We start from the raw sequence: 72089 nt of genomic DNA, 5'->3' as shown, positions 1-72089 counted from the left end.
ATAAACCCCAGGCAGCCGGGCTGTTAGTGATGTTTGAGGCAGGAAAATCATTTTCTCCTCTCAAACACAGATTTCTGCAGTGACCTTACTGTGATTTTGTTGTATTACTTGTTTTAAACGGGAAAAAAACACAATGTCCGTGGCTAAACCTGCTTCAATAACAAACCTCCAAGAGAAGGTGTTACCGTTTGGAGCCAGGCTGCACATATCGAGAGATGTTAGGTGGTGTCGTCTGGCTCTGATTGGCATTTCAGTTCATCCCAGACCTTTTGGGATGAGGTTGAGGTCAGAGTTCTGTGGACAGGAGACACATTCTCTGACATCAAACTACAAACTGCTTCAGTTTTGGAATGCTTTTGTTTAAATTAGCGTTGTAGCATTAAGATCCACGTTCATTAGAAATGTAGAACCACAGCTTAAGACACTAAGAATAGGCCTAGACCAAAAGCATGTGGTTTGTCTTAGATAAAGAGGTGTCTGGTTGCTTCTGATCCAGCAGGCGCATGTTTCGGACCCTCTATATTTAACCACTGGACCAGCTTCATATCTGTACTTCAAAAAAAATCCTATGAGTTTGAGAAATGATCTGTAAGTTTTTTAAAATCCTTTGTATCAACAAAAACAGTTTGTGATGGAGTAAAAAACAAAGCAGTTTTCTTTCACACCTTCAAAGTGAAATTACATCACTTTAACCTTTAAGAGAAAAGATGGTGTGAACTTAATCTCCCTTCGTTCTGTGTTAACAGTGAACATATCACTGTATTAACCTTTGCATTAACCTTTAGGATCTTATTTTGTTCCACCTCGGTGTAAATCTGCTTCATACACTCGCCAAACAAAGAGAAGACAAACACGTCACTGTATCACAGCAGTGTTCATTTCCACAGGTTAATTCTCAGGTTAATGCAGCTTAGTAGGAGTTCTGTAAAATCACTGTAGAGAAAGTTTAAGACTAAAATACATCCACTGAACATGAGTCACTTTATTATATCACCAGTTAGTTTCCAGCAGAATAACACAGAGGAGGAGAACAGGCTTCTTCTTTCAGTCCATTTGTTTTTCTCTTACATGTCAGGTCATGATGTTAGACGAGCAACATTTAAACTTGTTTTAATGAGATGTTGTTTTTAAGTGTTTGTCAGTGAACAGCTCTGAAGTTAGAAATAAGACAAAGAGCACGAGGACGTCGAGCTGTATTAGATACTCTTCCAGCTAGATTCTGGGTTGTCAGGTACATTTTTCATTGTTCGCTGTTCTCTCCTCCACACAAACATCAGCACATTCAAATGTTACTAAAGGGCACCTCATTAAGACGAATGTTCGACACATCGCTTCCCAAAATATGGAGAAATGTTTAGTCTGCTTGTAATCCGGGCTTTCTCTGCTTCTTTCTCCTCTGGCCTCATTAAACAAATCTCCATCCCGCATCCCGACCTGCCAGTTGGTCTGTTGGCTCAGCTGTGTACAAACAAAACCACAAATAAACACAGGATGGATACGGCCACATGTCCTGCTCCAAGATCTCATTTGATCCAAATATAAAAATGAAAGAAAATGAATGAAGACGCTAACAGTTTGCAGATTTCTGTGTATGAACATGGCTTACAGTGACTCTGTCAAACATCGCTGTTTATTTCCTTTACTGAAGCTTTCATATGCGAGACTTTGGATCTTTTTGTACCACACAGTTACATCATTTCCTCTGTCATGTCTGAATTATTATAGACAGAAATGACATCTATATATAAACTACAGCCTTTCTTTAACTTTCCTGTCACTTATATGAATCTACACAAAGCATAATGCACATACTGATGGTTTTTCATATGTTCTACTTCAAGTTTAGAGCAGCTTTTTTTTAATATTGACATTTCATTCAAGACTTTAAATTCAAATCTGATTATAATAGTATATTAAAAACTGACCGCTGATATTTGTTGCTTCAAACCGACGACAGATAAACATAAAAATATGTCTTAAGCATTAAGTTAACGTGACGACTGTGTCACAAATAAGCATCTATTGTCCAAGACCCCATGAATCATCATCATCACGATATCATCACTAACACGTGATGATGAACCTGCATTGTTTTATACTGAAGAATTGTCTGGAGCCATAAATACACATCTAATCTTTCACTGTTATCTGGAAACAAACACGACAATAAGCCGATTACTCTACAAAAGCTGTTGATGCTCCTTGATTTGTTTCCATATTTAATAGTGCTCCTTATGCCAGGCCGTCTATCCTACCAGCTCCATTCGATGCTCTGTCACATGGCCTCACAGATGGTGGCATCGTTTATAGCATCATTTGGACTCGTTTCAGTGTTGTGAAGCATGAAGCACTTGAGCGTGACCGAAAAAATGCTTTAGTAAGCTAAAAATGAGACAGTGAGTCTGACTTAAACTGAAGTTTAATTCACTCGTACTTCACCGTGACTTACTGTCCACGATCACTGAATGAAAGCTGTCAATAGCCACCGAGCAGGCCTCCAGTTACCGAGAGCACCGCACAGACGGCTTCATGACACAATATGGCAGCAATTTTGGGTTCCGCTCTGGCAAGAATCTGCTGCCCGCTTCCTTTTGAAAAGCCCTGAATGTTTGAGGCCGTCTGGAAGGTGAATTTCACGGCCAGTTTGGCAGCAGGATGTGTCTGGTCAGGGTGTTTGTGTAAACAGCTCTTAATGGTTGTAGCCTGCGGTGAAGCCTTTGTGGTGCACACATACACAAATATGTCCACACAAAATGTGCACAAGCATTAGACGCACACACGAACGCACGTGCAGACTTGCATATGTACCACAGACCATCATTGTTATCATTCATATGCAGTAAAGCCTATAGACCGCACAACAAAGACCTGTCGCTGCTGCAGAGTTCACCAGATGTGAAAACAGCTGTGTCAGCAGTTGTTGTTGTGTTAAATCTGTCAGCGCTGCTCTGTTTGTCTGAGCTGGTGGAAGTTACATGTTACATTAGCATTAGCCCGTGTGTCACGTTAATCTTTGGTCTCACATTACAGTTTTATGATTGAATATTAGCATAACGAAGCAGAGAGCTGAGGTGGTCGTCACTGCAGAAAGTTTGTCGTCTACTTACATTTAGTCAGTTTAGTCAGACGCTTTAATGCAAAGTGAGTTAAACGAACTAGTTCAACATAGAAAATGAACGGATGCGAGTCTGTTTTGTTTTTGCTTTTTCACTCCTGTGGAGGTTTTTAATGTTTTATTTGGTTTAATAACTGTGAGAATTCTGTCAACCAGCTTCCAGCTTATCTCTAAATTGAACCTCAGTAACTTCGGAGACTCCCAGTTTAACTGTGAATTGTTTATCTTAGAAATGAGTTCAACACTTTGACATTAATTTGTCTTCCTCCTTATCAGGTCATGTAACACACCATTTCTTTCTGTCGTCCCCTGGTATCACATCATTTTTCCAAATTTAAAATCCATCTGTTTATCCAGTTTCTAAGCTTCTTATCTTACTCACAGCTGCAGTGATGCAGGGAGAGAGGGCACAGTGGAGGATGTGAGAGTCCTAATAAACTCTCAGTTGATGGTCACGACCACTTCGTGGACTAAGCTACCTGCAGTGATCAGAGCTCCTACTGCTTGGATTATATATATATATATATATATATATATATATATATATATATATATATATATATATATATATACAGAACAGATTAGATTGTCTAAACCACACAACGACTATAAAACGAAAACAGAAATCCACCATGCAGCCAGATTTGAATTTAAGACGGGGCTGGTTTGAGGAACGTGTGCGTTTCTACTCAGTTTGTATTTTTGATCTCTCCAGATCATCGTCCCGTATCCTACGTGACCATCTTTCCAGTAAACAGGGATCAGGCCTGAGAAATGACTCATTCTCCACCAGCAGAATGTAATAAGGCTCTAATGAAGTTTATTATCCCTTTACAAAGGCCTGTCAAGTCTAAACTGTTTAGAGGGAACATTGTAATCATAATCATCTTCATGGATTCGACTGGAATAGGAAGACGGTTGATGGTCATTGAAGATCCTTCAGACTGATAAGATTACAACTAACAGAAATACTTTCTGGGTAGAAACTTATTACTTTCTAAGTTACTTTTCCATTTTTGACTATAAACTAAGATTTGATCCGTTATAAAATGTCAGTTACCAAAATACATATAATGTAAATATCTGCACTTCGTATGAACAATGTCTGATTTTAAAGGGTCAGTAGGTAAAACATTAAGATGATGACCCACATGAACCATGATACACAGTATTAGAGTATTTTCAGCAGGTCTACATGTACCTGTCTGTGGGTGAAGCTGATAACTCGTGCTGTGCATTTTTTCGTCTTGTATCTGAGTCCCGTGTGTTTTTTCCTCAGGTATTCTGTCCTTCACAACGGGAACCACACAGAGCAGGAGAAGACATCTCTGCACACCGACATAGAGTCCCATGAGTCCTGTTTGTGACCAGCAATGACTCCGCAGTCATGTCTCCGGCCACCTCGGCTCTCCCACCATCACCCCAGGAGCCAATAGAAACACTCTGCAGCCTTCACACAACTGGAGCTGAAATCCAACACAGATGCTGTGAATCTGACAGAGCTCCAACGAAACCAGAGCGCTTTAGGGACACAGGCGAGGAGTGTGACATTGCCAGGGGTGCATCTGGTTATAGTTTGGCTAAAACTTGACCCGTGGTCTCTTGAGGTGGCAGGAAACAGAATAAAGCAAGCTTTCTGCCTCTGTAATGGCAGTTCTGTCATGCTAGTTCTCCATTCTGCAGGGCCACATAGACGGCGCTTGCACATATGCACTGAACCAGAGCTAGAATGTGACTGTGATCCTATCAGCAGGCCCACTGGTCGCTCTCTGTAAAGTCCAGGTTGTCTTGTGGAGAACTGGCTTCAGTGGAGCTGAAGGAGGTTTTCACAGCATATGAAGTGATAAATAAGAGACTGTGTTGGAGAATCATGGAAGTGAATTATGTTGCCAAAGCTATGTGATATACACACAGTGGGTATATTTCTAATTATTAAATGAGGCTCTTGTTGTTTTCCAGCACATCATCTGAACTATTTCAGAAGGATGTCCCCTGCTTTGCTAAGTCTTCATTAAGCCCAAAGGAAAATGAGGCTGCAAGGTTGTGTTGAACCCTAGAAACTGTTGAAGTGCATTATAACGGTGTGTAATAACTCACTTCTAGTGGCCACACGCTCTGTGCTCATCATTTCACACGTCTCTGAATCATTTTGTTTTTCCTGCAATAAGAAGCAGAAGCTGCTGCTGAGATGACGTTGGGGCGTGTGTGTGTGTTTATGGTCGTTTGTGTGATAATGAGCGATGGTTTTGCAAAGAGCACGTCTGTACTGTCTGTGTGTCTATATACGTGTGTGTGTGTGTGTTATCTCGTTCTGTGTTTCTACCCCCTCCATGTCAATACATCATCCCTTTTATGCTGCTTAAAGCACATTTCCTGTCCATCTCCTGCAAATTCTCTTTCTTCCAGTACTTCTGACTTACAGCATAAAACTCTGTAACACGCCGCAAATGGTTAATTAACGCTGCTGCCACTTCGGGAGTCCAGTATGAAAACAGTGAGGGTGAATCATATCAAACTTTTTACTCATGGTTACTGTGTTCTTACGGCTCTGCTGCTTCCATGAACTGTGTTTAGCTCTTTTCAGTTGAAATAGTTAGTTGAGGACATTTTGTAGTTTTTTATTTGTAGTTTCATTTTGTTTTTATTTCTCTCTGCAGCACTGAAGAAAAAAAGGTTTGATGCAGGATAATGTCAAGTTAAATAGAAAACGTTGTATAGTGGGAAGAAGAGGGAGGTTTATAATAGAATCATTGCTCTTTTCCTAGTCAATAGTTTTATATTGGCAATGGATAAAATGACTCACTACTAATGCTGCAAGACTTTTTTTTTAGTTAATTGTCCTGATTTTGCAGCACAGTTTGCACAATCAGTGTTGTCACTGTTCATAAGATGCTATTCTTTAGTAGCCAGTGAAAAAAAATATAAATTAACTGTACATTCACCAGGTGGACAGGTGTGTTGTGTTGTGTCTGCTGGATGTGAACATCAACGTCAGGCTTTAGGTTCAAAATGCAACAGTTCTGAATTTGACAATTCTTTCCAACCATGCAAATGAAAAACCCTTCAGTCCTGTTCTTTAAGATTACTGCATTATTACTTTTATGCTGATTACTGGAATGTTATTAACAGCTTAAATGTTTTTTCTGTGGGAACCACAGTTTAGAAGACGAGTAAACAAGTGTTCCAAAGTCAAAGCAGACACAGAAACAGAAGTGTAAATGTTACATAGAACCATCTCAAATAATTTATTAGTGCTGATTCACTGGCTCAGAGAAAAGCCAAAAGATTGGAAACAGTGGGCGGGAAGGCGAAATACAAATCCTCACAGAGATAAACCCATCGATCGCAGTGTAGAGAAAATATCCTGAAGAATGACAGCAGCTGTCCCGTTCCTCCAGATTATACTTCATCACAGAGAGAAGAACAGAAGAACAGGCTCAGTCTGAAGACTTCACTTCAGTTTCTATTTGTGTTGTTGTTTGGGGAATTTGTACTTTGCACAAATAGAAAAACAATATTCATTTGAGGAGAAATCAATCATGAATGTAGCACTTTGATGTATTTAACCAGAGTTTTGGACCTAAATGTGAATACTTGGTTTTTCAATATATATATGTTTCAGTGTCCTTGTGCAAGAAACTTGTAGTTTTTCTTCTCAATGATCAACATATGACTCTAACCCTGCAGAGGGCAGCTTGGACTGTGTAGATTATGATTGAAGAATGGATGGAAACGATGATTTGAAGTTCTCAGTTCACTACAGTGTGTTCCAAAAAGCATCAGATGCTCGAGGAGGGATAGTGACAGGAGTGATGTCTACCTGAACTCAGAGTACAGACACTTTCACAGCCACACTCTAAAAGGTCTGAGGCAGAAGAAGAGAACAGTCACAGAAAATAATTCACATGAACTCACATCACGTCCAGACTGTGGTTCGTCCTCAGCCCCTGAAGAAGCCTGACAGACATATTCTTGTTGGCTCAGTTCAGTCGCTACTCGACTCATTAAAACTTGTGAAAATGCACACAGATCAACGTCCATCACAGAGGTTTACTCTCTTATTGTTGAATTACTGCTGCACCTCTGTGGGGAGTTTTGCACAATTTAAGGACCTGGTGACTTCAGCTTTGTGTGCAGCATTAAGGGAAATGTCTGATGTGAACATTTTTTGTTGCTGCTTCAGTATTTTGGATTTCTGTGACCTCGTCCATAACTAAAGCACAAGCACTTTTACGCCATAGTTTTTGTTGTAGATAAATCGGAATATTTTTTATCCTCCGATAAACCAACTGGCTCGTTAAGATAATGAATGCATGGATGAATTCTTTACAGTATGTGTTGAAAAAGTAAAGACGCCTGTTAAACTGTTCCTTACACAGAAACAAAGGAAACTACAGAATGAGTCACTGCTCATTTCATTGTGACTTGAGTTGGTTAAATTACATTTTGTTTCACTAAAATTGCAAAATGTTCTTTTACTTGCAGAGTAAATTAGCCTTTCCCTCCTCATTATTTTTTGATTCTGTCTCAAATGGAGGAATCAGTGAAAGTAAGTGGTTAGAATTAATGATTCTAACTTGATTGAAAATGTTTGATTTTCCAACTAATGATAGAGCCGAAAACCACCATCCATCTATTTTTACTTTTTCCAGTTGGATCAATAAAGAAAACTCATTTCTTTTTAGTTTTCCTGGCATTATTAGCTGAACAGAATAATGAAGGAGTCGTGGTATCTGGAACCGTCGTTGTTCTGCAGAATGAGAAGAAACAGAAGAACAAAAACTGTAACTGTACATAAACTAAATAATGCACAATTCAAGAGAGACGTTGTGAGTCCAGACAGGATTTATTGGCAGTTACATTTATGTTTTTACATCTTTAAACCCACATTCTCTCTTTTAAATTAAGCACCTGCTTGTTGTTCGTACGTTAGTTTAAGAGAAGGCGGTCTTCGTGGTGTTGAAGGTCGTGCTTTTTATATATATATATTCTTCTATATTTTACTTCTCTTTGCTGTTTAATACCATAGACTGGCTGCAGTTTCCATGACACCTGTGGAGAAGCTTAATGTCAGGCTGTGTGCTCTGTCTGTCTGTCTGTCTGTCTGTCTGTCTGTCTGTCTGTGTGTCTGTCTGTGTGCGTGTGTGTGTGTGTGTATGGGGGGGATTGTAGATTTAGAGAAACTGAAGGGATGAGGATGAAGAGCATCTGAATTTGTCTTTTCACTACGACAAAGACTCAGTTCCAGCATCCACCCACATGAATTTGGATTCACCCCAGACTCGTCCATTTTTCAGTGGTACAGTATCCGAGCCTGGCGTTTCCATGAGACGGTGAACTCAGAGTGTTGTGGTCAACTAAAGTGTTTCCAGAGTTTCCTGACACAAAACAGGCAATTTTCTCTGACCATCTTTAGCCCTCAAAAGATTTTACTGCAGACAAATACCTCAGTCCTTAATACTCACGGTTAAAAAGAACATCAGGCTTTGTTGACACTGACTCAGAATCAGAGTGGAGGTTTTTCTAAAGCTGACATTTTTCTGCTGTTCAACAATCATAGAGGAGGCACAGAGGTCGACTTCTACGTCTGTTCACAGCTTAAAAAACACCTGATAATGCTTCAGTGCAGCCTCAGGACGAGAGCGATTAGTGAGGACAGTGAATGTCCCACCTTTAAGAAATATTTGCTTGAGGTTGATGAAAGTCACCTTTAAGAAAAACCTGAAGACGCAGGTTGAGTGTAACATGTGATTCACAGGAAATGTTGAGTCACTCCATCAAATGTGGCTTTGAACAACTCTGGTTATTACCTGAGACATTTTGCACCTTTTAAATGTGACCTCATAAAAAGCAGCCAAACAACATCTGGGAACACAACGGAAAACCAAAACCTCTGGTTTGTTTAGAGCCAGCAGGCAGCGCAGCCACTAACACACAGTCCTCTACTAACTTTGTGCAACCTTGCAGAACTCAGCTCCTTCAGCGGGACCTGACCTGGTGATAGGTGAGGGTTATCTTCCATCCTCCTCAATAAATCAGGAGGACAGACGATAATTAAGGTTTAATCTAACTCCATTAAAAAGCCATTCGTTTTTTCCTTCACCTTGAGTAGAATCCGTAGCCTTTAAAAGCCTCTAAATATCCAGTGACACAACATATATGTCAAATTCATTCTCTTTCTTTCTGGAAACTGTTCATGTTGTTGATTGCAGAAGAGCTCATCCACCATAATCACTCAGCTTCTGGTTTCATTCATCTTTGCACATGCTGGTGTGACTTTTTGTTTTCTAATGCTGGATTATATTCTTCATGTAACCTCAAAGGTAATTTGTGATACTCAGTTCTTAGCACAGCCTCTTTGCCTTTTCATTTGCAAAATGAAAACCTCCCTTAGACATATTTTATACATTCTACCTGCCTTATTAAATGTCTGATAAAGCCACTATCTAAGTCTTACTTTGCAGGTTTTTGCAAGAAAGTGCAGAAAACTACATTTGTAGCTGTCAGAGAGAAGGAAGGAGTTTGGTAACGTATGACTGGGAGACTTTTGCTTGGATTTACAGGATACAGGGCTAGTTTGGACCCTAATCGTAAAGAACGATCTATTGAACATGATTAAAAAAAGCAGGGTTTTGACAATGGCTGCAATTTCCTGCGTTTTGTTCCATGTCACTCCTGTTCTGTATCTTCCATCACTACAAAAAAGATTCATTTACATTTGCAGCTAACAGCATGAATGTGTAAATAGATAATAATAATAAAAAAACTCCCACAACTGTCCAAAGGAGACAAAAAACAACTTTTATAAAACTCTTCAGTATTTATTTTGACAGAACAAAATGGGTATTTTCATGTATTAAAGAACATAAATGGCTTCTCTTTCAGGGAGCTGAAATGTGTATGACTTTTTCTGTTGCTATGTGACAGTTCCGATAAAGGCTAATTAAAGATTAAAGAGATGTTAATAATCCTGGTGTTGACTTTCTTTGTCACTTCGATCACTGCACTCATCAGTTAGACTGAATAGGAGGGATACAATGGAGATGAAGCGCTCACTCCAATGATTTCCGTTTCCTCACTGAACTAAGCTAAGCTTGTGCGGGAACCATTGACAACTTGACAACTCAGAAAGATTAAGTCAGGAAGACAAATTCCTAAAGATAAAGGACAAAAAGAGCATGAGAGTGATGGATGCAAGGAGTTTTACATACATCTCAGCATCGGCAGTGAATTATTGTGACACCGCTCTGTGAAGCTCATGTTTTGAATAGTGGAATAGAAATTTAGAAGAAAGTTTAAATGTGTTGCAGACGGCTGAAAGATGTTTGTCTGTCTGCTGTGAAATTAGATTTTCTCATCACAGCTCAATCTCAGTCAAGACTTTCAGCCACAAAATGTAAAATACTTCCCCGCTAATGAAACAAGCTCACTGCTCTTTATAATGTGTCTTTTGACAGCAGCCATGTGGGAAATTAGATTGTGAAATAGCTCAAACTGCAAACAGCCGACAAAAATTCTGACATGTCAGAAACTCTGCTGAATGTCTGAAAACCAGAACGTTAATCGTTCAGATGATTAATAAGGTGTCGCGACCCCAGTCGACTGCATGCCAAACAGCTGATCTGGCTGAAATTAGTCAGGGGCGACCAATTCAGGGCCTTAATCAGGTCAGTATCTGACATGTGCTGCCACAGCATCCCAGGGGTTATTTTTTATTTCACAGTACAAACAGCCTCCGAGCCTTATCTATATGCTTTAGAGCGTTTTACATTTTATGGTTTAAAATGTGATCTGATCTGAAGAGTGATAACAAATATAATGTGCCTTAAATAATAACACAATAAAAACCTCATAGTGCTAGTGGGAAAATTATTTGGCATTAGAATACATGGAAGAAGATTATTTGAGGGACTAAAGTTACTAAAGTTTGCTCCACATAAGAAGAATACGCTTATGTGAGCCATGCCTCGACCAAAAGGAGCTTTCAGAGAATCTACGATCAATTGATTTACACAATCAATGTATAGGGTTAAAAAGTGATGTTAAAGAAATTCACCAGTCTACAGTTAAACAATCTACAAGTGGAGACACTTTGGGACTGAGGCTGCTCTACCAAGAAGTGGGCAGGAAAAAGTCAAAACCATGTTATTCATTTGTAATAGTCTCAACATATTATTGATTCCAAGGGTTCAAATACTTTTTCCATAAGCACTATAAGGTTTTTATAGTTGTACTAGATTTTTTTGTGTTATTACACAATAGGCACATTATATTTGTTAATACTTTTGACTTAGATAAAGAGTTCAGGTCACATACTTTTTCTATGTGTAAGTTGTGGCCATTGACTCTCTGTGGGCCTTAGGCAGTGTAGGCCTGTAGATGTGCAGCGGTTTGATGGAGAGATGTTTCTACATGCCACTTTCCAGTGGTTAAAATGAAAAACAGCCTTATGTAGTGTATTTGGATTTATAATACTTGTACTAAAGTAGTGACGTTCCTCGCCGTGCTGTTATATGGAACATGTCTAATTGGTCGGCTGATAGATTTAGCACATGCACAAAAACAGCTTTTGATTCAGAGTTATGGCTGATAAATCAGAGCTGAGGAACGAGGTATAACATGGCTGATCAAGAATGGAATGGAAAAACTGAACAGAAGTTGAATCCATTAATTTGTATGAGAGCATTCAAAACAATGAGAATACAAATAGGGCAAAAACAAAACAAGAAAAATGTACAACAACTTTAATTTTAACATATAAAACTCTAAACTAGTGGCACATAGATGCAGAAATGTTCATAGCACATTTAGACACAATGTTGTAGAATTACTAGAAAGGTCACAGGGGTCACTGTGATTGTTTGAATCAGACCAGATCTCAGCTGAGACCAAAGCATTTGATGTTTACTGTAATTACTATTTAAACCAGCTCTAGCAATGAGGCTGGAACCAGCACAAAGAAAATGCATCGTTATCTCCAGAGTCTTAAAATATGCAAACATCCATTGTCCTAATTCTGCATTCCATCCAGCCACCCGCCCCCCAGTCTCAGCCTGTACAACTCCGTATATAAAGAGCCTCAGATACTATAGTTCTCATTTGCATTTACAGACATGCTGTGAGACATTACTGCTGTCCAAACTGCAGGAGTCAGCAGTTGGTCCTATGGAACTCGTCAAGACACATCACACTAAGAAACTAAGGCCACCACATGGTAAATGCTGTTTTTATAACCACTGGATGTTTTGCATAGGAGACGCAGGAAATGTGGTGTACATACAAATAAACATGTTTCTGTAGCATTTCACTGGTGAAACCTTATGATTGTTTGTGATAAGAGATAAATGAAAGGTGTTCAGTCCTTCACTGTCTTCAGAGGAGTCTCCACTGATGGATTAGCATCGATACGTCCCTGACAGTGGGCTGCTGGGAATAAAATGACAAAACGGAGAGCTTCACATGCCTCACCAGTTCTCATTCAGTGGTCAGTCGTTAATCTAGAGCAAAACTAAAGTGAGCAGGTTTCTAATTACAGATGAAAATATGTTTTAAAAGCACACATTTAGACAAGTAGTAGACAAATAAGACAAAATCAACATTATTAATTAAATAACTTTTTGCATTTGGGAATATGTTTGGATGTCAATCATGTCAGTCTAGGAGCAAACACAAAGTCGACAACCCTGAAATGAATTTGGTTTGGCTTCTTCTTGTTTGTCTGTTTTTCACTGAGAGACAACGTGAGGCTGTAAACTGCCGTCCAGCAGGGACGCCGCGGCACAGTGGAGCGAGAAAATGAGAAATTAGAAGTTATTGGTTACTGAGCTCAAAGTGCCAGAAAAGTCTGAACACGCTGAGACTCACAGAGCCAGTCTGAACAAACCACCTGTATATGTTTATCTAATCACATACACTAATAAACACATCATTAATAAAGCACTCTGAATAAACACTGAGGGTCATCAACATTTGACTAGTAGCAACTCCACTTCTGCCAACTGAACTTCAGTTTCAGTTTTATGGCTTGGAGTTCCCCCTTTTGCTTTGGCAGCATGTTTTGGATTTAGCTCAGTCAGACTCTATTCATCTCCACAAACCGTAATTTCTGCAGATCATCAATAGAGAGTCTGGAGCCAGAGCCTGGAGAATAAATATCCTGAATGAAACACACATTATCCAGGACAACGCGCTTTACAAAGCATGGAAAGGTTTTGTGCTGTGAGTCTCACAGACGTGCTGCCAATATAAAGAAGATGCACGTCTGAAGTTTGAAGATTTAAATATCATACTATCATATTAGAGTATTACTTCTGATGTTTGCCTTTTTATTGACCAGAGCTCACAGATCAGGTGATGATACTGTCTTTGACTGAGGGTGTTCCCCACCTCTCGCCCACTGCCAGCTGGGATCAGCTCCAGCCCTTCTCTGACCCTTGGGTTAGGGTTAGGGTTACTGCTGAGAGGGAACATCACGGAAACTGCAGACGGCATTGAAATATAAAATTTGAAATTTTTTTCAATTATTTCCAAGATAATTCATTAGTTCATCAATGTAATTCTTGATATCAATTAGCTTTGTTTTCTACTTTTTAAATGTGTTTTTCCTTATTCTACCTGCCAATGAAAAAGAGAAGTGGCAGTGGTATAACCAATAAAAGAAAACATAGAGACATAAAGATGAGAGGGGCAGACAGAGATAATGAAATTAGTGAAACAGTCAGCCCACACATTGAGTCAATACAATTAAGAAGAGAAAATCCGTCTAAATGGAGAACAGCTCTTCGACAGCTCCTTGTCTGTGGCAGCGACAGTCTGTCAGGGGAACAGACATCGAGTTAATATACGATGCTGCAACATCGCAGCTTGAAGTTAAAGCACAGATGCAACTTTCACACTGATTTAAGAGCCTACACGAGGGGTCTGAAACTTAAACGTGTCTTTATAGATATAGTAATATTTGGAATAATGTCTACGCCAAATGAAATTATTTTCCTGTGACAGAATCGCTTGACGCCAGCTTTGTGCCGTGAGGCTTTCATTTATCTCCAAGTCTGAACTGATGGCAAATGCAGCTGAAGCTGGTTTTCTGCAGCAGTTTAAAAACGCCTTCAACCTCAGCTCACTTGTGAGTTTCCATCTGGACTAAAATCAATACCTGACTCTGACCCTGCAGAGATGATTTGCTCAGAGGTCACATGGTTTGGAGAACCTTCCCCAGGGTACGAGTCCAAAGGTTAACCACTCTGGATTTTAGATGTGTGCGTAGCTGCTGGATGTCTCCAGTACCGGATACTTGACCCAAGTTCAGTTTGTTTTGTAGTTAGAAGGAGTCATGATTGGTTAATAATAACGCAGACCTTCATTATTCTGTCAAACTGCAGCCTACATGTGTTCATACTGTTCTGTGCTCAGTCGAATTATCTTGTTATCTGTTTTATCTTTGTGTAACTATGACCTAAAAATTAAAGGGGATCATTACATTACATTGAATTGAATCAATTTAGCTAAGAAACTGTGATAATACAAAGAGTGAACGAAAGATGGGAAGTTGGAATGAATGCAGAAATATTCTGAACCAGGGACCTTGAGGTTTTGTTTCTAAACACCAGGAGCTCAGACGCTGCATACTGTCCAGCCTGGAGCGCCGTATTTCCACTTTTTATGTTCAGTGAGTGTGTATATCTATGTGTAATGTATATACAGTATGTGTATATATATATATATATATATATGTGTGTGTACACAGTATAAATGGTCACTGTCTTTGTCAACACTTTCTCTCTCCTCCCTCTGGTCATGTTCCACCTTTGACAAGCTGATATCTGATTGTCTAATCGTGATTATGTCCACAGGAAGCCTCCAGAGCAGCAGTTAAGAAAATTTCCTCCTCAAGAGAGAGAGAAAGAGTGAAGGAGTGAACAGAGGGAAGGAGGCAAACATAAAGCTGTACTTTTATTTCGTTTTTTAATATTTATAAACCATAAGTTGGTGTTAAATGTTTATTTATGTTAAATTATTTAATGTTGCTCTACTCTACAAGGCCTCAGGTAATAAATGTTCCATTTACATGTTTATTTTTCACTGATGGGAAGATTGTGTAGTTAATAATCATAACATACTGTACAGATAATTTCTTGAATAAATTGAGGGAAATAGGGTTACATGTACAACATGACAGATTAACCACAGATGTATCCCCATCGGGCATCATCCCCATATTAAAGCTGCTCTATTTGTGCTCAAATGGTCTTATTTGTCTGGGTTTGCTTATAGAATTATTAAATCAAATGAATTCAGTGTTTACAGATTCTGTGCTGTGGGTATCCCTTTAGCAGTATCTTACACAACCTACTAGTCAGAGAACTCACAGGAAGACAATCTACACAATATATCCACTGTACAGTTCTTAAACTTTCCGTCTTGTGGAGAACACAGAGACAGTTAGTCAAACAATGAGACACAGATTGACGCTGACAGAAACAGACTGATCAGTTTATCAGCGTAAACTGGAGCAAATTAGCTTTGGAAATGATTATCATCTCTGTCTGGGCTGAATGTGAGTGGTTATTTACAAAAGGTGGGTGGAGGACGACATCAGTTACACGGACTAATGTGGTATTCGATTGTCAATCGTAATGGAATCATGAGCCAGCCGACAGTGGGACAGGAGTCCAACGTGCGTGGATGCAGTAAAGTGATAATAGATAAAAAATAAGATGAGGTAGACAAGAACAGTAGATACTTGGCTGAGAGAGTACAGTCATATCTGATGTCAGAAGCTTGATCTGTGGAAAAAAAGCGCAGAGATAATAAGGACACCTTTTCATGTAACCAGATCCCTAACGGACGAAATGTAAATTCTTTTTAAGAAGATCTAAATATCTTCTGAAATACTGTTTCATTTCAATTAATAAAACATCACATGGAAACAGCCCCCACAGCTTCACATGCAAGCTAAAAGTAGAGGCATTCATCATTCTCTGCTTCACATTTTCTGCTAATCCATCAGACAGACTGACAGTGGGCCATTATTCATTCATCTGCATGAAGTCTTTTCATTTTTAGCTCAATAAGTTAAATGGATTTTCACTCACAATGTCCATTTGCAGCCCTGCCTGTAATTGTTCTGGTTGGAGGAGGCAGGGAACATTTAATAATAGATTTTGAGAAGAAAAAAAAGAGAATCACAGTATTGCTCCGTGTTCTGCATGTCAGACATTCAAGGTCTGGAGGCTGTGATTGGGTGACAGGGAAGCACGAAGCATCTTGTGATGTGCTGACCCATAGAAAAATGTGCGACTCTCTTCCTTCATTTCTTTAATAATTATCCTGGACTGAACAATGTGGAGTTTAAGGGCTGTACACGTAAAAACACAATCTACTCAGCAAAGTTAAAATAGTAACAGCAGCACAGAAATCAAACTGACTCTCAGACTCCAGCTTCACTACATCACATCATCACCTTTCATTCCCACTACAGATCATTTCCCATCCAACAAAGTCACTTCTCATTTTCACAAACAGAGATCTGCCATCAACACAAACTGAGTCTATTTGTGTCTGTGGCTCTTTTCTCGAGCAAAATAGTTGTCAGATGTTTGTAGCCCCACCACAAACCATCCATTACCTCCAGTCGCTCCTTATAAACCGTGTGAGGCCAGCAGAGGCAAGCACTTCAACATTTGTCTCCTGCTGAAAGCAAAAACACACAGTGCACACAGAAACTGACAAATATTTGTGGGAATGTTTTGACACTGTTGATTCTTTGACTTTCTTTCGACTTTTCTTCTTTTATCCTGAATAATAAAAAAAGTCTCTTCTCTTGAGATCAACATCTGCTTATCTGCTTATTCAACAAATGCCAGCTGAGTAAAAAAAGAAGTATCCCGATGCAGATCTGCAGAGTTTTTTATTAATGATGCTGAGATCATTACGATTAGTTAAAGAAACATTTAGATGAATAATGTCAGCACTCGCCATTTCCAGTAGCTGTGCCACATCAATTTACTTGATTTGTTTCCCTAAAGTATATAATTATTATTTATTTTTATTTTCTTTATAATCATTAATCCTCCTGGGTACAGCTGCTGTTCAGCGTCTTGGTGATCCCCAATTTAACCCAACTGTAAATTGTAAATACAGTTTTAGTACCTGCAGGTGGACCCAGGGGTTCATCACATCACCTGTCACAGGTGTGGAGGCTGACAGAGGCCCCGCCTACTGGACACCACCTGAACCAGTGTCTGCAGCACTGATTAGTTAAATCACTAAGAACTCACGGTACAGGTGTGACGGGGAAACGTTATTTAAGGTAGGAACGTGATGATAACAATAAATATAAACTTAAACAACAAAACAAGCTGCTCAGAAGGACCGTTAGCATAAAACACCTCTGTTTAGCTAATGTTAGCTTAAAAACGATAGCTTAATGCCTTCGAGGTTGGTTAAACAATTAAGTCATGACATAGATAAGTAAATATATGATTTTATTTGAGTATAGTCGCTGTTTGGTGACGGGTCTGACTAGTGGAGACACTTTTTAACTGGATAATAATTCAGCCTGTGTTTGTTCCACCTCTTTATTGGGACACATAGCTAACGTTAGCTAACGTTAGCTAACGTTTCAAGTAACAATATTTACTTTATCTATGGATTCTCCAAAGATTCACGTAACGATCGGACTGATGAACTAAACTTAATGACGAACTAAACTTAATGACGAACTAAACTTAATGACGAACTAAACTTAATGACGAACTAAACTTAATGATGAACACATTTTAACTCGTAATTAACCGTATAATCGAAAACCAAAACAAAGATGGCGGCCGCCGACTTCCTTACCTGAGTAAACAAGTTTAAAACGTTTTTCAGTTTTCAGGTTGTTTTTCACCCGGTAATACTTTAATATCTTTGGATATTAAACTAAGACTAGTTTCAGTTTATCATCCCGAACATCAGTTTAGTCTTTAACTCAGCTGCAGCGTTAACTTACTGACTCTTCACTAACTCAGGCTCTTTTACTGTTGTTTTATTTTTCAAGTGAATTCTTATTCCGCTCTGTTTCAATGGAGGCTCTGCTCTTTATTTACTCATTGTCATGATGAATCTTAGTATTGGAGCTCTGCTGATGGTGATGACTTGTTTTTTGTTTCACCACACACAGTTAACTCGGGGTCAAACTAGGGATGATGGAGCAAACACTGATTAAACACTGATTAAAACTCAGGGTGTAGGACTTTTAATCTAACTTGTTACCAAGTTAGATTAAAGAAAAGTTTTACTTCTAGTGTTTGTGAGTTTGACTTTCACCAAATTCATTATCATTAACAAATACAAACGGATCAAAAAAATGTATTCATAAATTAAATTGATTCCCTTCATATACACTATAAAAGCAACATGATCAGGTCTGCTCTGGTATGAGCAGAAAACCTGTACTTCATTATTTGTTGACCACAGCAAAGTCTTTAATTAATAAATTGAGGCACCATCTGTTTTGCTGCTTTGCAACCAAATGGACGGTTTCTTCTACAGGAAAGTGACTGGCTGCTGCTGAGCTGATTCAAGTCCATTTAGACAAGGAAGCTGGGAGGATGTCAAAGTTCAAGTAAGAGCAAAGTTAAGTTGCCACACTTGGTTATGATTGTCAGGTCTAATGTAATAGAATACCTGGCTGAAGTTTAAACTCATTCCCAAGTCAGAAGCACATCGGAGTATTTGTGAACTGCAGTATTATCAGTGTAACAATGAGGCATTGTATTTTCCTGTGGTTACATTAGTCCTATTTGACTAAAATTACATTTTTTTCTCCCTGCAGGAAATCTTAAAATGACTGAATTCTTTGTGCTGAGTGCCAGGAGTCAGAGGCACATTCGACTTGGGGTTCAACCACTTGTCTGCCTGCCTTCAGAAATTTGTGGTATGTTTTTATTGTGAACTGAAAAGACAGTAACTCACACCTTTACAGCATGCTGGAAAAACAATGTCCATATATTTTACTCTCAATGACCAAAAATATAGAAAACCTTCTCCAATATACCATAACTTTGTAGCTTACTTTTGAAAGAATGTTAATCCATATATGAATGTGTGTACTGTGTAGGTGTACTGGCATGTTTGTGTACAGGTTTTTTCTTTTTTTTTGCACCGGTTCATCAGTTGGGCGTTAATACAATCAATCAATAAAACCATTAAGCAGAATTTCAAGTTGACAAGTTGATATTGTCACAGTTACAGGTGAGCTTCTTCAATATAAATTAGGTACAGCCAGTGGTTCTGACGTTAGTGTGTGAACAGTAAATACATGAACTCTCTAAATCATCAAACTCCTTTAAAGTCAGCTGCAGACACACCACATTATTCAACACAAGGAAAAATATGAAGTGGTTGTTGACACATTGTAAGAGTCTAGGAATAGGGTTTTGTTGTAGACCAGCCTTGAGTTTGGCTCCATTTATTTACCAATGGGAATGAATGAATGAAGTAGTAATGTGCAAAAGAAAGTTTTATGACCTGCACACTGTCAGCGCTGAGTTAAATGGTGAGAGAATATTTCAGACACGAGTGATGAAGACTTATAACATGCAGATGGTGACATTGACAGTGTTTTTAGTTTAACTGGCTGCTTAAATAGGTTTGTGTGAGTGGTGCTCTTAATCATAATCTGGGTTTGTGTATGCGTTTCCTTTTTTTCATGTGAGCAGCAAAATGACAGCTTCAGTAATTATGCTGGAAATGATTGTAGAGCTTTATATTGTGTGTGTGTGTGTGTGTGTGTGTGTGTGTGTGGGTGGGGGGGGGTGCAAGGGGGGATGCTTTTTTTTTTTTATTATCCAAGCTATACAGTGACAGGACTGTCAAAGTGTCACATCTTGGATAGTTAGAGAGATGAATACTTTATTAATTTGGTGTTGCTGTAGCTGTAACACAGAAAACATATGCACCCAGAGGATAATGGAGAATAAAAAAAATCCACATCTAAACAGAAACTTATTGCACTTTTTATTGCACCCTGCTGTGATAGTGGCTCCTATCTAACATCAGTGTATTTGTGCTTCAGCATGCTGTGCATTACATTAAAGTGTTTAGAGGTGGCCTCTAACTGGCTGATGCAGCATCATGCTGCACTAAGACTGTGCTGTGTGTTCTTTGCCAAAAGGTAGCCCATATATTAAATAAACTAAAGCAGAAGGAAAACCCTGTGATGGAGATTTTTCTTTTGGGGTGTGTGGTGGGCTCACAAAGCACAGGACTGTGGTGGCAGAACCCAGTGCCAACCTTGAATAAAGCAACATACTCCAGTATGCTCAGTATGAGTAAGAAGGTGAAACAGACTTGGTAGGAGGACAGGAGACAGGCAGTTATATTGCCATATAACTAACCTACTCAGAGTTGAACTGATCTGTTTCGGAAAAAGGTTTTATGAAACCCACTTTTCAAAGTGCCCTTCGTACCCTCATTAAGTCCCGCTAGTGCATAATGTACTCATACAAAAGTTTATTAATGGTCTGGTCCTTTCAGTTACATACTATAGACTTCTGTAACTTCAGATAGTGGGGAAACAAATGTTTTCTTTGATTTAACTGTGTTTTACTGAGTTAACTGTAATAATACTGAGCTGTGGCATTTTTCAGTTTAACAGATCAGAAAGCATATCCAAGACAAAACAGATTTATTGTGTTTCCTGCTGCCTTTGCAGGAGAGGTCTGTGGGAGGTTGGAGGTATCATTTTCCCCTATTCAGAGCTTCAACTTTCATTTTCACAGCAAAGATCCAGCTTCAAGCTGATGCACCATGACGTACACTCAAACCTTCTCTGCACCAGCTGTTGTCATTAATCTTTTATTTATTTTTCAGAAGACTTCATAATTATGTGTACATGTCTGTTTTCAACCTTGCATTTCATTTCAACCAGCATTATTTGTATTGATCCAGATTCACGGACACTGTACACAACCCTAGAATCAGGTGAAATTCATGATTTCTCAGAAGGATAATGGAAGTGGAAGCAGAACATTTCTGTGACAACATTCTCAACCATGAAGGCAGAGCAATTAAAACAAGCACTACTGGGACAAGCAGGCTCAAAAGGAACATGTATTTGTGATTATTTGATGAAATCATGTGCATGTGAGCGCTCAGTGCCATGTATACATTAGAAGGTCTCTCCAGCTCTATAATATTCTGTCAGAGGGAGGAGAGGAAAGGGATGACACGGAGGTAAGGAGGAAATAAAAAAGACAGAAGCTTGCAAACAGATTAACAGACTGGGTGTTGTCTCCTAAATTAAAACTAATGATGAATAACAAGAAGAAACACATTTAATCCCCCATATCAGACATTTGATGAGCCCCCTTTCCTCTTCATACTGTACTTTGAAAGGGTTTCTCAGCATGCAGTCACCCCAAACTTTAGAGGAATGGTTTACTTTGTGCATATTTTTGGTTTGTTCCAGTTTAAATTGTCTTATTACAAACAACCTGGGGCTTGTAAACACAACTAACCTCGACATTTTAAGTGGCTTGTTTACTGTGTGGAGTTCTGGTTACCTGACATCTTGCCAGGTTAGAGGTTTTGGCAGTGATGGAGAGTCTAACCAAATCCTGTCTCTGGATTTTAGAAGACTAAACTTTTTTTTTTTGTGGTTTTTATATATGTTAACATCATAAACACAAGAACACCAAGCTGTCTGATGTCAGTGTATTTTTCTGCACTGCACTTATGAAGAAAATACATATAAAATACAATATGTTATCATTAGAAATAGAAATAAATAGTAAGAAATAACAAGTACAACATTAGCTGAAAGAAAGCAAAAACTAGCAAGTGTGTAATCACCATTTTGAGCTCGAAAGGTGTCCGTTATTGATCAGCAGGACTTCCTGTGCCCTCTCACTTGTGTACAAACTCCATGTGGAAGTGAACCACATGCCATCCTGTTACGTCTCAATCATGTGAGGCTGGTTTCCACTGTGATCCCTCAGCAGTTTTAGTTATTATTATAATTAATTTTCCTTACTGTGGAAAAAAGAACTTACATAAACAAGCAGATTGTGTAGAAAGATGCCTATTTTCCAATTGTTGAAATGAGTAAGGTTTGTTTTTTTTTGAAGCTGAAACATCTTTTTCTGTCTCAAATCTTTGCTGGTAGACTGAGAACTGGTTAAAGATGTAGTTGCTGGATCAGTCTGAGCTCAGTGTGACTGGTTTTGATCTCAGTATGTAAGGGACAGGAGTCACAGCCTTATTTCATTTTTCTTTCAGTTAATTAATCTCTGCATCTCGTGTTTTATAAGGTAGGGTGACGTTTGGTAAGAAAACAAATCATCTTTCCTGCGTGTGCATATCGAGAAGATGTGAGCAGCATGTTAACAGAAACAAAACTAAAGCCAAGTCTTCATCTCCTCTGTCTCTTCTCTTCTCATGCTGAGAAATATCAGTAGGATTTCATGTGTGATGTGCAGAGTATTGATCAATTGCAGACCTGCACGCGCTCTCTCATAATGAATTTCAGTTTGTGACGTGCTGCCCGTCACTGATGTGGAAAGGCAAAAGGCACGTATACCGCTTAAACCACACACACCTACTGGAGAGTGGAGAGGTATGACTCACTGTTCGCATTGTTGCGTGATACTGACACAGACGCTGGTTGGAGGACTGTTGTTGCTGATGAAATCAGTCTGGGTTTAAATGGGGCGTGAATGGACATTCATATTTACAGACATTACAGAGATTTGGATTTTAATTTGAATTAGGATAAGATGGAAGTTTGGCACAAGGGAACCAAATATTCAAATTGAGTTAGGATTTTGTTTCCCGTCATTCTTTTAAACATGTCATGTTGTGGTTGCTGGGAGAAGTTACTCAGACAGTTTACACCTATACAGGAGCATCAATCTAGTCCACTCTTGCTGTGATTTTTCTGCTACAGCTAGCTCTGCTGAAACCAAAGAGAGAATAAAATAACACTTGTCTTGCTGTCAGATAGGATCATTTTCCAGCCAAGTCAGACTGGGCATCATAAAATGCAAAAACCTGAATTGCTTGGTTTTTACTTTAACACATGGGGTCTGTGCAAGTCATGGTTTTTAGATCAGTCTCATTTTTAAGTGACGATTGTTAATTTCCCTATTTAACGTATAGCCTTAAAAAGTAACAAAACCTAATTATTGGTTAGACCCTGATAAGGAAACGCAGTAAAATAACACTGCACATTTTGAATTTTGTGTTGAATCCTGTCATGGCATTTGGACTACAGCAGTAGAATGGCCATGTGAGGAAAAATATTTGCAGCTTGGGATGATGGGATGATAAGTTGTCATTTCTGCCGTGAATGTTGGTTCTCAACTCCTCATGTCTATAGAATTGTACCATTTTTGAGTTGATATTGTATGTTGTGTGCTCCTGTCATTGACTTGTCTCTATCTGAGCTTCATTCACTACGTGGGTTTCTGTCGGGTTTTGTTTTATAGATTTTCTGTATGTTTTCTCAGAATCTTTGTTCCATGAATGGAAAAGGATGTCTTTAGTTTTCAGTTCATACATGAGGGAGAATTCAGACTCCAGACTGTTGGTGCATATGTGTGTTTCAGATGACATCACATACAGTATCCTCATACGGCAGCATGTTTCTAATCTATTGCTTTCATCTAGGACCAACAGTGTGTGGCTTCCCCCGATGGCAGAAGAAATATGGTGATTCCCAGTGGCATATAGCTTGACAGGGGAAGTAATAGGACATCCCAGTGGGGTGTCTTGGTAAATGGGTTCTTGTCGATGTTCCAGGTAATTGTGGAGTGCAGCTGTTATTGTTTTCATCCAGGCAGTCTGCTGCCTTGTCAGTCATGTTGAGAGAAGAAGACATCGCTGCCTTCCTCAGTGCAGAGAAACGTACCTGTGTGTCTGACTTAAGTGTGTGTGTGTGTGTGTGTGTGTGTGTGTGTGTGTGTGTGTGTGTGTGTGGTGCCAGTATTTATGAAGGAACATTTTGTGTAATGTGTTCTTGCTTTATATAAATAATTGCAGACAAGTAGCCTTAAGAGACATATGGCAAAAATAGAGCATCTATGAAAGCTGACAAACAATTTTGGATTATTTTGTTTTCAGTCAAGATTGCTTTGGAGGGTGGACAACAGAAAGGCATCAGTGAAAAGATTTAAAGTGGACTTGAAGCTCGGCAGTAGAAAGCTAGACTTTGAAACTGAACATTGCCACTGTTTGCAGAACACCTCTCACTAACTAGTAAGTCACAAACTGGAAAGTACCCTTTTCTGCTATACCAGGTGTGACAGCTTTCAATTTCTCTTCAGTATGTTTTCTGGCATGAATTGTTTGTCATATTAATACAAATAAAGTTAGCAAAGTATGACTCACCATCGCTTCCCCTTGTTAAGGGAATGTCACTCAGCTCATACATCACATTTTGTGTCATCTCAAAGTTTAAATATGTCCATCTAAGAAATCTTAATAAAGGTAAATCCTAAAACTAATTAAAAATTTAAAAAGTAAAATGGTTTACATCTCATTCAACTTTAAATTGTTATTGATCAATTCTTGACAAGCAGGCACCGCATTTCGTTTTGCAGAGGAAGAACTGAAGCGGTGCATTTTGTGATGACACGTGAACACAACACTACAGTGGTTCAATGGGAATATAATCTCATTGATTATGTTTAATGAACCATGTCCCAGCTCCTTGTCAACTGTGTGAATATTGCAGTGTAACTCTCTAATGCCCTCAGGTTTCCATTCCGTACTGATTTATCTGAACTAAATAGCCTTGGTTTCCTCACTCAGCACTTGTTTGACAAATTAATTTTACTGCCCTTTAATACTTTATCCACTGACTCCCTCGCACCACTCATCAAATTAAGAACTCAGCAGTGTGTTCTAGTAGTAGTGTAGTCCCAGTCAGTTTATATTTTTGATATCTTGAAAGGTGTATTAGTGATCTAAAAATCCAAAAGATTGCCTTTTAAGTTAAGGAGGGATAAAATGAATAATCGTGAACATTAGAGGTTCTTAAATCTACACAGTGCATTGTTATATTTCTCCTTCCTCTGTAGAATGAGTAATTAAACACTAGAACCCAATTACAAAGGTCAGCATCCCCTAAACAGCCTGACTTGGTGTTTTTCATGGTGGTGTGTTATATTTACTGTGTTATTCTGAAGAGCAAGTTAACTGCAAATTTACTTTTACTCATCATTTATTAATCTTAGTCATTGAGGTGAGTTCAGGTCTTAGGATAGAATGAGTAAAGGTAAAGTAAGCAATCGACAGATGGATAGTGGTTTTAATTCCCCGTGGAAAGAAGCCATTTGTCCTATGATTAAGGGATTATTTAAAGTGACTCTCCTTGGCCGAAGGGTCTTATACACTTCACCTGTTTAAATCATTGATTCAGTCTGCAGTCAGGGGAGGGAAAGACGGTAAAACATTGAATCGTCCTCCATAACTGAAAATCTGTCCATACTGGATGTGCTTTTCACAACGACCCACAGTGCCTGTTTTACACCGACCAATCACATAAAATCCACCTGGTGGTTTTGTTGATGTGGACAGGGGTCATTGCATAAGAGGCTGTATAGTAATACATTTTTTGTGACAAAGACCTGCCGTGATCTTGTGGTAAATTTTATACTTCAGATGTCAAATTAAATGCATTTTACTGTACTGTGCAATGATATGCATAACCCCTTTTCGAAGTAATGACCAATCCTGTGAGAGTTGAGCTAAACCTCAGGGAAATGCTGTAACGCTTTTATAAAATTGAATACTAAAATTGCAGTTGACATAATCCATCAGTAGGTTTCAGATGGCAGCCACCTAGCAGAAAGAACTTGCCAAGCTGCTGTTATTATAATCATATATATCAAGCAACTGGATATAGTTTAGGCAAAAAAGTTAAATAAAAAACAGCTTGTATAGTATAAAAGGAAATGGGTTGAATTCAGGTTGAATTTAGGCTGAGAGAGTAAACATTTCTTGTGTTTTGTGTCACCCATTTACAGGAAGAGACAAAGAAAATATCTTCCTCTACACAAATTGTGACATTGCCTGCACAAATGCAAAGGTATACATGGGGCAACTGATCTTAATAGTATGCATTAATACCTGTTTTTAACAAAACTCTGATTGTCTGATACTTGTAAGTGATGGTGTCTTCACCATCACTTACTTTGTCTAGGCAAGTTTAACTGTTGGTTTTACTTTAAAAGATAAAACGATATGAGTTACATCTCCATGGAGATCTGCAGGAATTAAGTTGTGCTTTAATCAACCATCACAACACATTTTAATGGCTGGTGTTATGCATGCAATAAATGATGTCAAGACCTCTTACTACCCCGTGTTGCCCCACAGGCATCAACAGGGAGCCAAGCCAGCTCATTCTGCCCATCATTCTTTGGCTGATATGTGCTGAGAGCTTCAGGTGGCCAACTGATGGCACATGTGTGTCTGTCCGTTATCCCCAGTCGATCCACTGATCCATTAATTTTCAGTCAGTGGACGAAGCAGAGCCTTTGGTGTCATGATGGGGGCTCAGAGGTGTCATCATGCATGAGAGAGAGAGAGAGAGAGAGTGTGTGTGTGTGTGTGTGTGTGTGTGTGTGTGTGTGTGTGTGTCAACTTGGGCATGGGAGTGTGAGTTTCAGTGTGTGTTGCTGCCCTCAGCCGCCTCCATGCCATCTGCCTGCCACAGTACAGAGTTTCCCTTCCAGCCCCCAGTAGGCCACTTTAGTGAGTCCATTCATGGCTCAGAATTAATACTGTGCAGAATTGCCATGTTAATTATTGAGAGATTGTCTTCACTAATGATGTCTCAGTGCATGAATAATGGTCAAAGTTGTGTTTGAACATGTAGAAGAGACGTTCACAACAGCAGGTAGAGTTTGTTGATTACATTGTCTAGTGAGGGATCAGTAATGAAAGGGAATTTAAATGGTCTTAAATACATAACTGATACAGAAAATATACAGTTAACTGTGAAGAATATTGATTTTTTTTTTTTTGTGTTGGATGTGAGGTTAATGGGAGTAGCATAAATAATTGATAAATAGGTCAGGTTTCTATCTTTAGAGTTCTTTCCCTGCCTGCTGCCTTTTCTCTTACATAATATTGTGACAATGGCTCTCTTCTTTTTATTATGGTGATTGAAGCTAGTTTGTTAGTTAACAGCTCATAGCTTGCTTCCGATTGACAAGCTCTTTGTCAGAGATGAACTAAAAGCCAGGAAAAAACTCAAATGCCTTTTTAAAATTGCATACTGAATTTGCAGTTGGCGTAATGTATGAGAGTAGGCGGCCAGATGGCAGACAGTCAGCAGGGATAACTTCCCAAGTCGCTATTAATATAACAATAAAATATCTGTCAAGCAGCTGGGTATATTTCTGACAGGAAAATGAAATGAAAACAACTTCTTTTCTCAGTATTTGTAGCAAATTTAAAGAAGAATGAAAGAAAACAAGCATGAGCTGTAATTAAATGAAATGTTGTGCTGCAGACTCCATTAGCATCAAGAATTGCGTTTTGGTTGCTCGAGCAAAACAGAGGCCATGTTTTAATCCATCATACGAACCTGACAGGAAAACATGTTTTCTATTGGAAATGAAAACAAAGAGCAGTTGAATTTAGTCAAGGTGAAGATGTAAAACTGCTTATGAGTGAAGATGAAGTCTTCCAGGTTAAGTTTTCTGGAAAGAAGCGACTTGGATGAGTAGTGAAACGTTTCGAACTAGCAAGAAGGAACTTCAGTTGCCATGACTCAACTTCCAGACTACTGCTTTTAACATCACGCTTCTCTTTTATAGGTGGAGAGACACTGTGCGCTTTATGAGGAGTCTTTGTTTATTTACATGGCTGTAGTGGTAGATTGCCAGTGAAGAGATGAATATCATAGGTTTATAGCACTTACATCATTAGCATGGGAATTTAAGGTACATGGAAGAACAGCAGCCCCCAAGGTTTTGTTGTTAGTAGCATGCACAATGGATAGGGTTGTCATGAATTGTACTAATGTTTTCTTTCTTTTACATTTTGGTTGCAGCTCTGCAGAGTGACTATAGCAAAAAGAACATTTTTTCAGTCTTAAACTTTATCACATCGCTGATGGAACAAAATTTGAAGAGAGACTGATTGAGTGGTCTCTTAAGATCAGTTGTCACATAAAGTGTCAGGTGTGCACTTTTAACTTCTGTTTATTTTAGCACCTCAAATATCCCTGAAATGTACCTTTAACCATCTCTCACACAGAAAAGTAGTTTAGTTAGATTTTTGACAAAGACTCGTTCTTCTGTGTTTTCTTACATCCTTTTAACGATTATGCTTGATTAGAAGTATTGTAGCATTTTACTTATTCTAATTTTATAATGACTAGATGGAGCCGTGCAGAGCGTGGCAGAGTGTAGCAGGTGGCAGGAGAGCTCAGTGGATCAGGGAGAGTGATGACTGAATGGAGAAGAAAATAAATACAGTCTTTAAAAAGAGAATTCAGATCACCTCTATTGTATTGGTATGGTGGCACATACCATAGCTGTAACACTGGCATGTTCGTTGTTATTGCTATTTTGTGGTTTGGGTGAACTAACCCTTTATCAAGCCAGCTTGACCTAGTTAGGAAAGAATTACAGCAGAGTTTTTGAAAAGCAATTCAACTTACACCTCTGTGACTGACAGCTGTTGTTATGCTGTCTGGCATCAAGTGAACTGTGCTGATGCTGTGAAACCAAACCCACCCGTCTGGTGTTCTGGGCAGGTCAGTCCAGGCAGCCACAACTATTTGCATATAGATGGTGTTATGTGAAAACATCTAAACTTCACTTTGTTATTTCCACTGCTGACCTAACTCAAGTATTAACCTGAAAACTACCTACACAAATGTCATTCTACTCTTACACTAGTTATGTGAAGTGAATGATTCTAATGACAAATAGCAGTTTTTCTGTTTTTTATCTCTCGTGTCACTGAACACAGCTCATTTGTTCCCAGAAATGTAGACCTTGCCGAACTATCATCTGCATCTGAGAAAGGAATTAGGACTGAAGCAAGTTGAACTGATGCGAGAGAGTGGTGATAAAATAGTTTTTCACAGCAAACCTAAAATGCCTGTCGGCTCCTGCTGTCAAAGCCTCTGTGAAATATAGACATGCCCCTTCACTGAACGTTGGGATTTTGACAACTTGCAATAACATCCCTCTGAATGACAAATGATTTATCCATGAGCTTTTCTTTCCTTGTTCCACTGTCTCTTTCCGTCTGTCTCTATGGAAAAGCAAACAAAGCAAAGGAGGCAGTTTGATGAAATAAAGGATATTTTGTTCACGTAGTAAATGCAAATAAGTTGGGCAACAGTAGTGTCCCAGAGAACAAAGATGGAGTAAGTAAACATGCTGCTGTAGTCGTTGATCTTCTTTACTTCTTTTTTTTTTTTTTTTTCCTCCACGTACCACTCGCTCTAACCAGTCAAGGCAGATTGCCACCCACTGTGAGCAAGAACATAAAGCCCATCAGAGGCAGAGTAGAGTGGGACATGCTTTTGCTTTCCAAACTGCCTCCACCTGCCTGGTGGTCTGTTGTGGCCTCTAGACGTTGAAGGGACGATGAAGCAAACTACTCAAAGTTTTGCCTTCAGAACAAACAACAACCCAGTCAGTTTAATTGGTGAGAGGCAACATGCCATGAAATAGACAATAATCACCTCTGCTTTCTTTACCTCCCTGCCTGCAACTGTGTCCCTTTGCTGCTTTGTCTGTTTTCTTACCTCATTATTGGGTACTTTTATTTCATGAAGCACTGATCTTATATCTCCTCTAAACACGCCAGAAAAGCTGCAGCTCTGTTAATCTCGTTTTAAGTGAGACTCTGTGTTCAGTATCACCTCAATATACAGATTGCTTTCCAATATGGCTCAGGATAATAAAACAGGGATAAAAAGATGAATAAAAAAAGGTGGAAAAGCAGAATTCAAATACATTTGAGTATGTAAAAGTGCTCCACATATCTAAAAGTAAAATGGGACTTGAATATAGGAATGGTTGTGGTTCCTTTTCTTTCTGTCTGTTTTGAGAACAATGGTAATGTGGCAAAACAATTTCCCTCTGGGATTAATAAAGTTTTTTGAATCTTGAATCTTGAATCTTGAATCTTGAATCCAGAATCCATTTCTTATCAGTTCAATTCCAATCAATACATTTGTATAGCACTTTACATTGCTTTACATTAAATGCAAACAAATCGAGTCCATCCATATATCACAAATCACAACAAAGGTCTATAAACATGTACAGAATGATATAGAAAGTCCAACAAATCCTGGTTGCTCTGGACTTGGCTTTACCTGTGAGGGTATTTGTGTACCATTAAGTGTGCTTATACTCCCCTCTGGTGGCGAAATAGTCACTGCCTTCAGTAGTGCACAGTGCAGATATGGTAAACTACCAACCAGTGAGTCTACATACAAACAAATTTAACCAATTGTAAAAATAACTGCTAATCCTGAAAAATAAAGAGCTGATGATTTCACAGACCTTTATTTTTCCCAGGGGCATCAATAAAATGTGTCATTATTTTATCATTAACGCACACTGTACACACAAGACAATTATAATTTCTTCAAAATACCCTAAATTCTTGTGATTTTAACAATAAAAGCTTAGGTTAAAATGTTCATTCCTGTACATACAGTTAAAGAAAAACTGGTCCTTTATTGTAACCTTACTGTAAGTGGTGGCCGAGGAGAGTAAAAGAGATAAAGACGATGAGAGCAGGAAATGAACCCAGGCCAAAAACATACAATCACTAAATTCTAATCTCTTCCACATTTTTACAGAGAGACAAACTGATTATTGAGCAAAACATCAAATTACAGAGAGAAGATCCAAGGGCCTTTATTCACCTTGATCTTCATTCATCTTTGTCATCACTATTTTATTTCTTTAGCTTGGCAGGATCCACTGTCACCTCTGTGAAATGAGGGATGATAAAGGAATAGCAAGACACACTGTTGTAAAGTTACTGCAGATTGAGTAAAACATGTTATTAGGCAAGTCTATTTCTAGTTTTATTAAAATATACAGATTAGGACGATTCTGAAATTGCCGTACCAATGTCCACAATGTCCACTTCAGCCTACTTAAAGGCCTTATACTAATAACACAAGTGCTGAAAAGCCTCTTGAATTGGGTAAGAAAAGGTAATTTAAAATGTGATATAATCTCTGATGTAGTGGACGTTTGTTCAATGGTAAGATTACAAAAAGCAGGATTTTCCCCCCCAGCACCTGGTAATGTAAAAAAGAGCCCGTAGCAAATGAACACTTGAGTCAGTGTTTGAGTACACAGTTTAATTCAATAGAGAGTGATAAGGCACTGACACAAAACAATTTATCAACTCATGAGCAATAACACAGACGGAACAGCAGCATGGAACTGTTTAAGAGATGTGTCTTAACCCCTTGTCTACACTTCTACAATGTGGATCTAAATGGATTTACGACTATACACTGAACATAAAGGATTAAAAGGCTGTAGTGTAGTTTCCTGAAACATACTTCTGTTGTTCATATAGTAAACAAATCCATAATTCTAATATCTACATAGAAATAAATGTAAAAATGTAGCACTGCTGTTTTATATAAGGAAATGTATTGGTGGTAAAAACATTGATTGTTTCAACCTCCTGCATAACTAACAGACACATTTCAGTAAAGTGAACACAACCATTTGTTCTCATTAATTATATAACATTATGGAATGATTAGTTGCTTTTAATCAACTGATGAGAAGAAATGTGTTCCCTGAACTAAACTGACTCATTGGGTTTGGGCTACACGTAAAATAAAAAAATTATCTTTAACCCACAATGATGCCAGATTTTTTGGTAGTTTAAAAGATTAGAGGGCATTTAGTCCATTGTCCCAACATCTCTATTGGACACAACATTGTTTCACAACCGTTTTAATGGTCAGAAGTTTCCTGTAAATTGGGTTGGTGACTGCATGTATAGATGCAGCGTAACCCTTTTGGACTGATACAAAAAGAAAAGAAAAACACAACTTGTTGATTTCTTAATCCACACAATCAAAACAAACCTGCCCAAATACAAATACCGAGAAATCAATTTCACTATTTAGGCACGTAAAAAATATTTGTTCAGAAGTTGTTTTTTTTTATCCAAGAAATATCTGAACAGTTAAAAGGCATACTAACATATTATTATATTTAAATATATTCCAATGTAATATTTTTACTAATGGGACAAATACACCTTGGAATACTCCAACCTGCAAGTAGTTTTCATTAGGTTGGAGTCCTGTGATTAAACTGTAAACCTCTACACTACTCAACTTTCTTTTAATTCTAGTAGGAAGAGAAACTGCACATCTGCAGTGTCATAAACTGTTTAGACTATGCTGAAGGATAAAAAGCAGATAAGCTGAAATCAATGCTTGTGTATAACTTTTGGTTATTGTAAGTGCTGTGTTGATTAATGCTACAGTTCAATCCAGTAGGTTTGGATACAGAAAAAACTGAAGCTAGAAACAAATGCAGAGAACATGTTGTCCACATGTGTCCACTGAGTTTGGCCCCGACTTAAATTACAGTTATTAAATTTCAGGCTAGACTTCTCAGTTTTAAACAAAGAATCTTTGTTTTCTACATTAGTACATAAGTCCACTCTTCTTTAGAATATCACTGACCTTTAAAATAAAAAATAAGGGTTTATGGGTGAGGACTGTGGAATATATTTGGACTGTCCTTGATTCAGATGATCGGACTCAGTCCCCTGTGACACTATTTGTCCTGCAGATGTCCTTGAGTGAAACACTATATTCCCTCTTGTATGAGCTGCTGTTATCAGGCAAATCCTGCCTGTCTGATTTTCAACACTGCCTGTCTCAGACCTCATGCAAACTCCAGCAAGGACAAATGCAATAACCTCCTCCTTTTTATGCTGAAATATATACATTATTAAACTAAATATGTATAGAAACTAAATTTATCTCAAGCACATTCACATGTTCAGAAACTAAAGTTGTCAACCCTGAGTTTAATGAAAGCTTAGTTTGATCAGACGTTCTTCTCCACCCCCAAAAATGTCCAACCAGGACACTTCAATATTTCATTCAACAAAACAAGTTGGAGGCCTTTCTAATTTTAATGGAAAACATCTGTGGCACTCTAGATTGTGGGCAGGTGCATTTTGTTGTATTTATCTTTTGAGTGTCTAGAACCTGAGTGGAGTTCACCTGTGGAGCAATTCAGACACATCACATCCAATCTGCTGGAGATCGAAGGGCTAAAATGCCCAAATCCAGGCGCAACTTGTGGAGACTTGGCCAAAAAGCTGCAGAGCTGTAACTACTGCTGTAATGGAGCTTCTACAGTATTGAATCATGGGAGCAAGTATTTTTTGTATTTTAAATATAAGATTTAACTTTTTGATTTTTAATGATTGAGGTTTATAACAGAATACATGTACAAAAAGTGAAGGTGTTGGAATTCTTTTGAAGCCAGTGAATGGTAACAGAGGGCAAAGCTATGTCAGTAAAGCAAACATGAACTGAACACAAAGTACTACTTTAAAGTGGCACATTCAGTTCTGGCCTACAAGGTTATTAAAAAACACCACTGCCACCAAACCTGAGCTGAGGACACTTGTAGCATTTAAAAATCATAACCTCTGAAACAATGAATGAACTGATTGTACATCACAAGTTAGCTGTGCTCTGGAAGGAAATTACATTCTTAAGTTTTACAGTGGAAACAGTAAAAAATTAATATAAAAACATTCACAGTATATACATTTGTACAGTACAGGCACTACATTGACATCGCTAAAGGCACTGCAGTTTGAATATATAAAATCAACAAAACGTAAATAGAAAAATTTCTTAATTATTTTTTACAATCTCAAATTATTGCATAATGCCTGAATAGCATTTCAAGGCTCATAGGAGTAACACACTTCTCTTTAGTGTGTATGTTCAGAGATGTACACTGCATGTGTGTAAATATAGATAGCCTTTTTTATTATTTGTTATCACAATCTCCATTGGGAACAGAGAGGCTTTGGGCATAGCGGACAGCGTCTGCGATGGTAAAAAATATGTTGTTCTCTCCTCCACTACCCACATTTTCATCAGAGTAGCATCCTCCTCTTTTCAGAGTGTCCAGCACTGAGATATTACACTGGGCCAGGACAACCCTGATCCCAAATTCTTTGTAATCCTTTCTGACTTCTTTGAGAGCATTCACCCCAGCGGTATCTAGAAACAGTATAGCACTGCAGTCTATCACTATGCTGTGCAAACTACGGGAGGCTTTCTCATCGAGCATCAAGGTTACGTTTACTGTAGCTTGAACCTCATCACCTTTACAGGCATCCTCGTTTTCTGCCTTCATATTTCTGACTCCTGTGACCTCATCCTGCTGTTTGCTCTTCTTCTCCTTAAGCTTCATGCGCCGTGTTTTCTCCTTCGCAGGGTCAAACCCTACACACTTGTAGAGAGATTTTTTGAACAAACTCTGATTGGCGTAGTAAATTGGAGCCTCATACCTGAAAACAGCCACTTCAGGGTGTGTTTCAAGGCCACGGTAAGATGACAGGTCCTCATAATGTTCCCTGTTTGTAGCCCGGCCCAGTTCCAGCACCTGTACTTGCTGGGTTCGACCCAGGACACAGAAGGCCGACACCAAAACTCCCACGAGGAGACCCAGCTCTGTGTTGACCAGTGCAGAGGTTGCCATTGTGATCAGCCAGATGGTGGTATCAACACAATTAGCACGCCACATGTTGGGAATGTCGGTGAACTTTCGTAGAGCACCACGAAGGTTGACCAGAATGATGGCAGCCAGCACACACCTGGGCGGAAGAAGGAAAAGAGAGAGCTTTGAATTTCCACTGCACAATTAAGACTTTCATCCTTTCTTACATTAAGAAACCGAGACTGAAGAGCAAAGGTGGAGACACAAACATCAGCTCAGAAAGGGGCATGGGGGTCGAACAAAGTGAAAACAACCTGTCCTCAGCTAATGTTTGACTTTATTGATGAAGACATTTCATATGATCATTGATGCAATGTGTTGGTCTGTGAGTGTGTACACAGCAGCTCAGAAACAAACCACTGCAAACTGTCGGCTCCAGCCATAATCAACAGACAGTGATCAAGGTTCACAACAGAAACCCAGTGTATAAAATGTCCCATTTGTCCTTTGAGTTAGCAATGAATATTTGCTATTTGATATCGCTTCCTTATTCCATAACAATTTCTTGTAAAATTAGAATGCAAATTAAAGTTATTTGATTTTTTTTTTACCACTGAAGGGCTGTTGTTTGAACATTTGAACTAGTTGTGCCTCTGCAGGGGACCAGGGGTCAGTATTAACCCTGAACTATAACCATAGGTTATCTTTATTTGTTTAGGTCTGCTCCTGATACGTTAAATGCTAAATAATGTGAAGCACTTCTACAAATAACAGAACAGAAAAAATAGCATTTGATATGTGTAACAATCATGTTTTTGACATTACTGATGTTAAAGCTATCAGCTTAAGTTTTGTAATATCTGTAATATAGAGGTGAAATATAGATCTTTGGTTTGTATTAAAAGTTGCTCTAGTGTGTGATTTCTATTGAACCCTGTAAACTTTTGGCGGCATATCACAAACTAAATGTACTTGAACTAAGAAACTATGTTGAAAAGATGACATGTAAATATATTTAACTAAATACTGAATATACTTACACCTGTATATATAATTCTTATTCTCTTTCCCCATACAGTTGATTTTCCTTATTCGATAAGTAAGATTAATGAATATTACTCAGAAAAGGTAACTTTTCAGTGCATTTGGTTTAATTGTGAGATAATTAAGGAATCCCTCATGTGATTACTAATTAAGAGTCTGGTATGCTTACTTCTGAAGGGAATAGAAGAGCGGTGATATAACCAGAAGCACCAGCAGGAGGACAAACGCAGTGACCAGCCCCGACATTTGTGTCTGGCACCCTGTTGACTCCTTGACGAGAGTCTTGGTTAAAGCAGCGCTGGTGGTGAAGCAGCGGAAAAAAGAGGGCAGGATGTTGCAGAAGCCGATGGCATACATCTCCTGGTTTGCGTCCACTGTGTAGTCATGCTTCTTTGCGAATAATTCTGACAGTGAGACAGTGATGGCGAATCCCACAATGGCAATGGAAAAGGCATCAACAGCGATATTGGGGATTAGAGACCACGAAGGCATCTGAGGGGGAAGGAAGCCTGTGGGGATGTCACCAGCCACATCTGACCCATACTCTGTATTGAAGTTTCCAAAGTGAGAAGCCAGTGTTGCAATCATCACCACAATGAGTTCAAATGGAATTGGAGCCTGGTAAGGACAAGACAAAACACATAATACAGAATTGTTTAAACCATTTTATTCATCTAATATCTGTTGGGCTGACCATATCTGACTGGATGACTCATCTTGACTGAGCTTATCTTTCTAAGAGGAACTTTAACTAAATTACCATACTTTTGTATGAACTTTGACAGTTTTACTACTTGGTTGACACACTTAACACAAGGAAACCAGTCACAGACCTCGGTATACTTGAAAACACCATCAGGTAAGAATTAGCACTCCCATATCGGCACCAAAGACTGGAATTTCTGCAACATGCAGTTTACATGATTTGAGTTGCTAGTGAAGCTAATCTGGTTGGTTGATCACTGAACTCAGGTGGACTGCTATAGTAACTAAAGTGGTTATGCAGAATTTAAATTGAGAAAACTACTGAAATAAAGTGGGAACTTTGACTTCTTTACCTTTAGTTTGCCTTTCAAGCGATCATTGAGCTCTTTGGTAGGTATCAGTATCAGCAAACACACCAAACTGGTCACCAGGTCACAAATGTTAGTATTTCCCAAGTTGGCGAACAAGCTGTACCAGGTCTTGAAGAGAGTGAACCAGCCCTGGGGCCTGCGGATCTTCAGACCTAGTAGGTACTTGATCTGGGAAGTGAGGATTGTCAAGGAGGCTCCTGTAGCAAAGCCACTGAGAAGGGAGTCGGAGAGGTACACGGAGATGAAGCCGACCTGGAAGAAGCCCATTAGCACCTGAGAGGAAAAGTTAACCATCAGTAGATGGACAGATTCTAAATCTTATATCTATAAATCTTATATTCTTAAAACTGTTAAGTTCATAAAACCTGAAAAAATGTAATCACATTGAGAGGCATTAAACAAGCTGCATCAGTTTTTATACCAACATGAATTCTTCTTAGTTTGGCTGAACTCGGGGAGAACGGATTACGTGATAATTTATCTTCTGCTCACTTACCTGGTAAACTCCAGCAGTAAAGGTGAGTGTAGCTCCCACTGTGATTGCATAGCAGCTTCTGTCACATTCCACCCCAACGCTGCCGTTCCCCTGACCAGCCACCAGGAAAGTGCTGTTGTCATTTCCAATGGTGCTGCTTTCTGTGAGGAATCCCGCCAAAGCTAACTCTCGATCCACAACTTGGCCCACGAGCAGGCAGAGCACCCCAAAAATTCCCACTGAGATATGTCTGGAAGTGCCTAACAGGGCATAGATAATGGAGGAAAAGAAAGAGGTATAGAGACCATAAATGGGGTCCTGACTGGCCAATAAGGAGTAGGCTATAGACTGGGGGACCAGGAGGGTTCCAACAATCAGTCCGGACATGACATCGCCAAGAAGCCAGTCCCTGAACTTGTAGCGCGGCAGCCATTTTAGGATCGGCATAAAGCCCAGTATTTTGGATTTAGCCCTGTCGGGGGTGCACGAGCAGTGTTTCTTCACCCTCTGTGCCACCACGGTTTTCCAGTTTTTTCCAGCATCTTTCTCCACTCGTTCCAGAATCAGAGGCTGCAGCTGGTTGCTCTCCGCTCCATCTTCTGTTGTACAGCCGTCATTGCTGTGAGTCATGATTGAGCCTTTCCCTGTGGTGTAGGGGAAAACGTTCAGTTGACATAGCCATAAGATTTAACCTTATACAACCAGTAATCACGCACAATGTAATAAAACACATTTAATTAAACTATTACCTGGTATCCCCTGAAACATCTCCCTTACAACTAAACTGCAATTACAGTTACATTGTACAGAGACGTCTCCAGGCTATTATGAGGAATGTAGCTGCAGCCTAGTTACATTTTCATAAGCTCTCAACATAGGTCGCTAATATATCAATTAAATGTACACAGACGATGTATTTTAGTCTGCAAAAATATCTGATTTTGCAGTAAAACCATGCAACTGTACAAGTGTACAGTGATCTCCTTAAGGCCAGAATGAACAGTGGAAATGTCTTCAGGACGTAAAACCTGTTTGGGTGTTCATACACAGGTACCTGAATGTTAAGACACACTTAAAGGACAGATTGGCATTCTTCTAAAGGACACTGTGTTCATCTGAACTAGACAATCTGATATTTTATGTGCAATGAGAGCAGAATACCAGGTTATCAACGACATCTTTCACTCCTATCATCACTGTTCATTGCACTGCATGCCACTTCTGTTCATTGTTGGTCTTTGGCGTGGTGCTTTTCCTTTTTCCTTTCTTTTGAGGACCGAGCTGCAGTAACAAGGCTCCTTTTCTTTGAATTTTGAATCCAATTTCAAAGCGTTCACATATTTTTTTTCTGGACACCGTGCACCAACTCTACTCATCTGCTCTTATGTATGTTCTAAAATGTGGCCCTCACCACAGTAATAACCACATAGAGCACTAGTTGTGTGAATTGACGTGGAGGGTTGAGGAGGAGCACTGTGAAATGTTGGCTCAGCTGCAGTCGAGTGGCATGACTGTGCATATTTGTGAACACAGTAACTCCTCCTCATGCTATGTCACAATTCAGATAAGACTCTTCATCCAATTTCTTAATGTGACCTACAGTCATAAATATGAGTAATTACCATTACTAATATCTATTAAACTAGAAACAAAGTTAGAAGGAATCTAATAATAACATAGTGATACAATCTAAGTTATTCTCCCTGTGCTATATATACTCTATTTAGTCATTTTATCAAATAATTAAAATGATTCACGATCACTAAAAACATCACAAATCAAAACACATAAAGTCATAGTTAGTTGTTATAATACAGAAAAGCCAAGTCAAAGAGTAGAGTTTCAATTGATATTTAGAAAAAAAATATTAATATGCTGCAAAATTTAGCAGAATATATAGAAAAAGCTGCATCTGCTGCATTTATATCTGTTTTCTTAGCAGTGTTGAAAAAGCAGCTGTGGTTTAGAGGATAGACGATTCTCAGCAGGAGTGTTTGGATTTACTCACTGACTATTTCAAGTAATATACCTTTTTAAAAATTAACCATACATTCTGATGGCCCATTTATTTCTCATTTTTATAAGCTCAACTAACATAAATCGTGAATCTTGTGTAACCTTTAAACCCAGGCTGCACTTTAGGCTGCAGGTACAATTATAATGAGTTAATACTTGACTCTTTTTTACTGCCATCATCATTACAGTATAATAAACGACTGTTCCTCTGCAGACGTGCAGTGTTTGAAGCATCCTCACAGTAAAACTGCTGATGGGATTAAAGTCTCTGAGAACTGAGGTCCAGTTTGTTAATGAGATTCATCATCACACTACAAAGTGTCCTGATAACGGGAAGCTGAGGACCAGCCATCCATATGTGCATCGATTATATTAAAACCTGAACCCAGAAACATGTCGGACATTTAGAAATACGAATAATCCGCATTCCAACAAATCTGTTCAACGCTGTAAAAGGAACTTGGTCCGTGAAGAGCGAGCGAGCTGTGAATGGGACCATTGTAAATAAGTTGTCAACGTGGACATTAGTGGTCACTTTAGTCACCGACACGACATTAACGTTAACGATCTTTTAGTTGTAGTGAAATATGAACTTTTAATGTAGAAAGTCACTCACCTGAGCTCGACACAGTCGCTGTTAACCAACTTATTCGAGGTCGAGTTCAGACGCTGCGAGTTTCTTTCCGCCTCATATTTATTCTGCAGGAGCCTGAGCCCCGTGCGTAATGACGTAGGGTGGGACGTGCCGTTACGTCACATGACCCGTTGAAACAAAGATGTTCTGATGAGCGGATGAGTCACGTTGTAGAAAAATACGAAGTGTAAATACAAAGTGTATGTCACAAAGAAAGATAAATTCAGAAATAAATCAGAGCTTATGGTAAAATAAACAGAGGTTAAAGGTTGTTTCTTCTCTATTTACAGTTCAGTTAAGTCAATAATAAGCTCAAATGCTGATTAGTTCAAATGATAAACATATGGCCTACACTGCAGAATCCACAACACTCACACTGGTGCTGATGCTGCCACACGGTAAAGTTTAAAAGTAAATAACACTGACCCAATATTTATTATTTTTTTTCCCATTTTAAAATAAATTCTAAATGATTTCTGCCCAGAAACATCTGCTGCCATGTGTGTTATGTTATGAGAGGGAATGTAGTTCGATGGGCCAACAGATTCATCTGTTCATTTAAAATAATCAGAACACAGGTCGTTCTGACACAGAGCGTCGTGTTCTACGTTGTATAAAGTCAAAAATATGAAAAATAAAACAAACAACTATATGGTGTTGTGCCATAACCAGTTTTTCTGAGGCACTCCCAAACTGTTCTGGCTTCATACATGAGCGTAACAACACGTATTTGCTCTGGATCCTGCTGCAGGTTACACATACGAGCAGATTAACTGAATGAAGATTGAATGACAACATTCAGGTCTTTCAGGCCTTGTTCATGATCAACCTCGGACCATTATTAACAGCTGTACAGTTATGAAAACAGGTTTTGTTAGCCCACATGGTATTCTGTTTATTGTTCTCTCTCACATTCCTCAGAAGTGGTGTGAAACTGAGGGGCACGTGGGGTTCATCACTACAAAATGGAAACATGATATAAGCAGATTGAAGTATAGAAGTGTTGAATGACCATATTGAAATTAGTTTTAACTCATACCTTAGTTCAAATTGCAATTGCACAGGATGCTGAGGAGCCTGACAAACTGACATATGGTCTTCAGGTCTTGTTCTGAAGTGGCTGCGTCTACTAAAAACACATGCACAGATGGTCAGTGTGTGACTATTGAACATTAACTCATGAGGCTATGTTCCATGACGAGACATTTTTATGACACTGCATTAGAATCCTTGAATGTTAATTGTGTCTCGTAGTGAGACAGACAAGATTGTGTCAGTAAACATTGGGAGGTATTGTAATCTGAGTAATTGGATGCAAGCTTATGTCCACACATGACCATTTAAAACCATCCTGGTAATCCCTTTTGTTTTCTCACACCTGCAGAGTTGGTTATCAGGACAGAGGGATCACACACTTCACTGGAGACAAAAGACCTACCAGGTAAAACTGAATCATTCTGTTAGATGTGTGGGACTCGAATGTCGGTTGTTATTGCTGTTGTAACATTATCAGTGATTATCAGAGGTACCCTGGAGGATGTGGGGCAGTAAGTAAGTCGATTTTCAGAAGACTCGTATCACTTTACTAACATTCGTTTCAAATGTCAGCAGCAGTCATGGTGGACGCAGCGACAGCGGAGCAGTTCCTGGATGCCAACCCACAATTCGCCAAGCAGTACTACGATACCAACTTCCGTCCGAAGGTCATCTCAGACCTGCTGGACAGCAACCGGAAGACGGCGGTGGACATCAGCAAGTTCCATGACCTGACAATGGTGGACGAGAGCGAGATCCTCTTTGACCTGGTCCGGGACATCCAGGACAACCTGCAGATGGAGAAGTCTGTCTTCAATCTGATGAGACACCTCAGCTTCATGATGAGGGCTGACCGCATGAGCCTCTTCATGTACCGGCAGAGGAATGGCGTAGCAGAGCTGGCAACAAGGTCACTGGAAGCTTTTTCTGTGCTAATAACAGTCTCACACAAAGGAATATGATCATCAACCCGTTCAGATAAATATGAACTAACTAAATATTCCTGCTGTCTTGAAAACAGGAATCTTAATTGTTCTGTTCACCTTGTGGATCTCCACGTCTATCGTACCCTTTTAATGTCACTATTTGCATTTCTTCCACATGATCATTACTACTGGAGGAAACATTTGTCACCTCACCAGATTGGAGCACATTGCTAACATGTTTAGACAAATCTTCAGGGAGCTGTATTTGAATGAAGACAGTTGCTGTTTTTTTACATTCATACAGTCACATTTGGCAGCTTCATTATAACAGGGACTGGTAGCAGAGTAGATCCCCGAGTTATACTGTTGATGTTCATGCAGTTACATGTTTTGGCTCAGTAGACTCTATGAAAGGAGGCCTTTCAAGATGTTGAGGGGACATTTGCATCCTCCCCTCAACACAAATATAATTACTGCATGGTGCATTGTTATTTAGCTCTCTTTATCTGTTCCTCCAGGTTATTTAGTGTCCATAAAGATGCAACGCTTGATGAGTGCTTGGTGCCACCTGACAGTGAGATCGTTTACCCGTTGGACATGGGCATCGTGGGCCACGTGGCCTCCACCAAGAAGATGGTCAACGTTCCCAATGTGGCAGAGGTAAATTGTCTGTTTGGTGTTTACTAGAAATGTGGTAAAACTGACTCAATATCATTACAGTCAGTTTTTTGTATTATATAAATGCATCTCTGGATATAAATCCTTTCCTGAAGTATTTCTATACAGATTAGATCTATTGCTTTATTAAACATAAATGGGTAAAACTAATCCACTGCTGTGTCTCTGTTTGACCACTAGAGGGTGACTTTACACTGCTTTGTCTCTGGCACTAATGTCCTCCAGCCTAATCTCATTACAGCCAATTTGACATTTGAAAATAGCTGGCAAGCTTATTCCTATGTTCACTTCAAGTAATGCTACAGCAGGTCCCACTACCTTCACACCCACCTCCTCCCCCCGCCTACATGCACCAACTGTTATTGTGACATTTACACTTAATAAGGCAGCAGCTCACTCCACATACCTGATGGGTACAAGCCCTCCTCTGTATCAGTTCATCTTTTCCAGGGGGATTAGAAAGCTCAGCTGCCAATGTGCGAACAAACAGACCCGGTTTGATTGTGCCCATTTGGTTTTATCCATCAGTTCTGCTGCCACGTCGGCCTGTTGTCCTTCAGTGTGAGCCACTAACGTAAAGCCTCCGTCCGTCACGCCGCAGCCTCACACAAACACATGAAGCACGATGGGAAATTTGGCAATTTGAACAATGTCACAGCTTCCAAGCCCCAGTCTCCCCAGTCACCGTGAAGGAACAGCTAATGCTTCCATATAATTGTTTGGCGTTATGATGCTAGTGCACAGTGGATGGCCTTTCATAGTGAAGCAGAGACTGGGAATCATCACAGTTCAATGCTGTGCAGACTTTTAAACCAGTTAGGATTCTTCAGGTTAAAGGTGGGGGTTATGTAGAAGGTGGCAGTAACCTGTCTCATGTCTCTTCCACCTTCTGCCCCCAGGTTCTACAAAGTGATAATATATACAGATAATCACAGAATATGCAGCTGGATAACTCTGACTGTTTTTTAAGGTGTAATTACTGGAGACGTGTGTCTAAGGAAGGTGGAGTTTGTCAGTGCAGGAGGTTGAGGATGAAGCCAGTTAATCTGTCCTGAATTAGAGCGATCCCAGATTACTCTTAGAGGTCACACAGGCCCTGAGCCATTTTCACAGACTCAGCACAATAGCACACATTTAATCTCTTCTGTTCTGTTTCACTTCATGGTTTCACTTTAATGTTTGTTTGTTTTTGTTTTTTAAATTATTCTGTGTGATATGAACTGACTAAAATTGACTTAATCGCTCAATGTGTCTTAAATCATACAATTAAAATATTTATTTCTTTAAAATGTAAACACAGTTTACATAGAAATTTAGTTTTATAAATGTATTTTTCATTTATTACTCATTTACAAGTAACATTTTATGAAATAAAATCTTTTAATTTAATATTTTTATAGTCATAAATAAGTGATAATAATTTGATGCTCCTGTGACCTTAATTAAATTTTTTCTCTCATCAGCCTTTTATAGGTTTCATCAGGGATTGTAGAGCTTCTATACTGCATATCTATAAATGCCTATACATCTATAAATGTGCATATGTTTCACAGAAAATATCTGGAGATCATGAAGATGAAGATATTCACTATATAAATACTTACATACTTGTTTTTTCTTTATATTTAAAATGCAACTCAAATTATCCCTCACACTAGAGCTACTGGTCAAAGGTCAAGGAAACTTCAGCTGAGGAAAACAAGGATGAAGAGCTCTCTGGGCTTTATGGGGTGAAAGGTCATCCACTAACATGCCCAGATCTTTGGAGCAGGTTTATTTGAAAGATGCATCAGGCTGCGGTGTAAGCAGCTATTGTATTTTTGTGGCCCAGGATCAGCAGTGTCTTTTATGTAGGATAAAAACAAAACCTTAAACATTATAATGGTGTTATAATTATAATCTGGTTTAGTTTAAGGTACAGACCTAGAGCTGCTTAAATCTCATTACTAGATGCTTAAAACAAATTAAAAAAATTAAGATGAAAAGGAAGACAGATGGTCTGTACTACATAGGAACATGTGCTTTTTATTCTATTGCATTTTATCTTACAGACAAGGGAATTAAGCCAAGGAAAAGTCTGTTTTTGTAGATCCAGGACATGTATCTGCATCTGGGTGGAGGGAGGCTTTGAGTTGCTGTTTTTTTGCTTTTGATGACAACAGCATTAGTGTCTCTGATGACTGAGGATCAAAGCTGGAAAAGATGCAAATGTGATTTTGAAGAGTTTTCCCACACGGGTGTGAGGTTGGTAAAGGAGCAGATGAAATAGTAGTAGTAGTAATTTAGACTTACTGTATACTGGTCTGCATCTAGCAGTGTGTGTAAACAATTAAAATTGCATTGCTCTCACAAACTGCCCTGACTTATTGATTCCTAACTTGCATCTTGCACTTTCCCCAAACCCGGAAATAAGATCTGAACAGAAACTCAGGTCTTCTCTAATCAAATCAGGCCTCTGCCACCCAGGGTTGCTCTCCTCAGGTTTTTGTTCCATCTTCCCAGTTAATGAGCTGCTCTTTCTGTTTCACCACTGTAGGAATGCAGTTGATGGTACCAGCTGTACAGGAGGAACTGAAGGTGGAGTGCAGCACAGGGCCTTGAGTTTATGGATAATGACTTGGGAAGCTGAATGATGTGGGGTCAAACGCAGTCAAATTCCCTCTATCTCTCTCTGTTTTGTCTTCACAGAGCCCGTATTACAGTGACTTTGTGGACGAGCTGACAGAGTATCAGACCAAGAACGTCCTCGCAGTCCCCATCATGAATGGCAAAGACATGGTGGCAGTCATGATGGCTGTCAACAAGCTGGATGGGCCATGCTTTACTGCCAAGGATGAAGAGGTAACATCAGAGTTCACGCTCAGCACCGGAACAAAACATATTCACCATCTTAGATTTACTTATTTGTGTCATGCATTACATCCTGCCTTCAAACGTTTTTTGGCAGTCAGGATGTGATTTGGGACAATTAAGCTCAGTTTACCAAATTATATTAATATATGGGAAAATGTTATAAAACCATTAAACTATTACAAATTCTGTAGATGCAGATAGTTACATGTTTTCCTGCTGCACGTGTGATATTCTGAACACCTGCATCCTGGGAATCAGTGTCTTATCTATGATAATAAGATAAGAAATGATGAACTAATAAATGCTAAATAACAATTTACATCCAAATCCAGTTCATTTATTTGGTCTAAAATTCAACCAACTCTCTTTAAAGACTGTTGAGAAAACGGTTATATAAGTTATATTTCTAAGTGTTAATGGTTATTAATTAACTGTCAAACAACATGAAGGCCATCTTATATGTGTGACCGAAACAATAAAAGATGCTGTTAAGTCACTACGTTTAGCATTTTATTTAGATAAAACCTGTTGTGTTTGTTTTTCTGCCTTCCTCCTGCTCTGGCTCGGTTGATATACTGCTACACAAATTTAAAGCCTCTCATATTGTAACTAACGAGATCAATCCTTTAACTTTCCAAAAACTAAATAAGAAAATTCTTAACGGAGAGAGAGCTGTCAGAGGACATTTAGAGACCGATTTCCAGTGGGTGCAAAGGATGATGAAAGAGTCACAAAGTATAGACTGAAAATTCATTACCAGTTTCTTCCTGCCAAGGCAATGAAATGTGATGTGCATAAATGTTTTCCTAATGTCAGACAGATGAGTATGTTGTAAAATGATCACCAAAGTGCCCACTCGCTTTAGATTACATCAGTCACTTCATTTGATTTCTGTTGGCTGTTGTGTGGCTGTGTGCCACTTCTAAGCAGAAGTTATGGCAATCCACTGTCGCTGCACTCTGCAGAACGTCCCCTCAATACCACACTGAATTTATTCATTGAAGAGGGGAAATATTATGTTATTTGACCCATAAAACAGTTTCAACTCCGGTTTCTGACTCCAGAATGAGCTGCTATCATTTGAAGTGTGTGACAGCGACCCAGCTTATGACACACAGGGGAAAAATACTTTATCATATAAAACTGTCATTTCTGCTTTGCTGTCACAAAAATTGTTAATCACAGGTTTTTCACATTGATAATTGATACAGCTTCAAGTGTGTTGGTTTCTTCCAGACCCTCAACAAGTACCTGAACTTTGCCAACCTGGTCCTGAGAGTTTTCCACCTGAGCTACCTACACAACTGTGAGACCAGGAGGGGACAGGTAAGGCTGCACCTCACACGCTCTCTGCTTTAGGATATGAATGAGCCTGTTGCTATTAGTTCCTGTAAGGTTGAATCTAAGTTTATTCTAAGGATATGTTCCTAGTCTAAGTGAAAATATGTGACAGTGACAGTAAAGGTCTTCATTCTGTGAAACAGGTGCTGCTGTGGTCAGCCAGCAAAGTGTTTGAAGAGTTGACAGACATAGAGAGGCAGTTCCACAAGGCCTTGTACACAGTCAGAGCCTTCCTCAACTGTGACCGTTACTCTGTGGGACTGCTGGACATGACCAAGACTAAGGTGGGTTACTACAGATACACAGAGCATCAGAGCAAAAGTTTTAGATTTTCACACTTCAAATAACACAGCAGATTTACAAATTGATTCAAATTAACACTGATTTACTTGAATAAAGCTTAAATGAAGCAGCCAAAACACTTAAACTTGAATATGAAAGCAGATTATAGAACAACTGGATCATGATTTGGACTAGAGGAGTTGGTTTCCCAAAATGCAAAGCTTTATACAGTGCAAAATTAAAATTCTGCAAAAAGAGGAGGAACTGCTGATCCTGTTCGTCATATGAATTCGGATGTGATCAGCCTCTGCTTTCTCCTCTCGCCTTCGGGAAAAGATATTTTCAGAACGTCCTTGTGGGTTTCTTTGTCTTATTTGCACAATTTCTTTATGTCGATTCAGTTCACTTTTTAATATCGATAAAGGAAGTAATACTTAAACTCCTCTTCTGATTGTTCTATCTCTGAGTATTTCTGATAACAAACACATTGTCATAAATACTACATATTGGCTGTGGCTGACACCTAATTACAAACAGCTGCCACTTGATTCCTAACACCTGCTATCTGAGAACCAGCTCATATCAGCCTGCGCAGATGGTGGTGTGGTAACAAATAAGGATTTTATAAATAAAGTACTCAAGAATAAACAAACCCGTAGCTCCGTTTGGAGGCCACAACTTGGAAACTGCACTTTGTAAAGATGGAAGAAGAAGAAAATATTACTCACTTCCCAAGAGGCTGCTGGAATTAGCATTTTTAGGCAGGATGGTGCTGTTGGATGTGGCCTGTAACGTGCAGTAAGTGCATCTAAATAATGAAACAGCAGCATCTTCAGTTTTTTCTTTCCATCTCTGTTTGTCTGCAGGAGTTCTTTGACATGTGGCCTATTCTGATGGGAGAAGTTCCACCATATGATGGACCCAAAACTCCTGATGGCAGAGTGAGAACATATCACTATTACTACAGCAGACCTGCTATTGAAAAGTGCAGTTGGTATTTGCAAGTCCAGTAGTACCTAAAATGTTCCTTTGACTATTACTTATAAATGAGCTAAGTGCAGTATTTTTGGCACAAAGAGGAAGATTCATAGTATTCATAGTAATTTACTGTCTGTCTTCTAGTATGTCCAGCAGGCCACATTTAAAAAAAAAAAATCGGCCATTTGTTTTTTCACGTTTTCTCTAGTATGGGGTGTTAAAAGCACAGCTGTTTCTCATTACACTGGTTAAGCTTTTTTGCTTTTACTGGAGTTTGAATGCAAAATATTTTATTTAAGCATATATTGATTTATTATTGCTGTAGTTGTGTCCAGATTTGTATCAGGCTTATATTAACAACATTTTGTTAATCCAGTAATCTCGTAATGTCCCTTTAATTTTGATGTTTCGTGTCTTCTCAAGGAAATTATTTTCTACAAGGTGATTGACTACATCCTCCATGGTAAAGAGGACATTAAAGTCATACCGTGAGTTTTTGACACGTGACAGTGCTTCTCTACAATAATCCTCAGTCTTACATGTGCAAACCCAAAGTTTTTAATGTTGGATTTATATTGTTAACGCAGACAAGTCAGAATTAACACAAAAGTAATTTACATTTGTGTTTTATTTTTTTATAGTTCATGATGATGATGATGATGACGATGATGATGATGATGACGGCTGCATTTTGCTTTTACTTAGGAATCCTCCAGCAGATCACTGGGCCCTGGTTAGCGGTTTACCAACATACGTAGCAGAAACAGGACTGGTCAGTATTTTTCTTGTTTTTATCATTACGGATGTGTAACTTCTCAGTCTAATGTTGTTTTTTCATGTTACTCTGAAGGACTGAAATGTAGATAACATATATAACCAGATTAAAATTAAAGGTATCTATGGGTCTTATCAAGATTCTTACTGCAGAACAATTTAGCAGAGCACAGACACATGATGTCCATTGAAGGTACTGAGCATTTGACCTTTCTGCAATAGCTCAGTCATCCTGGAGCCCAAACATGTATGAATAAAATACATGAATAATGAATGAGTGTCCAGTGAGCTGGTTGAATACAAACAGGGACAGCTCTGTTCAGCAGGGGGGTGATAAAGTTAGGTATAGTAATAATATTAATATGGATTTGATCAAACAAGTGGAACAGAAATTCCAATAAGAGCTCTGTTTGAGACTTTCTCAGCTACGGGAAGTTATAGATTTAAATTCACATAGCTTTGACTATACCAACAAATACAGATGCAGCTTATACTGGGAGTTCAACCAAGTGCTCGAGTGTACAAATCCCCAATTAAAAAAAAAAAGGGAATTTAAATTAAATGATCAGTTATCATTGCTGAAATTGCATGAATTATTTGTCTAAAGAGGCGGAATCCTCTTATCAGAGCAGTGTCTAGACAGAATATATTCAGATACACGGTTTATAAACCACCTGTGTTTGACCAGTGCTCAGAACCAAATATAGTCCAAGTAGTTTAGTGCATAAAACCAGTGCTTAAAAAAAAACTTGCTGTACTTACAGGCCGTTCTGTGGCCTGTGTACACAGTTGTGATGATCTTAACATACACTGCCTTTTAGGACAAATGATTTGATAAATAAGTAATAAATAAATTGGAAACACTGAATGTTTAGAAGAGGCACATTCAACCAATTCCTACAAAAAATCAACCGGAAAAATGATTTCAGAAATGTTACCAATTAATTAAGACATGCTGATGTCAGGCTAATTGTTACTGTCACAGATAATTTCCACTCCCCCAGCTGGTCGAGGCAGATGGCCGCCCACCCAGAGTCTGGTTCTGCTTGAGGATACTTCTGCTAAACAGAGTTTTTTATTCTCTCCACTTTCACCTAGTACTGCTAAAGAGGCATTAGTAGAGTATTTTTATTTATTTATTGGGTGAGTAGTTGTAATATTTTAGAATGATTATAAATGAAATAAAACAAAAAGCCAGCCGAGATTCATTTGTAGGAAAACATTCATATGATTTTATGTTGACCAAGTCTAAGTTAATTTTTACTTTAGTGTCTCTAGTGTTTTGTCAGATTTGATTTTTAAAATCCAGAATTATTTGTTCTGTTGCATATGATATGTGGCAGGATGTTGTCTTTTCTCACTCTGACTTTAAGAGAACCATTTTTTCTGAAACCAGTGTCCTTATAGAAACCTTTATTTCAAATGGCCTTCGCTGGAGCCTTTGGGTGGTCAGATGAGCAGAACACCATCAGGCCTTATTACACAGTTGTCAGTGTGCACATTGTTGTGGAAATGAAAAGTGCTCCGCCACACTCTGCTACGATGTATAATTGTAATTTCTGCAGCCATTGTAATTAATCGGCGCACTTTTCTCAAACCACTGAGCTTCCTGCCACTCGTCTATCAATTCCTCCGTCTGTCCTCCTCCCGTCCTGTCCTTTTTATTATCTTAGCTTTTCATTTTTTTTACCTCCACACCGTCTTTCCTCCTCTGTCTCTTTCTTTTCAGTTCTATATTGTGTAAAAGGTGAAAACGTCAGTCACCTTTTCATCAATTGAAAGAAAAAGATGTCAGATTGACACTACTAGTTTTGGATGTAACAGAAAGAGGCTGTAGTAAGATATGAACATGGATTATTTAAGGCAAAAAGGTGGAGTTTTCTACATGAGATGAAAGATGGTTGGTTCTTTCTCCTCCTAATGCTCTAAACATTTTGGTGTTCCATTTTCTTTCAAACCAGACCTTATTTACTTAATGTTCCACTTTACATACAGTGTAATAGACTAGAAATTAATTTAAAAAGGTTGTTTGTCATTTTCTTTTACTCAGAACTTGAATAAACATCTTTCAAATTACAGCTTCTTTCACCAAACGTCATTATCAACCACACCTTAGTCGTCTCTCTTCGTTTTCTTCTTTCAACAGATTTGCAACATCATGAATGCTGCTGACGATGAATTTTTTGACTTCCAGGTACTATGACTTTTATTAAATTTTACACAGGAGAGTTTTACCCTTTCTTCTACTCTACTCTAACACTTAGTTGCATTAAATTTAACACAACACATCAAACTGAGAAAGACAGTTCCACAATATGAAATTACCTGGGAAAACCTCATCATCAGCTTTTCCTTAAATCAGCTGTAAGCTCTTAAAAACCTAAGGGACTGAAATCCATCAGCTTTATTTGTTCCTGGAGAGGATTCCTGATTGTTCACAGAACATGATCTCTTTATAAATCAAAGATGTCAGACTTGCTCTTTTATACAAATGATTAATGATTAAGGCACCAAAGTTGATTATAGTTACAATGAATAGTTGCATGTAGAAGATGTTACAGACAGTAATTAGTGAAAGAAGCTACTTTAGACAAATCATTTATATCTGCCAGAAAACTGGACAGAACTGATTTTCTACATTAAAACCAAGTTTAAGTTCAATATTCATCATTATTTCTCCATCATCTGAGGAAACAGAATGTTGGTTTTGATTAATTTAATTTTAATAAGTCTTGTTCCTTCCAGATTCCTAGATAATTTAGGTTAATTAAAACTATAGTCTGCTTTATTACATTCAAATATGTTCAGATTGTTATAGTATTATATTATATTGTTAATACTTAAGCATATAAACATTCAGTCATCCAGACTGCCTTCCACTCTCACGATCACATTTTTAGGAACTTTAACACCACTTGCTGTAGTTGTAGAATAGATTGATGTTAGATATAATTTCTGATAAAACTAATTGAGCTTCTTAATGACCTCTTATGAGCTGCAAGAGACCACCAGGGAAGGATCATAAGGAATGATTCTACCTTATAGTCCGAACTGAATACATCATACATTATGTCCTAGATTCTCTGCTCTCCTTAGTTTAAATTGGTTTCCTTGGGGCTATAAAGAGTCTTTTGTATTTACCCTTATTACAATAATATCCCTGTTTAAACTTAATATGTTTTCAGTTGATATTAGATTCTGTCATTTTATTCTCTTACACAGTTTCTCAGTCTTAACATTTGAAGTGATTCAGGAGGTATTTGGTGATTGTTTTCTGTACATGGCTCCTTTAGCCTCCATTTACCAGAAAGACTTAAAACTCAGTGTTGAGTGCTAAGAGTAGGTAAGGAGAGGATTTTTTACAGTAGGAAGAGCAAACAGGGGAAGAGTCATCCGCCATTCAAAACCCAGCATAATCTGTCTGCAACGATAGAAATGTGTGTGCAGGAGTGAGTCATCAGGTCTAAGACAAAAAGAAAGACGTCAATAAATGCTGTAACATCATGCACTAATATTAATCATCTTTTCACATTTCCTCTGAATGCACATTTTAATTTTACATTTCCAAGAGGATTCTTTTTTTATGACTTGTCCGTTAAATATGTGATGTAGAGGTTATATAGGTTAATAATTAGTTGGAATGGTTAGGGTTGGGGTAGTACACGTGATAAATAAAAAAATGAAACGGAGTAGATTAGCATGACCTTTGCCACAGTAGGGGGGTAGGGAATGCATTATGTCAATGAGTGTCCTCACACTGACTGCCTTACAACAATGTGTGTGCGCACAGACGGAGCCTCTGGACGAGTCTGGCTGGACCATTAAGAACGTCCTGTCTATGCCAATTGTCAACAAGAAAGAGGAGATTGTGGGTGTGGCCACGTTCTATAACAGGAAGGATGGGAAACCCTTTGATGAAATGGATGAAACGCTGATGGAGGTAGAGTGTGTGTGTGTGTGTGTGTGTGTGTGTGTGTTTGTGTGTGTGTGTGTGTGTGTGTGTGTGTGTGTTTGTGTGTGTGTGTGTGTGTCAGAGAGAGATAGACAGCACTGAGTCATTGGTTTATAAATACACTCAGGCCATTCAGAGCATCTGCATTATTTATCATTGGGCCTGGAGGCTTTTTACTGAACTTTCTGTATCTGCTTCGCTGCTCAGAATTCAAATCAAATGTTCTTTCGCATCAAGGTTCTTTTAAGAACAGTTTTCTGTTTGACATTTAAATATGAATATAGTTCATTTGCAGTTCAGCAGAAGTGATTTAATAAGCATCCACTTCAAGAAACAAGTAGTGTGTGGTATCTAATGACAGTGATTGATGCCATTATTACATTAGCTCCATACTAAAGTTAAACTTTTACTAATTCACTTGTAATTTAGGAACATGCGTGAACACCAGTAAGTAGCGTCTGCTAAATGACTAAATGACTAAATGTAAGTGGTAACCAGCTAAGAACACTTCTCTCTTTCTCTTGCACATTTACATTCACCTGTGTCCAGTCTCTGACCCAGTTTCTGGGTTGGTCTGTGCTCAACACTGACACCTACGACAAGATGAACAAGCTGGAAAACAGGAAGGACATCTTCCAGGACATGGTGCTGTACCACGTCAAGTGTCGCAAGGATGAAATCCAGAACATTCTGGTTAGTAAGTAAATCTGGAAAGAGAGGGGTCATATCAAATTATTTCTGGCTTCAACAAAAAAATTTTGTTTAAAATAAAGCAAATACAACTAGAATTACTCCAGGTGATTTTAAGACGGAAGCATTTTTGTGTTTTTTCCTCAAGTTTAGAACTTTAATAGTTTAAAAAAACTATAGAAACTCAGAACTTTCCATTAAACTAGAGTTTTCATAGTTATTTTTCTTGACTTTCTGATCATTTGTAGCATTGACTACAATGGTACAAAATAAATCATTTGTGTGGCATTTGAATTAAAGTCATTAAGATGTACAATTGTTTCCATGAGTCAATCGAGTGCAGAAGAGAAGAAAGAGCTGGTCCTCCAAATCTGTTCTCATTGTTCAGTTAAATGGACAAATGTGTTTAAACAGGAATTTAAAGCAGATGTTTTTAAGTGAACAAACACAAAGAGACTAGTGACGATATGAACTCCACAGTTTTATGCTTTGATATTTGTGCTACACAGAACAAGCCCAGTCAGTTTCAAAGCAGTTGGTTGACGTGTATGATATAAACGGGGAGGTGAGCATCGTTTATAAGCTGAAATAAGCTGTCAGATTTTCTATGAGGTGATTTGTCAGTGGACAGAGAGAGGGACAAAGAGAATAAAAGCAGAAAGGGATGACCTGGTTTGATCTGAGATCAAGAGCGAGTTGATTGATGCTCAACCATTTTATCCAAGGTGTGTGTTGATGATTTGTGTTTCCTCAGAACACCAGAGAGAGATGGGGGAAGGAACCGGACGAGTGTGAGGAGGAGGAGCTCCAAGAGATTCTGGTAAACAATAAAACATTCAGCTTGTGTTTCTGAAAAGTCTCTGATGCAACGTGGTTCTGTGAAGTAGCCTCTGTGTATCGACTCCTCATATCGATTCATCCGTATGTGACCTTTTGTTATAACTGTTTTTTTTTCACTTTGTTATCGGCCCATCTTGTTTTGAAAAAGGACTATTTGTTCTGTAACTGAAATGATTCTCACTATGATCCACACGGTGCCATACCAAAATGACCACAAAACTCAGATATGTGAATTAATATGCAGTGTGTATGTTCATCTCTGTCCACAGTCCGAGGTCTTACCCAACTCTAAGAAAGCTGAGATCTTCGAGTTTCATTTCTGTGACTTCGATCACAGTGAACTGGACCTGGTGAAGTGTGGCATTAAGATGTACTATGAACTTAAAGTGGTGGACAAGTTTCACATTCCTAGAGAGGTCAGTGTTGATCATAAAAGTAGTGTCTGTCTGGAGAGAGAGCTTCAATGGTTAATGCTGGTTTTTAATTACAGACTGATCAGAGAAATTTGTAATATTACCAGAAGATCATATTATTATGATAATATAATTCTACTGAAGCTGCCAGAGATTAAATGAATCAGTGAGAATTGAATGTTATTTGCCTCGTCATCGTCCAGTAAAGCTTGTACTGGGAAGGTATTTGGTGAAGCAGACATGCAGTGAATTAGTCCAAACAAATAGACTCATGTTCTTTTCTTTCTAATAATCTAATAAATCATGTTTACCTGCAGCCTTGTATAAATTTACCAGGCACCAATATTTGAAAATTGTGGCTCGTGGTATCGAATAATAAAAGTGGAAACGTGTGTGTATGTGTGGTCTGCAGGCCCTGGTGAGGTTCATGTATTCACTCAGTAAAGGCTACAGGAAGATCACCTACCACAACTGGAGACATGGATTCAACGTTGGACAGACCATGTTCACCCTGCTGATGGTCCGTCACACACACAGATAAATATACTCACTGTTACCCCCCGTCATCAATCCTTCACCTCATGCTCTAAATCTTTTCTTCTTTCTCCACCTCCACCTCCTCCTCTTCTCTGCTCATCGTTCATCTTTCATGTTCCAACTCCTCCTTCAAAATAATAAACATCTTCTCTCGTTCTTCTCTTTATTCTCTTCTTCTCTCATTCTTCACCTCATGTTATCACTTGTCAGTGTGCATACGAACATATGTGTGTAAATAATTAAATGAGCCTCTGCTTTGTTTTAACTGGTCATTAATAAGAAAACCAGTGAGTGCCATTATGTTGTCATCATGAGTGGATGTGTCTACAACTGACCCTGTATGTAAACTCTACTCTCAACTCTCTCTTTCTGACTTGTGCTTGTGTTTTATGTGTGCGTGTTCTCAGACAGGTGATCTGAAGCGTTACTACACTGACCTGGAGTGTATGGCCATGGTGACTGCTGGCTTCTGCCACGATATTGACCACAGAGGAACCAACAACCTCTACCAGATGAAGTAAGAAATTCAGGGAGAGGAAAAAGGGGTGAAGGAAGGGGGTGGCACAGCATGTTGTTTAATCAACTGGAAGATGACAGAAAGAATTGATTCTGCCATACTGACCTTTAGAGGTAACAGGTAGTTATTATATAAATGCAAATGATTGGACTCATTTAGTCATGCTTCTTTATGTGGATTTATATGCAGCATATAATGCAGCACAGTATATTGTCACTATACAAAGTTAAAAAACCATGTCAACAGATTCTGAACAACACATAAATAATATATATAGTATGTTTGTCTTGGTAAGAAACATCTACTAGATGACTAAAAGCATGTATTACATGTACCCAATATTGAGACCAGCAGTGATATTTGTGGTCTTGTGATTCATCCAAATTCATATAGGCTGAGTTGTTGTGAGAAAACCGAGGCAGTCATGATAATTAGCTTTGCTATAATTAGGAGTGTGGTTGCCAAGGCAAAAGACCAGCTGAGCAACCAGTGGTTAGACTGAAAGCAATGTACAAAACGGTACCTATATATTTATCTAGTGGCAGCTCACAAGTGGTTTTTCTGCCTGTTTTAGGTATTAAACGAGCACTTGTAAGAACTAAGTCTCATTAGGAGCTGTCTGAGTTAAACTGTTAGTTAAACTAATATGAACTTAGGTGAAAATTCAAAATAAAGAATAAAACATTATTTCGCCTGTTACTGCCGCTGCGACCTAATTTCTTCACCAACTTCGGTTACACGTCTTAGAAAAATCAGACTGTTTGGTTATTTTAAGGCTGTTTAATTGACTCAAAGTGACAACGGCCACTCCTCTTTCTGTACAGATGAGCTGACCTCAGCTCTTTAGGTGAAGGTAACGTCACACACTGAGAACATCAATGAGCTGATATTGACCAGATACACCTCCAGCTGCTCCACCTGCTGATGGATGAGCTAATGAGAGCTGCCATTAGCCGCAGACGCATCAGGCCAGGCCCACCCTGGGTTTAACATGCATGATTTATCACAGTGTAACCTCCCAGCATGTTGTGTGTATGTGTTTCTAGGTCTGGTAATCCTCTGGCGAAGCTTCATGGCTCCTCCATCTTGGAGAGACACCATCTGGAGTTCGGGAAGACTCTGCTGAGAGATGAAGTATGTTACAGTACACACACAAGCATGCATCCATACAGGAGCGGGTAGATTAACACCGGAACACCTGCACAATAGAAAACAATAAAATGCAGCCGTCCTGCCATTAACATGACAACAATTACACCCTTCTCTTAACTACCCTGTCGCTTCATTGGCTTCTGCAAATCTCTTACTATATAATATGATTATAAAACATTAAATAAAACTGAGCCTCTTTTGATCTCCCCCATTCAACTTTGATCCCATCTGTTTGGGAGGTGCAAAGGAAACTAGATTGGTCTTGTGTTAAAACTGTACTGTCCAGTAAAGTAGATTCTAGTTTAGTTCTAAATATAGGAAGAATTCAGAACAGCCTATTTTTAGCTTTCTGTGTTCTGGATTTGTCTTTTCCAATGTATCACATTTCTATTTTACATCAAGGATTCCTGTTTCAGTCCTCTGTTCTTATTTTGGGAAAACAAATTATTTGTCATAATGTCATGAAAGAACTTCATGAAGGTTCATCCCTCACACACTTTATTAACCTACCTGTCATTCTCATGCGTTTCAGGCATTGAACATTTATCAGAATCTGAACCGGCGTCAGCATGACCTCGTCATCCACCTCATGGATATCGCCATTATCGCCACAGACTTGGCTCTCTACTTCAAGTTAGTACAACTGCAACCAAATGCATCAATAGCATTTTTATTTGTGAAAGAAAATTGGCTTCACATGTCCAGTTATGTACAGTATGATCATTTATCTTTGTAAATGCTCTTCAGTAAGGATTTGAAGACAGAATGACACTTAATTAAAATTTACATTTGAACAATTAATTATTTGACTGCAATTAACCACTAAAAATGGATTCTTCAATAACTAGTTAAGAAGAAATTTGATGTTGATGTGATTAAATCAGAGTAAGGCCTTTTTCATAGACACAGCTGTAAACACGAGGGCCATGGAAGTATTTTATGTTCACTGGAACATGTGTCGTCTTCACCTTGCTGTTTGAAAGACGTAACACAACTGTTATCCATGTGGGGGCAGCAAGAACAATTTCTCCATGGTCCCAGTGAGGGAGGTTGCTATGAAGGAGGAGGGCGTCATTTTGATACTGTGAAACTGCTGCCAGAAAAAAGAAAAGGAGATGCTGACTTTGGTCATGAATAAAATCTGACAAATGTAAATCCCAAAGGTGGTGTGACTAAAGAAGACTAGAAGTTACGTGGTCTTCGTTTAATGGTTAGGTCAGCGTTGTCTAACTGCACTGTGTGCCATTTCTGCAGTGGAAATGCACATGAAACCTCCTCATTTAACTCAAAGCGTTTGCTGTTGCAGATTGTTCAGAGTTTGAATGATCCTGAATATGCACGATTACTGCCCAGATTTATCTGTAAACTCCTGCTCTTAGATTTTGCTTAGCATCTCAGCCAATAAAAGAACTGAGTATTGCAGAGTGAAGTGAAGGAAGCAACGTGTGATCATAAGACTATAGCTACTGGAGCATCGTTTTGTTTCTATGCAGGAAGAGGACAATGTTCCAGAAGATCGTGGACCAGTCCAAGACCTACGAGAACTGGAATGATTGGACAAAATACATGATGCTGGAGACCACGCGCAAAGAGATTGTCATGTAGGCGTAAACACACACACATATTACGGCAAGTACCAACACGGATTTAATCATCTCAGTTATCTGTTGTTTCTAGGGCCATGATGATGACTGCATGTGACCTGTCTGCAATTGCCAAGCCGTGGGAGATTCAGAGCAAGGTGCGCAGCTGTGTGATCTCTCCACAAGGTTATTTTTACACTCCACTGTAATAGCTGTAAGTGGCTATTCACTCACTAACATCCAGCCGTTCACAGTAAAGAGACACATACTTGCACACAGGCTCCAGCAGAGGCCCTGTGAGAGGGGAACCAATGATAAAGTGGGCACAGAATGACATTTTGTCAGCACTCCAATTTCTCTCAGAAGCGTTCAGCAGTGATTCCTGACGGCCTCGTGCATCAAAAGCAGCCTGCTGCTTGTTATTCACCTCATCACCACCTGGCAGCCTCAGCATTTTATTTCAGTAGAGTATGCAATATAAACATTGCCATCAAGCCTGCACATGCAGTCATATCAATATGAACAGGAAATGTCGCTGGTTGGTTGACAGATGCTGCTGAAGGGTAATTCTTTACCTTTATTTGTCTGCATTTGACTCGGAACATATGCTCTCCTTCAGTAACACCTACTTCCCATTCTTATACACACACACGGTGGATACTCATAGCAATCGCATCAACATCGTAGCCTTAATAAAACCAGAACTGCTATTTTAAAACACAGATAGTTGAGTCATTACTGTTGACAGAAAGTAAAGATAATAACCCTATATTGTTGGATAGTGGTTACTAGCATGGGGTTCAGGACGCCCCAGGGACCTGCTGAATAAGGTTGGTTATATATTTAACACAGTAAGCAGGAGAATGCATCCAATAAACCATCAGCCTTTTCCTCCGTTTGTTCAGTTACAGTTGAGGTACATGACATTGGACTGTAATAGGTGTTGTGATTATTCTGCTCTGTATTAAGGCTGATATAGAGCAGAATATATACAACCTAAATAATTATTACTGTTATTGTAAACTTCACCAGAGATGAAAACAGGCTTTCATCACTTCAGAACAGTTATTCTTGAACAATCGCTGCCAATTAGGAAATTCCACTTCTATTTTTTGGCAGATATTTTTCTCTGGTTTGATTTCACCTTTGTCTGCACCTGGTGAGTCAGCTCCACATCCCACACACTGTCAGGATGTTAGCCGCCTCCTGCAAATTGTTCTCCAAAAGTAGTTGGATGACTAATCCTTTAAGTGTGTATTCCAACCTGAAAACAGTGGTAACAGCAGTGCAAAGCACAGGCCTGCAGATGCATTATATTTGCATACAAGTATACAACTCACAGTTTTTAGTAAAGATCACGAGCAGCACCAGTAGGTTCTTGATAACCAAGCTTAATTTAAAGGTTGGATGAAGGAAGAATAAACAAATTTAAAGCAGAGGGAATCACTGCTAGTGTGAAATTAGTCTCTGTGACATTTCTTAGTCATTTAAATTGTTTAAATTGATTAATTCTCAGTGAAAAATGTTTTAAAATGCAAAAACTACTAGTTTTAGTGATTATAGACAAATCTATCCAAGATGATGTGGAGAGGCGTTGGTGTTGTTTTATTCTTGAATAAAATATTCAGCTTAGATTTTTATGGATTATATTTTAGTTTTAATACAATAGAAATTATAATATCTGTCTACAGATATTTCGATCTTAGAATTCACCTAATCTTTAGATTTCACTCTGCTCCATCCAAATGTTGAGCTTTTGCTGCTCAATTATAAATTGTTAAATTAAATTCCATCCAAACTCAAACTGCTGAAATGATTGATTAGCTGACTGGCATTCTGCAGTTCCAGTCTCTCAAATGTGAGAATTTACTAATTTTCTATGTGTTAAACACTAAAGGAAATTAATTTATATTAAGTGTTGGTCTATGACCCCGTCATGCAACACAGGAGGCAAAGTCTGGTGATTAAGTGGGAACTCTTAACTTTTGTTTGACCTCCTAGGTGGCGCTGTCTGTGGCTGCAGAGTTCTGGGAGCAGGGAGACCTGGAGAGGACAGTCCTGGAGCAACAACCCATTGTAAGGATAACGAAAGATTAAGGAGAGAGAGCAATGAACAAAAACTGACAGACGTTTGGGTGAGGGAGGGATGGAGGAGACACGAGGCCCGTTTGAGATGAACTGTGCTGAGCAGGAGGTGGCAGCAGGGGGCGGAAACAAAAAGTTTCTAACTGTTTTAGCAGCATCAAAGCGGCTGGGTGTACAGGAAGTCGCAAATACTCACACCCCGAGAGGTCAGAGGTCAGATTAAAAATCTGTCAGCAAAGTGTTTTTTTGTATTTAATATTCTGTAACTGTTGATTGATCTCCGTTGTCATTAAGAGGCCACACAGGTGATGTGCTTATGCTTTAACCTCCATCTGACCGATGGGCTAAAATTATAATGAGCTGTAAACATGAGTTGATAAAAAACCAAGACATACATTTGGATCACTGGTCTGTCAGATATTCAAGCTGTGAGGGCTGAAACATCTGTGGAGATGTTATTGAGTAATCTGAAAGGAATATGTCACTTTGTAGTTTGAGACTCAACTGATCTTTAGGGTGAAAACAGCCTTGGTCTCATGAATATTGTACCTTAAGTATGATGCATGAAGTCGTTCCGAGCACTAACTGGCTGCACTGTGCACCGATCGCCAGTGATCAATATTCTGCTGGAGAACTGAAACCCTGAACCGACTCCAGCTCTAGTGGTGCTGCAGTCTGTCCTTAAAGTGATTTTCTCCTCGAGAATCGTTAAAAATACTGTAAGCAATGATGAGTTCATGAATTAGTAGGAACTTAGATGGAAATCAACAGCACAGGTAACATAAGAGTTCAGGCTGATGGAGCCTCCAACAACTCTGGTTAGTTGGACTTTTGTTTCATATGATGATAATCGGGTCAAGTCTAGATGTGATCTTGGATTTCGTGCCTTTTCTGTAATTAGCTTTCCTTTTTTTTAGGTTTGTGCCAATAAGCAGAGTTAAGGTTGAGAGGAGCAGAGACAGGATTTGGTGGGTGGACAGAAATCATGGGAATTAAGTCGGCACAAGGCCTTTCCTTAGGGCGTCAATTTAGGATGCAGAGCCAGAAAGACGGGATGAGAGAGAAGGAGAACAAGAGACAAATCCACAATTGGAGGACAAAATGAAAAGACAGATTTAGTTCCCTGTGGCAGCAGTGTTGAGCGAAGTACAGGCCATTATGTGGAGCACTGATACAGAAAAAGCGGTCACTGTGGCCCTAACCCAGCCGGCCGAACCCCCTCCCTGCCTCTGCCTCCGTCTCTCCTCGCTCAGTTTCATTCCCTTGTGTCCTTGAAACACTTGAAGTGTGAGAAGCACCATCCCACACTCTCTCACCTCACAGTGCTCTAAATTTAATAGCATGTGTGTCAGCAGGGAAAACTTTTTTTGATCAGTTTGTATTTGCCCAGCAGTCGATACTGTGACTCACTGTGGTCTGACAAGGGGCAAAAAAAGACTTTGCAGAGGCTGTGACACTTGAGCAATTTTGTCCGTAACTGTAGGTGGCTGGCAATTTTGCCTGCAATTATGGCCAGTATGAACTTTCTCATAGTTCATAGTTCTCGCTCTTCACATTTTAACACAGTTGTACTTTTAATATCAGTTGCACTAAACATAAAGACAAACAGCAGCGGCCTCTCTTAGAGCTGATGATCATTAGTTATGTTTTAAACACTTTTCTCCCTCTTCTCCAGCCAATGATGGACAGAAATAAAGCAGATGAGCTGCCGAAACTGCAGTGTGGTTTCATTGACTTTGTCTGCGCGTTTGTGTACAAGGTCAGGCATAACACCACACACACACACACACACACACACACACACACACACACACCATTTAATTTACTGCAATGAGCACCTGTAGCATAATTTACATGCTGATATGACACAAAGTTGGATCTGAAGACCGCTCTTTTTGTACAATACCTGTGAATTGACAGAATTAAAATGTTATATTGATTTAATTCCAGGCTGTTTTTTGACTGCTAACCATTTTTAATGATTGCTCTGATGTGCAACTGTATCACCATACATTAGTTTATTCATTGGGGGTCATCATTGATGACCAGCTGACCTTCACAGATCACATCGCCACAGTCGCTAGGTCGTGTAGATATGCCCTCCACAACATCAGAAAGATCAGACCCTATCTGACGGAATACACGACCCAACTCATTGTACAGGCGTTGATCTTATCTCGCCTGGATTACTGCAATGCACTACTGATGGGTTTACCGGCATCCACGACCAAACCCCTCCAGATGATCCAAAATGCGGCAGCACGCCTCATTTTCAATCAACCTAGAAGGTCTCATGTCACACCGCTCTTCAGATCTTTACACTGGCTTCCTGTGGCTGCAAGGATCAGGTTCAAAGCTCTGTCTCTTGCCTACAGAGTGGTGAACTCCACAGCTCCATCTTATCTCAATTCAATCGTTCAGGTCTACATCCCCTCCCGTCCACTGCGCTCAACCAGTGAACGTCGTCTGGTGGTACCAGCACCACACAGTCGACACCAAGGAAAACTGTTCAGCTCAGTGATCCCGTGTTTGTTTAAATCAATATAACACTAAGCCGTATTTAATGTGATTTGATTTGATTCGATTCTTTCCTCACTCCTACTCCAGGAGTTCAGTCGTTTTCATGTGGAGATCACCCCCATGCTGGACCGCTTGATGAACAACAGGAAGGAGTGGAACGCCCTGAAGGAGGTACACGAGGCCAAAATGGCTGCCATCGAAGCCGCCAAGAAAGCTAAAGAGGAGGAAGCTCAGAAAGCTGCAGCCGCCAGACAAGGTGGGAAGATCTCCGACACAGAAACTCTCCGAGCCTAAACTGTCCGTGTGCCCATTTTAAAGTACATTTGAGTGAGAAACACAGATGCTAGGATTTCTGCTCGGTCACCACAAACCACACACATACACACAACTACACTTTTCATTTTATCACTCAATATGTAAATAATCCGTTTTTCCTCTGTCCTGTCCTTCCTCCCGTTTTCTTTCTTCTTTCCTCCTGCAGCAAGTGCAGCCCAGTCAAATTCCAAGACGTGCACTCTCAGCTAGAGATGCTACAGTAATACTGCTGCACCTTTGCTCGCTCCATGGTGGTCCAGCACTAGAGCTCTTCAAAGCTTTTTTTTATTTTTCTGGTGATTTTTCAGACCACACTTCACAGTTCTTTGGGTTCTACAGCTTCATTTACTGAAATCTGACACTTTTCTCTGTTCTGTTTCCTTTTGAAACTTCTTGTTTTGATCCGTCCTTTATACAGTTTGACGTGTTAGGTGCACTGGACTGGTTGTTGTTGCAGGTTTGAGATTGAGCTCCCAAAAATCTTTACATGCAGCAAACCCTTCATGTTGTCAGAAAATCAAACATGCAAAACAGTAAGAACAGTAATATACATCGAAATATATCAACCAAGTGTTAACCGTGTTGATGTAACCGTGTTGTTTAATGAGTGTCTAATGGACTAAAACATTAAAAGTACCTGTTTTATCTACAGGTGGGATCTAATGAAACTTTAATCTGTGTTTAAACACATTTTTGTTAGCTTGGATATCCAATGTATATTTACCATTCTATTTAAATTTGATTTTATTTTTAGAATTGACTCAACTTGACAAATGTTACGAGACTTAACATTGAACCTTTATTTAAAAAGGTTAATAATTGGGTATTTTGAGATATTTTGCTTTACACCCTGTACATGTTGTAGATGAGGAGCCTTTGCAATGAGAAGATGCTCTGGTTAATAAGATTCCACACAAGGCATTTCTTAAGTATCTGCATCAATCAGGCTTTTGTATTTGTTGTTCAGGTAAACAGCGGCTGTGCTGACATGTTTGTCTGTAATGAAACTGCAGATCAAAAGAAATGAGACCATTGCTCGTAGTTTACTGTAGACACACACCGTCTGTATAAAGCTGCTCAGCTATTGGTTGGTTACTGACAGTTCTGCTCGGCAGCACCGGTTTTCATGTGTGCTGTGCATTAAAATCAATTTCATGGCAGCATGTTGATTGGAACCTTTTATAGTATTACAGTACATACCAGATTCTGTGTGCTATTTAACATTTGGACTTAAATACTTGCAAAGAAAATTATGTTACATGTTGTGTGTGAACTATTTAATTTTCTGTTGTTAATACGGAAACGTGTTGTTGCTTATTAGTCACTTTGCAGAGATTAGATTAAAGATGTCACTATTTTCATACTGAAAAACATCAGTGTTTGTGTTTTATTGAGCTGACTGTGCAGCGTAGTTTTATCCCTTTTATTGTGAATCTTAATAATAATCTTAAATTAGTTTCTCTTGTATGTTGTGTGAATCAGAAAAATTCAGATGTAGCTGTTTTGTGCATGAAGTTCAACTAATGTGATGCAGTTTTAGTGTTTTTAATAGAAAACTAGTTTGAAGCATTAACACAGTATTTATGGATCTTTGATAAGTTTACACAGACGACATATTTAATGGCAGTTTTGTTGGCATTTATTTTCCAAGACAGACTCTTCACAGTTTCTCTGCATCTCTCACTACACTTTCATTTCCTGAGACTCTGTTTGGAAAAGTTTTTCTCTCTTCTCAACCATGAGGATTTACAACCCAGCAAGCATTTGATTGGCAGCGTGTGGAGGAGCTGGCCGAGTGTTGCGCCAAAATGAGTTTCCCCAAAAGCAGGTATCCCACTGGCAGTATACATCAATTTCATGCCATGGAAAAAATAAACCCAAGTCAAAATCTTTCTTTCAAAACCACAAATGTTTATTACGGCTATAAACAAGTTGTCAGGTACTCAGGTGCATTTCTCCCATAACCAATCTAGAAGGTGCTGATTGACCGGTCGCAAAGTTTAGAACTCAGATAACCAGCGTTGAAGCCGAGGTTTGTTGTAACCAGTTATAAATACATGGATATGTTTTAACCTTCCAATTATCAAATTCATGTTTACTGGGAGTAGATCACACTGGAAAAGGTGTTTGAGAAAATATAAGGAAAACTAATCCTAGCACCACTCAGCGCTTTTACCTTGTTCTGGTAAAAGCATGAATTCAAACTAAATATAGCAAAAACTAACATAATGTATGATGATGAATAAGGATTTGGAAAAGTTTTGAAGAACACCGGACTGTGCAGAAGTCTTTGGCCATAGGATTTCCTTTTAGCTATGTAGCATATGTTTATTTCTCTGTTTCTAAATTTGAACAGCTACAAACAAAGTGGTTTCTTGGCTGAGCTCGGTCCTTCTTCGACTTACATTTACATTTAGTAATTTAGTAGATGCTTTTCTCCAAAGCAACTTACAAGGGCAGGCAGGGTAAGTGTAAGGAGGTCTTGCCAAAGGACCCCTACTGGAGGTAGGCCACAGCTGGGATTCGAACCCCAGTCTCCCACGACACTAACCACTCCACTCCTGTCGTACGTGTCCTCTAGATTCCTCGACAGAGGTCACACTCTGCAGAAGCAGTTTTTTCTTATTTTTCTTTGTTTAAATCTGTGTACGTGTTTTCTAGTTATATTATAATGAAGATACTTAGAATTGAATATATAGATGATTATTAATTGCATTTCCAAATTAACTAATCTAATGGTGGCCTAAGACTTTTGCACAGTACAGTAAATATCTGTTTCACAGTTTGAGGATTGTACTGCTACTGGTCTGCTGCAAGTAAACTTGCATAAAACACTACTTACACAACTGCTGACAATGGATAAATTTCTGCCAGCTGCACTATCCATTTGCATGCGTGTGCACACACTAGTTAATTCTCCCACCTAGAGTCATATATAATACTGTTACAAAACGCAACATGACGCCGGAGTGGCATAATGAAAACTGATTGCCACTGGAGCCTCAACAGGGGGTAGAACAAGGGCTAAATTCATCACCACCATCCCCTCCTTCCCTCACACGCTATAGTAACATAATAATAGCACAGATACATAATCTAAGTGTGACGTCAGTGGGTTATGACGTAAGTCCCTGTGATGTAAGGGCATGCTAGGAGCTCAAAGGATTGCCGTATACGGTTGTGAAGATCAGTGGAGCTTGTAAAGCTTGGCTCTGACGCAGGGACATCCCGTGACTGCAGAGAGAGAGAGGGAGATGGGGAGAGGCAGAGAAGCAGCTGCAGTACACCCAGTGAGCCTGCAGGAAGGAAGCTTCAGCCTCATTCTAGCAGCGATCGGGGGCAGTCGTGACTGCAGAGCTGCCAGCCTGCAAGCCACAGTAGAGCGAACGATGCAGGGCTATTAATAGGACAACTATGCATGGTTCGGCTGCAGTTTCTAAGCAGAGGAAGTCACTTGACTAGTTTGCTCAGGCTTTTTTTTTTTTTTTGGCCCAGCAATACATTGTTATTGCTTTTAGCGTGCTGCGGTATGCTTACAGCACACGGACTGTGTTTTGTGTTTGCTTAATTCTGAATTACTTGAAAGTCTTACAGTAGATAAGTAGGTGTGTGTGTGTGTGTGCGCGTGTGTGTGTGCGGGAAATTATTATTTACATACTATATACATATTACAATATTATAATTGTGTGCATCATTTGAGAATGTCTTTTCATTTTAAAGTACATTAGCCATAAATTACTAGAGCTTAAATTTGTATATTTTTAACAATATTAAAAGTAAAGATCGATATAACCACATTGTCAGTAATTGCAGTATAGGAGGATATTTAAGCTTCAAATGTGGAGCCGAGGTGTGAAATGATTTGCCCTTTCTTAAAGACAAAGGGAACACAAAACAATGTGAAATGTGATCCCAGGAGAACACATTGATTTGACCTTTTCATTATGTCTTTTCTCACCTTTCTTTAATACATGCGAAAAAAATAAGCTATCATTTTAGTCGCAGCAGGTGTGATGAATGTGGCTGCCTGGATCAGCTCGTCTCATGAGGGTAGTTAAGAGGCTTATCCAAGAAGTCGAGCAATATGCAGGATCTGTGCAGAAACCAGCTGCAACACAAACTGCAACACACGGAGTTTCTATGCATCTGTTCAGTGATGGGAAATCAAATACTGCTGTTCAGTGAAGAAGCTGTTCAGCAGCGCAGGATCTCCACCCTCCATGAGCTCCATCTAACTAGGTTAGATTGGTAGATTAGTAGATTTAATGTGTTTTTGAATATTACTAATGATCAAAACCCCACAGTAAAATTAAAATGTAATGTGCATGTGCAAGTTAAAATGAACTGAAATCTCTTCAAATCAACGTTAAAGTTAAAAATAAAGTGTAGAGGTTGAAATTCTCCATTCAGCATTTACTTCATCTAATGGTTATCACTGTTGGATGAGAAGACCTTTGACTGTAAATAGCTATTTGCAGTGAGTCGTGTTAACTGTCTGAGCTCAGTCGGCTTCCCCCGCGACCTCATTTCTAAAATTAATTTGTTACAAAGCAATTTAAAGCATGTTTAATGGGTTTGGAGAATGTGTCAGAGTTCATCTTTGTAAACAACAAAAGATTGGTGCTTTCAGAGCGTGAAGAACAAATAACAGCACATTTTAGGCAGATGGCAGTTAGCAGGTTGTTTTCTGTGGCTTAACTCAACAAAAGATTAAAAAAGAAACGCGAAGAAATGAGATGCATCATTCTGTGAATGTGGCACAAGAGTTTCAGCCACGTCTGTGGTTTGATGTGCAGATGTAATGAGGTCACGACGCCGGATTAATCACCTGATCAGACGGTGGTCAGGTGGTCAGGGTCCCAGTCAGACACAACTGTGGTGGTTTGTTTCAATGTTGGTAGAATTTCACATGTTGATATTTAATTTGACTGCAGAACAGATGTGGCTTAGTTTTCTCTTATCTTAGATACATAGTTGAATTACACAAAGCATGTTTTGTCGACATTGCTGAGTCATCGTGTTTGAATGAACATTACTGTTAATATCAATGGACCAAATTGATCGGGGGGGGGGGGGTCATGATTATGTACAATGAGATCTTCACACTGTGGTCATCAACTGATTACTAGGAGCAGTCGTGCAGAAATGATGTAATAACATCAGGTACGCTGTCTTCATCACAGAGTTATTGTGATGACATGATGGCCCTCGTTAAAATGAACCCAGAGCTGCTCTGTAGAGAACAACACATCACTGCTACACATGCTGATTAGCATAATTTTGCAAATGTGTCAGATAATGTTTTCACTCCAGCGCAACCTGGGGAACCCAACAAGTAACTAGCAGTTACTAGAGGTTAATGGTGGGCTGTGGGGTTTTCTCTGGTGTCTCTGTCGGAGCAGAGCTGAAGCTCATGGGGAATAAACTGTCTTCTACCACAGCACTGCACTGCAGAGCTGCTCTGTTTGCTGCAGTCACGACTGCCCCACAGAAACAACCAAACAGAGGACAGCAGGACAGGAAATGAGGAAACGGCTGACAGGATGATTTCTAATCGTCTTCTTTCTCCTCTGCCTTTGAGCTCTACAATTAATCATCAGTGTAAAAAAAACTTTACAAATCTAAATACGATCATACCGCGAACTCAGAGTTTATCCTAGAGAACAGAACTCGTCTCCAGTGTTTGAATCTGTTGATAAATTGATTCAATATAAAACAATTCAGAAATAATTAAATATTCCCCTCGTCCACGGCCGTAACCTGGCAAAAATAGAAACCAGTAAACTGTCATGTAGTGGGAGTTGGTGGAGACCAAACTGGAGTTAAAAGGAGAATGAAGACTAAACTGATCCAGTCAAGTTCCCTCCAACAACACGTCACTGTTAAACTGTTAATCTTTACTGTTGTAGCTGAGACGGTCGGTTTGTAAGAGGAAGATCTTCACAGGTGTATCAGGGCCTATGGCAGCAAACATCTTTCTACTGCTTTTCTTGGATGGTTGCTCCTGGTGTGTTGTGGTTGTAAGAACTAGTTTTACTAGAACAAACTGACCATGTCTGAGTACGACTTGGTGTTGCTCAAGTGGGATTTGATTGGTTTTAGTTGACAGACTTTGTTCTTTGTTTATCACGTTACTTCTGCTCTTTCAGGGACCATTTAGTCCCACGTCAGATCAAATCTACTTGACATTCAGTCTGGTAGATCTTGGTAGGTTTAGTTTTCTTGTGACCTTGCTTTCTAAAACACATCTTATATGTTCTACTTCGTGTGGGACTGACTGGAACCAACAGCCCAGCTTTGCTGGTGTAGTTCTGTCCCATGTGCAGACGTTATCAGTGCAGTCACTGACATGTGAGTCATGGTCTAGCCAAGCGGAAAATTGCCAGCAGCCTTTTAATAGGATGCTGTTTAACCGGGGTAAGACTGGAAAGAGGGAGTGTCCATTAGTGTGGATCTGTGTGTACATCCTTTTATACTTTACATGGTGTGGATGAATCTTCTCTGATTAGCATCACTGTGGCTTTGTGAAGGTCCTGGTTTTAGGGTCTGTGTTTGACATTTAGTTCTGATGATTAAGATTAGGCTAAGGGGCCAGGGGATATATTGGTATTTATATATACATGGTGTTGAACAGAGGACATAGAGATGCATAGAATGGGACCTGAACTGTACTGAATAAAAATTGTCGTCACTTGGGTTCAGAAACCTTTTGGGCAGAGCCGACAGCTTGGATCACACACAGCATAATGCAAAGGGTTGTGTTCCAGCTGTAGTTCACAATCCCAGTGAGATTTTTAACATATAAATAAATCTGAACGCAGTTTATTGTTTATCCATTATTTGGTTTTGTACGCACTTTTTAAAACGCTGTGTGTTGAGCTCTTGGTGTTTACAGGATTTTACATCCATGAGTAAGTCGACAGCGAGTTTAGACACGTCTGTAATAACAGCAGAACAAAGAAATGACAGTTAGTGTTGAAATAACAATAATAGAAAGAGTTTTATGGATTTGAACTAAACCATGTTTAGATAAGAAACGCCTGCAATTAGTTTGATTTCATGGGAGATGTAGTTTAAAGAGTGGTTTCAGTATCTTCACCAGATACTCCCCCAGCTGAGGGTACTGCTCTTCAGCGACAGAACACATATTTTATTACTTTAAAAGACCTGAACTAAATTCTTATGTAAAGTAAACACAGCAGTAAACCACAATCTTTACACTTTCAGTAAAGTAATGAGCTCAAAGAATGATGTTCATTAGGATTTTATTTGTTGGAGGCAAATCAATGAATATATGTACTTTATACAGTATATGAGGAGCACATCTCTACAGTTTCATAATGTAAACAATCTCTGAAGAGAAATGTATTCAGTTTAAAAGGAAGCCATAGTCTTCTGTTTTAAACTATTTACATGAATTAAAATATAATTTATAACATCAGATACTTCCGCTTCTATGAAACTAGATTTTAACAATTCAAAAATACTGAAATGCCTTTGTCTCCACATTCTCAAGACATATGAAATCACACAAAACTGAGGAAAAAAACACAATTTAAAGACATCCAAACTAAGTGCCGTATAAATAAAAAAGAATAAACGCAAAATAAAACCAACATATGTAAAAATATAAAATCTCACTAGCAGTATTTTTGTGTTTTTTACCAAAAACTAAGTTAAAAAAGGAAAAAAATCATTTGTGAATTTGATAGTCATTAGATGTAAATAGACAAATCAATAGTAATTAAAAACAACAAAAACAACGTATGCCCTTATGTCAAAATATTCTCTTCCACCAGGAAAAAAACAAGAATAAAAACACCCACTCACATTTAGCAGATTTGACAGTTTGCAGTCCCTACTATTGCCTATTTGACATCACTGTTACCATCAAGTTTGACAGGTTACCCATTAGATTCTGTGTATTGTACAACTGTTGATGTTGAAACGTGACAACCATTTACAGATCATACACAAGAGTGGAATCTGAGGCCAGACTCGGTGCCGGTCTGTCCTGGTGGGGGATAATTTGATGGTGATCTGACAGATACGTGATTTTATGAACCAAAGAAACAGTGGCTAAAGACATAAGTGTTTTAGTGGGTCATGGAAACCTGACGTCTATAAAACTGAATCTGACACGGCTGCCAAAAAACGTCACATTTTCACCGGCTGCTTTTCAACGAGCCACAATCGTTATGTTGAAGTTTCCTTTTTTTTTTTTTTTTTTTTTTTTTTTTTGGTCAACTTGCCTCAAGTTTTATGGTTTTCTTGCCATTTTCCATTTTTCTCAAATGAAGAGTGGAAAGAACGGTATTGCATTCTGACGAGGGTCATTCCCTTTGGAAGTAGTTTTTTTTTTTTTGTTTGTTTTTGTTTTTGGATTCGTTGCCCATCGACCTAGAACCTAGACCAAGCGGACAGCGGTTATTCTTATGTTGAAATGTGTCAACGTGTTCTCAAAACACTGAGGAGAATGGTCAACATCAAAGTTTTCTATAAGAAAGTATATAATCATCTAGATATCTACACAAACACACAAATATATA

General features: G+C 39.0%; 4 protein-coding genes and 1 long non-coding RNA gene across 6 annotated transcripts in view; 3 read left to right on the top strand and 2 right to left on the bottom strand.

The window, feature by feature from the left end:
* The window catches only part of htr4 (5-hydroxytryptamine receptor 4), a 110761-nt gene extending 102472 nt beyond the window's left edge, over nucleotides 1-8289 (top strand). For both annotated transcript variants that reach the window (XM_026357038.1, XM_026357036.1), the window contains exon 7: nucleotides 4395-8289. In XM_026357038.1, the coding sequence (XP_026212823.1) occupies nucleotides 4395-4482 (88 nt within the window). In that variant the 3' untranslated portion in view covers nucleotides 4483-8289. The remainder of the gene's footprint in view (nucleotides 1-4394) is intronic.
* Nucleotides 8290-17314: 9025 nt separating this feature from the next.
* LOC113161097 lies at nucleotides 17315-23892 on the top strand. The gene is made up of 4 exons (XR_003298728.1): nucleotides 17315-17426; nucleotides 18653-18725; nucleotides 18936-19037; nucleotides 23771-23892. It is a non-coding gene; the product is annotated as an uncharacterized LOC113161097 (long non-coding RNA).
* A 7561-nt stretch (nucleotides 23893-31453) lies between these two features.
* Nucleotides 31454-40129, bottom strand: slc26a2 (solute carrier family 26 member 2). Its single transcript, XM_026358094.1, has 5 exons — nucleotides 40052-40129; nucleotides 37441-38063; nucleotides 36927-37217; nucleotides 36038-36486; nucleotides 31454-34981 (listed from the first exon to the last, which is right to left on the bottom strand). Exons 2-5 carry the CDS (start codon nucleotides 38047-38049, stop codon nucleotides 34150-34152), a joined length of 2181 nt encoding a protein of 726 aa, XP_026213879.1. The 5' UTR covers nucleotides 38050-38063; nucleotides 40052-40129; the 3' UTR covers nucleotides 31454-34149.
* A 1556-nt stretch (nucleotides 40130-41685) lies between these two features.
* Nucleotides 41686-64154, top strand: pde6a (phosphodiesterase 6A, cGMP-specific, rod, alpha). Its single transcript, XM_026358006.1, has 23 exons — nucleotides 41686-42014; nucleotides 42549-42690; nucleotides 45397-45549; nucleotides 46798-46887; nucleotides 47046-47186; nucleotides 48051-48125; nucleotides 48586-48650; nucleotides 48868-48934; nucleotides 51083-51130; nucleotides 52727-52876; nucleotides 53438-53581; nucleotides 54333-54398; nucleotides 54688-54834; nucleotides 55244-55351; nucleotides 55776-55885; nucleotides 56932-57019; nucleotides 57570-57670; nucleotides 58531-58638; nucleotides 58715-58778; nucleotides 60622-60696; nucleotides 62381-62464; nucleotides 63313-63481; nucleotides 63707-64154. The coding sequence occupies exons 1-23, from the start codon at nucleotides 41686-41688 to the stop codon at nucleotides 63748-63750; spliced, it is 2568 nt and encodes an 855-aa protein (XP_026213791.1). The 3' UTR covers nucleotides 63751-64154.
* Nucleotides 64155-71752: 7598 nt separating this feature from the next.
* The window catches only part of ppargc1b (peroxisome proliferator-activated receptor gamma, coactivator 1 beta), a 73485-nt gene continuing 73148 nt past the window's right edge, over nucleotides 71753-72089 (bottom strand). Inside the window, exon 12 of the mRNA XM_026357741.1 lies at nucleotides 71753-72089. This exon is cut by the window's right edge and continues 4660 nt beyond it. The gene's annotated coding sequence lies outside the window, so the exon portion shown is untranslated.

The sequence above is a fragment of the Anabas testudineus genome, chromosome 10 (genome assembly GCF_900324465.2).
Source record: "Anabas testudineus chromosome 10, fAnaTes1.2, whole genome shotgun sequence".
Taxonomy (NCBI): Eukaryota; Metazoa; Chordata; class Actinopteri; order Anabantiformes; family Anabantidae; genus Anabas; species Anabas testudineus.
This window is presented reverse-complemented; position numbering and strand designations above follow the sequence as displayed.

Bases quoted from the DNA above. Each gene is read 5' to 3' on its own strand.
- slc26a2 (XM_026358094.1), bottom strand. From the start codon at position 38,049: ATGACTCACAGCAATGACGGCTGTACAACAGAAGATGGAGCGGAGAGC. The intron at 37,218-37,440 runs GTAAGTGAGCAG...TTTTCCTCTCAG, and splicing joins TTACTGCTGGAGTTTACCAG to GTGCTAATGGGCTTCTTCCA. The intron at 36,487-36,926 runs GTAAAGAAGTCA...TGTCCTTACCAG, and splicing joins GCTTGAAAGGCAAACTAAAG to GCTCCAATTCCATTTGAACT.
- pde6a (XM_026358006.1), top strand. From the start codon at position 41,686: ATGGTGGACGCAGCGACAGCGGAGCAGTTCCTGGATGCCAACCCACAA. The intron at 42,015-42,548 runs GTCACTGGAAGC...CTGTTCCTCCAG, and splicing joins GTAGCAGAGCTGGCAACAAG to GTTATTTAGTGTCCATAAAG. The intron at 57,671-58,530 runs GTTAGTACAACT...GTTTCTATGCAG, and splicing joins GACTTGGCTCTCTACTTCAA to GAAGAGGACAATGTTCCAGA.